The sequence below is a fragment of the Alnus glutinosa genome, chromosome 4 (genome assembly GCF_958979055.1).
Source record: "Alnus glutinosa chromosome 4, dhAlnGlut1.1, whole genome shotgun sequence".
In the NCBI taxonomy this organism is placed as follows: Eukaryota; Viridiplantae; Streptophyta; class Magnoliopsida; order Fagales; family Betulaceae; genus Alnus; species Alnus glutinosa.
Window position 1 is genome coordinate 33,832,210 of NC_084889.1, and position 70,892 is coordinate 33,903,101.

A 70,892-nucleotide genomic window follows, 5' to 3' on the forward strand; every position below is an offset into this window, starting at 1 on the left:
TGGCACTAAAACTTTAAGTATCATCTGTGATATGTGAGTCATATGAAAGGAATGATAGGTGTCAGCATTTTAAGATGGGTGATATAGAGGTCCGTAAAAAAAATAGACAAAATATACCAATTGATTTTTTTTCGTTAATGACATGTATCACTTATGACACTTTTTGAAACTGAGACAATGATTTGATTAAAAGCCTAACCACATGTCCACATCTACCCATGTGGTGAACCTAAAAAACCAAGAAAGGAAAAGTATGTATCCCAATCTAGTCATCATGCTATTGTGCTATATGCCCCGGGTTGGTCCACCTATATGGACCCAACAGGCCAGACTAGGATCCTTCTAACGAAATGCCAGCTATCTTACTTATTAGCCCTCGTCCAAGCCTGGTTCATCGACCTTGGGCTCATAAATGTAAGAAGTCTATTTTAAACTACAAGAATAGGCATGAATAAATGCAAACCATTATTTATGATCAAATCTTACCTACTGTAAAGATTGAGAAAGAAATAAACCAAAATAAAAATAAAATAATAATCAAAATGTATATGGAGGTGTGTGAAAACCTGAGAAGCTTCTTTGGAACCAGTGTGATCTGATCTTACCTCAACACCAAGATTGTGTAATAAAATTTGCTTTGACTCAGAAGTCAGAAAGAGTAAATGGGCTGATCAATCTGTTGAGTGGTCTGCTTATTACAGCTCATTTATGTGGAGACACCGACTTCTTCAAAAAAGAAAAGAAAAAAAAAAACAGTCCAAAAGTTAAAAAACATGAAAACTTAGACGCTTTTGTCATAACATAACTAACCAGTTGCGGGCTGGATCTCACCATCTCACTGAGAGAGAAAGAGAGAGAGAGAGAGAGAGATGACAAGGCGATCTGGGGCATGCTTGAGGTGTTGTTTGGTGGTGTTTGCGGTGATATCAGCTTTGGGAGTGTGCGGGCCGGCTCTGTATTGGAAGTTCAAGAAGGGTATAAGGCTGGGTAGTTCCAAAGCCTCTTGCCCTCCTTGCATCTGTGATTGCCCTCCTCCTCTGTCCCTTCTCAAGATTGCTCCTGGTATAACTCCCTCTCTTTTTTCTCTAGGTTATTTATTTATTTGTTTTTAATTTTGATATCGGTGTTTTTGTTTCTGGGGTGCTGTAAATTTCTGTTTTTGATTGATTATATGTTGATTGGAGTGAAATTAAGCGGTGCCCATATCATGAATTTGTGTTTTTGATTTGTTCTAGTTACTGATTTTGGATTTGGAGCTCTTTCTCTTTGTATGTTATTGAATTAGATTGAGAAATTTAAACCCAATTCAGGTTTGGATTTGTTTTTCTATTTATTTCCATTATATGCTGAGTTATTTGAGAGTAACTACGAGTAGGGGTCCCCAATTCGTCGATTTGGGGTCTATTGATAATTTTGCGTTCTGAGCTTTCGACCCACTTGGCTTCTCGAATAGTTTCCTTAGAGTGAATTCCAGTTCATGTTTAGAGGTGTATTTTTATTTTTCAATTCTGTTTTATTACAATGAAATACGAGGTATTTAATATATTTTCCATTTTGAGATTTTGATTTGTTGTAGATCCAAATTTGTTATTCTTATTTTGTATTTTTTTTCTTCCTATATGGGCATACGAACTTATTGAACGAAAGGAAAACCATTTCAGTTTCTGGGTTTTATGCATAAAAATTGGATGGAACTCAGTGACTTGGTGGTGATGGTTTTATTTCTTCTTTGATCTCTTTTATATGCCGTCTAGCTCTAGGAGAGTCATCAAGATCTGGCCTTGTCTTGTCTTACATGCTCTATTTACATGATATTCATTATTGCCTTAATTAAGAAGTCTGAAGCCTTTTGCTATGGTTGACTTAAAATAACCATGTTTTGAGTTTTAACTCCATGCATGTGCTCCGCAATATCTGTATATGGAATAGTTATTGATCAATCTAACATGGCTTGTCACACCCAATGCCCATCCATGTCCCTCACGCCCCTCCATTACACCCCACCCACCCAACAAAAAGGGAAAAGCAAGAACGGTGAAAATGGAACTCTACATGAAACTGTATTTTGTAAAACTATCCATTAGAAGTTTTACATTTTGCATTAATCCTTTATTATTGTCTCCACCAGTGGTATGATACCTTCATAGATATTTGTACTTGATGTTGGTGGTAAGTTGGTGTCAATAATGAGGTGCATAATTTCTACTGATTTGCATAAAAAAATCCATTTTAACACCTAATATTGTCCAGTTTGACTTGGTGCAGTCGTGATTGATCCTGGAAAATCCAAGAATGATCCGAGAGTGTGGGAAGCATTTTAAGTTGGAATTATTGAAAAAAGAAAAAGATAACTGTCACATCATTTCATTCCATTCAAAATTTGGCATTGGTATGCCTTTGTTTGTGAATAGGTCATTGTCTAGTTCTGGTCTGATCTAAATGGGGTCCTACCTAGGTGCTTTCTTAGCGAGTGATTATAAAATAGGACATTCATCTGCTTGAAATACTTCACACAGATGCTGAGCTCATATGTGATCTCATGAATTTGATTTTTTTTTTGTGCATTTTGCCTGTGACTTGTATGTAGTCCCTTTTGTGCTTGATAAGATGTGTCTTTATTGTTGTCAATATGATTAAAGAGTTTACTGGCTATCTTTTTGGATGTTAAGGTTAAATCATATGGCAATCTGCCTATTGCTGTCCAGCCATCTATGTGGACGAAGGCACAAGGATGGGCTGAAAAAAAAAAAAAAAAAAAAATCCAAATGTTTGCTCCTATTACAAGAAATGGAGATAGCCATTTGTTTGGGAAAAGTTATTGAGATGGTTTTCCACATGCCTTCTTTTGCACCTGTTTCCATGCATTATTTTGCATGTAGTTGTCCACAAACTTCTCATTCCGGGGCTTGCACAAACTAATTGGGCTAATGAAATTGCATGCAGATCTGGAATGTCTGTTGTTGATGTTGTCTTTTCTGCTTTATTTCTCATTACAATGACTCTCTTTTGGATTCCCAAGTTCTAGTTTTGCTGTAACCCGAGATATGATTGTTATATGTATACTAATTTCTTTGATAAGTATTATATGTATACTAATACTGGTCATCTCTGGGTATTGTATTCTTTTGCAGGGCTGGCCAATCTCTCGGTAACAGGTTAGAGTTCATCCTGCTTATTCAACTTGGCCCAGAAATTCCTATGTTACTCAATATTCATTATGTTCATCTTTATTCTGTTAATTTAGTGAAGGAATTCACTTATTACTAAATACATCAAGTTCATCCATATTCTTTTAATAATGGAGATTTATACTGAGGGTTTAAATCCTTCTTTTATCTTTATTCCTAGGTTAAAGGGACGTATGACTCTTCCACTTTGTCTGGTTTTATTGACTTCTTGTTCATATGTTTTGGACCATGCATACATGTTGTTTCTACTGTCTATCCGGAGATTAAATTGCGTTTCTAGGTTAAATATGTGGATATACCACACGAATTGTGCTGTTCTTTCTTGGTTTGGGTAACTCTAAGTTGGGTTTTACTGATAAATAATTTTAACTATAATGTTATTGTAAACTTACATTTTTAGTAAATTTAATATTTTTTTAAATATTGCCATAAAGTTAATTTTGCCATACTTTGGAGCTCCAACCTTTCTATACCCGTCTAGCTCTCTGCCAATGGCCCTTTTGTCTGGCCTTCACTTGATGGGTCCTTTCTGCCAATTGATTCTTCTTGCTATTTCACTTCAAATAGTCGAAAATCCAAACAACTAATAACAACATACCCTAAACCATGCCATCTTGCAAATAAAAAAATTTAGTGAATTTCTTTCAATGGATATGGTAATTGATACTTGTTGGGCCCCTTATGACCTTTGCATGATGATAGTCTTAGCCACTAAATACTTCCTGCTTCTCCCTTTTTACACTGCTTCCAGACTGGTTATCTTTTCTAGTTATTTGTGATCTCATGAATGTGATTTTAATTATGCTATTGAACAGATTGTGGAAGTAATGATCCGGACCTCAAGCAGGAGATGGAGAAGCAGTTTGTGGACCTTCTGACAGAGGAGTTGAAGCTGCAGGTGGCGGTTGCGGAGGAGCACACTCGCCATATGAACATTACCTTTGGTGAAGCTAAAAGGGTGGCTTCTCAGTACCAGAGGGAGGCAGAAAAATGCAATGCTGCCACGGAAACCTGTGAGGAGGCCAGAGAGCGGGCTGAGGCATTAAGGATCAAGGAGAGAAAGGTGACTTTGTTGTGGGAGCGGCGTGCCCGTCAAATGGGTTGGGAAGGGGAGTAATTGTCTGCAGAATTCGATTTATTGTTTTTTAGACCAAGCTGTGAATTGTTCCACCCTTGGTATTTATACAAGCAGGCAAGCAAAAGTGCTTCGAGTTGTCACCTAGTTGAGGCAGAAATGCTCTCTCTCTCTCTCTCTCTCTCTCTCACAGATATCTTGTATGCATCAATCTTTAAACTATAAACGACAGTGTAATGGATCTCTCAGCTCTACAATTTACTAATATATGCAGATGTATTGATGTGGCAACGCATTACATATTACAAGCATTTCCTAGCGCTGAACAAATTTTGATTCTTGCACTTGCAAAAGGTACATATATAGCTGCATGCACTATACAGGTCAAGTCCAAGATATGATTTAGCTAGATGGTCTAACGCTCTCCTGAAAGGGATGGTATAGATTTGTGTCAGTCCTGTCAGAAGCTCTCTCTCTCTCTCTCTCTCTCTCACACACACATACACATGTATTGTAACACCCTTATAAGGAATTATTGGAAAGTTTCAAATTAACTAGTCCTTTAGGAGTGATAGCGTACATATGACTAGTATTTTTTCCCTAGATCATTACATATAGTCAATTACCATCAATTAGGTAATTATTTTCCGGGGATCTTAAAATCAAAAGCCTTTAATCCCATTCCTTTATATTGAATGTGGATGACACATTACAATTAAGTATCATTTTGTCTTCACCCAAATGAAGTTTTCACAAGGCTCCATGAATGTATGGGAAGCCTCTTGATTGCTATTGTCATTATAATTAGATGCAAGTAAATCCACCAAACGAATTCTTATTAATGTGGATCATCTATTAAGTAAGACTCATAGGGCAACGTTATGCCCCATATTTGTATGTAATACAGACAACTCATGTGTTAGTGTAGATGAGTTCTCACTTGTTAGAACAATGTTCAAGCAGTTTGAGCAGGGTTTTGAGGCCCACCTGCCCTCTCATTTAAACCGTCTGTAACTCGTTGCGCTTGACCCCTGTCCCTTATATCTAGCTACATAATAAATCATCACTTATCTTAAAGCCTAAGCTGATAAAAAAATAGTTAATTTAATAATTTAATTAATATTTTAAAACTTTCATCAAATGTGGACTCAAACTTTCTCTCAATAAGTGAAGCTCAACATATAATTAAAGGTGGCAATTTGTATTCATGTGCTAGATTTGGGTCGTGTTAAAACATGAGTATTAGACTATATAGGTCAATCATAATTTGACTCATTTAACTAAACAGGTCAAACTCTTAACCATAACTCACTAATTTTGTATTGAGTTCATATCAGGTTCATGAATCGTGTCAAAATTTATCAGCCTTTAATGTCGTATGTCGGATTTTAGTTGTATTGAAGTACAATTTTAACACTACATAAGTCATTTATAATCTAACTCATTTAATTAAATGAATTAAATTTTAATTTTACGTTAAGTTAGAATCAAATTCGCAAACTTTGTAACAAATTGTTGGCTTGTAACTACCAAACTAGGTTCAAATAAGGATTCTCTACAATTATTTGTCCGAATTTGAGAGAATTCGGACAGGTGATTGTGAAAGACAACTTATGAGATCCACCTAACTAAATAAAAATTGGATTGCCCAACTATTTATCTGGTCAGGTAGATTTTATAAGTAGTCTTTCACAATCATCTGTCCGAATTCTCTTAAATTCAAGTAAATAATTGTAAAAGATTCTTATAATCCTCTTCATTTCAAATGAAATATTTACTATCTAATTCATTTTATGGTCAAGATTTAAAGTTGATGCATTTAATGATTTATATTATTTCATATTATTTAATTTTTTAAAAGATGTGTCAATATTAATTTTATATACACCATTAAATATATCAACTTTAAATCTTAACCTTTCTTAAGAAATGAATATTATTTGCTTTATTTAATGAAACAGAGAGAATCCTATTCCCTTATCAACGTGGCTCATGGTACATATTCGCATCACTGAGATTAAGAGACGCTAACGTATAACTAAACGAGATGCGTGGGGTCGTTTCTGTCGGCTCAACCGTCAGTCCATTGACTTTCTTTCCTAGGAAAGGCGGTCAAAAACACCGAAGACACCAAAAGAGAAGAGCTTCCAAGTTCCCACTGCGTACCAAAAAAGACAGCAAAAGAAAAACGCGGTTTCAAGTTTCAACCTTCAACGTTCATGCAGTCGCCAGTCGGACGTCACAATACTCTCGACACAGCTGTGGGCTTCAATTATATACTCCAAATACGCACCCACGCGCATATACAATATAAATATGCATACTCTAATCTAATTGAGATTAGAATAAAGATTAAAAATTGGTTCAGATCTATCTTGGACCGAACCGTCAGATCTTTCATACACAACACCCAGATCCAGAATTTGTCAAGAAAGCACCTTTTTGTTTCCTGGGTCTTATATTTGCGGCTTGGGGTTGCTTCTGTGAAGCTTCTTGGAGTATATATGAATTTATTGTAACAATCTCTTGGGTTTTTAAATTTGGTAATTGTATTAAAAACATATTGTGGGATTGGATGGAAAGTTCGAGGAGTAATAGAGTGGAGAAGAGAGGGTATGAGCAAGGTGTGGAGGATGATGCAGAGCTCGTTCCCGGATCGAAGAAGCCGAAGTTGCCAGCTTTGGCGAGGTCTGTTTTATGTGTAACTTTTTCATTATATATCTTACTTTTTGTTGATGAGAGTTCTTACTTTGATTCTTAAGTACTTGTATGATTGTTCTTTGGAAGGTTAGAATGTTAGGTTTTTTTTTTTTTTGTTTCATTTTTTGGTAGTGTCTTTGTGCACGTAGACCTTTCTTTGTATGGTTTTGTGGATTTGGTCATCTGTAAATAAGTTGTGGCATTTCTGAGATAATTGGGGGATTAAAATCCATTTCTTAGGATCCGAAATGGATTGAAATCTATTGCTTGAATACGAGCTTAATCATTTGATAGTATTTGTTAGAGTATTGATAAGCTTAAGCTTTTGGAACAAGTGATGATTTACTTGGTATTATTGTAGAGGTCTTGAGTTCGTACCTTCTCTCTGTCACTTTACCCCAATTTCAGTGAAATATTTTACGTGGTAGGCCTCACCTATTGAAAAGTGAGTTTGAGCCCACATAGAATGGGGAGTGTTAAAGTATTGATTAAATGATTGAATTTATCTCTTCCTATCAATTTAAGCTTTTAGGATAAGTGGTAATTTAACAGTACTCGAGAAATATTGGATACTGCATTGAGAATTGATATAAGAAATGAAGGTTACATGCAGGAGGTATTGTGGGAAGAAGATATTGGACAGTACCAAGATGTAAACATTGATCAATTTATGTTTGGGTTGTAGAAGTTAATGATTTGTTCCAGACTTAGTTTCACAAAATGGTCACAGATCATTTCACTTTATACCAAGTTTTGTTTTATTGCAAGATTATAACCTTCTAAAGTTTACTAACAGATTTAATTTTAAATTTTGGCCTCAAACTTTTTTGCGAATTTTATCAAGGTCATAGTTGAATCTTGTGGTTATTCTCTTTCTTTTTTGTTGAAATGTTATCTGTGCAAGCATTCAGTTTCAATTTTGTGAGTCCACTTCAATGAATATTGAGTTCAACTTATGTGCAGTGTAATTGTGGAAGCTGTGAAGGTGGATAGTTTGCAAAGACTTTGCTCATCTTTGGAGCCTCTTCTCCGCAGAATTGTGAGTCATAAAGTTATCTTTTGTGAGTCAATTTTTTGAGTCCACTTCAGTTGCCCTCTTCTTGAATTTTTAAGATCTGCAAAACTGCAAATCATAGAAACAGGACTGCAAATGTGGATATTTAACTACCTTATTTTACAGTTCATCAACTAAAATAAATAAAGAAACTAACCACATTAAATTGTTAATATTCTGCCATGGAGCAGGCATTCACATGTATAGGCCATAGTGAATCATGTTTATAGTTTTCCAATCATTTGTACTTTTTCTTTTTTGCCCCTCACAAGTTCTCCTCTTGTTAATTATTCCATTTTCGTGATAACAGGTCAGTGAAGAAGTGGAGCGTGCTTTAACAAACTTAGGCCAATCTAATGTGGCAGGAAGGTGAGTTCCATCATTAACATTTAGATGCTAACACTTAGCATCTTTGTTTTTTCATTGTCAGCCAGAGATCTTTATGATGCTTACAAAATTTAAGGATAAATGATGGAATTTTTGCACCACCACTACTTGTTGGTATAAGGCATACTGAGTTGATTACAGAATCAAGTGAAGTCTTTTTGGAGAGTGCGAATCTGTCTTCATGGAAACATGCATTATCAGAAATATTAAAAGCAGAGTAAATATGAATCCCAGATTGTTGTTGGAGATAGAATTTATATCTATAAGGTTAATTACATTAGCAAAGCGAGACTTACACACAAATACCTGGGTTTTCATGGGCTTTTATGTGGTCTTCTCATGAATCCTGAGGCAAGTTTATGAAACACAATTTCTTATGTGAACTTATCAAAGCGATTCTAGCTGTGACCCTTGTGGGTGATAAGATGGAGTTGTAAACCTATGTGTTTGATATTTTGATGCTTCCTTGACAGTAAAATGTGGCTTAAGTTAAAACAGACAAAATTAGGACTCTAAGTTGGACTTTAAGTTTATGCATGGCATATATGAACTGCAGACATTAAGAAGAATTGATAATGCTGTAGACAACTTTCTCAGCTGTCTATGTCTTACTGATGATGCCAACTGATTATAAACTGATCGTTTATGTTTTCACCTGTGGTAGGTCTCTACCTCCAAAAATACTGGGCCCTGATGGAAAAAATCTGCAACTTCATTTCAAAACAAGAATGCCGCCACACCTATTCACAGGCGGAAAGGTTGAGGGAGAGCAAGGAGCAGCCATCCATGTTGTCTTGCTAGACCTGAATACAGGCAGTGTTGTGCGAACTGGATCAGAATCAGCAGCCAAATTGAACTTAGTGGTGCTTGATGGAGACTTCAATGAAGAAGCTGATGAGGATTGGACCAAAGAGCACTTTGAAAGCCAAGAAGTAAAGGAACGTGAGGGGAAAAGACCACTTTTGACTGGGGAACTACAGGTGATCCTCAAGGAAGGAGTTGGAACATTAGGAGATCTTACTTTTACCGACAATTCCAGCTGGATAAGGAGCAGGAAGTTCAGGCTTGGTGTTAAGGTTTCCCCTGGATATTGTGAGGGGATTCGTGTGCGTGAGGCTAAAACAGAGGCTTTTTCTGTAAAAGATCATAGGGGCGAATGTGAGTTTTTTAAGTAGTTTCTACTTTTACTTAGGATAGGACATTTTGCATTTTGCTTGCTAGTCAGGATAGAGGGTCTAGAATCATTCCCTCTCTTTTATGAATAGGTGTAGTAGTCGTTTTAATTACATATGCCGAGTGTAACCCTATATAAGTTGGTCTAGTGTGCTTTTTTATACACAAGTCACAAAACCAGTTCTCATGAAGCACTTCATTTAAATGTGAAACAGTTAAATTGTTAACTGCTCTCACTTTGGTGAAGGGAAGCACTCGCCTTTTATGGTATGATCTGGAAGATGATGGTTAGTAAAGCTTATTAATTGCAGTAGTGAGAGAACAACCTCAACTAACGTTTTTTTTATTTTATTTTTAATAAATAAATCAATCTCATTAGAGGCGCAGAAGGGTGCAATTCGAGTAGACATAAAGTATACAAGAGAGACCCTCAATTAGAGAGAAACTAATGTTGTCTATTTCAAATGAGAATCACTATAATAGGATCACCTGCCTAGTGCAGTTAGTAGGAACTGAAGATTGATTGGTTTAAATACCAACCATTATAATTTCTGTTGAATTTTTTGTATACAACAACCAATCTATTTTTGGTGCCCCAGAGCTCACTTAGTTTAGTGTGAGTTGCGTGGTGCTAGTCCTATGTCTATGCATATATTTAGGTTCTAGGCAAAGGTAGAAATGTTTCTCTTCTTTCTTTTAAAAAATCCACACAAAGCTTGTGTTAATGAAATTATTCTGTGTGTAATTTCAGTGTACAAAAAACATTACCCTCCTGCTTTGCATGACGAAGTTTGGAGATTGGATCGAATAGCAAAGGATGGAGCACTGCATAAAAAGTTGATTAAGGCTGAAATTGTAACAGTTGAAGATTTCCTTCGCCTTCTTGTCAAGGATCCACAGAGATTAAGAAGTGTAAGGATTTACTTAGTTTTCACTTTTGTTCATAAACAGTTTTCTCTTTCCTTTTTATTTCATGTTCTTTCTTTGAGTTTGATCGTTGCCCATTTTCTGTTTCTTATTTTGTTGTTCACAATGTAGGTCCTCGGGAGTGGAATGTCCAACAGGATGTGGGAGAACACAGTGGAGCATGCAAAGACTTGTGTCTTGGGCGGGAAGCTTTTTATTTTCTACACTGATGAAACACACAGCACTGGCATTGTTTTCAACCATATTTATGAGCTCACAGGCCTTATTGCTGAGGGGCAATTCCTCTCTCTGGAGTCGCTTTCCCACAGCCAAAAGGTTGGATTTTCTTAATTTCTCTGGAATGTTGATCACCATAATACATCTATTAATTTGGCCAGATTGATTTATAATATGTGCTCTTCTTACATTAATTGCACACAACACATACAAAGCTCTAAAAAGAGAAGTACCAAACTAGATAATCATAATACTAAAGTATAATCTTACTTGGATGTTTTAACTAAGAACATCAAATAACTAACAACAATTAAGGTACATAACGCACCATAGTCACCGGAGGGACAAGGATCCTCTCCATTTCAAGTGAAATGGAGAGTAACTATTTTATGGTCAGGATTTAATGTTGTTCCATCTAATGGTATAAACGATGCTACATCATTTAAATTTTTTGAATTGCGTGCCAATATATTTATCATGTGGCATCATTTAAACTGTTAGATACAATAATATTAAATCCTTACCATGGAATGAGAAAAGCATCTGAAGGTCAATTCATATTGTTATTATGTGGCATTCAGAAATGAAATAATACATGATTATAGATTTTCTGCATGCTACAAAGTGCTTTTCTGCTTGTGTAGTCATAAATCTTATTTTTGACTCCTTTGGCATAAGGGATTGCATAAATTGAGTGACAGCAGCTAGGCTATTCTGCTTCTATTATTGGTTTGTTTGAAAATTCTTTTCACAAAATTATCTGCAACCTCTCTTCATGAATTGAATGATTTTGTCCATTGATACAAAACATTTTTGTTCTAGTTTGATAAGCATTCATTTGATACTCTCTTTTAGTAAATTCAGCTCATTCCTTTGGAACTTCATACAGCTTTTAGTGGATACCCTGGTGAAGAGAGCATATGATAATTGGCATCAAGCTGTAGAATATGATAGCAAAGGCCTAAACTCCCTCGCCAGTACTAATCAGGCAATAAGTGCCTCAGCTACACCTATAGCTGATCACAACTATACTGCAGGTCGGAATATATCAACTGTACATGTTCAGAACAGGCAGCAGTATATCTCTGAACTGGACACACAATGCCAATATGTCCCTCAGTTGATTGAATTTCCATGTGTGAGGTCTAATCAAACAGCAGTTATGACATTAAACAACTCACAAGCATCATTATCAGACAGCATAGATTGCATGCCAGTTGGAACTCCTGCAGTTGGGAATTCATATTTTCCAGGAGATTGGTCTCACCCGAGGAATGGGGAGGGGTCGGAAGACATTTTTGCCGAGGAAATCCGCCTTAGGAGTTCGGAGATGTTGGAGAGTGATGACATGCAGAGACTGCTAAAGACATATAGTACGGGAGTTGGTGTTGGAATGGGGGTTGGTTTTGGTCATTCTGATGAGCCTTGTTTCTCTTACAGTGTTGAATATGAGTCTCAGATGGATAAGACATTTGGCAACGAGCGCGGCCGGAGCTCAGGGAAAGCATTCATTGGATGGCTTAAACTTAAAGCCGCTTTAAGGTGGGGGATATTTGTAAGGAAAAAAGCAGCAGAAAGGAGAGCTCAGCTTACTGAGCTAGATTGACTTGAAAAATTGGATCTATTTTCTTCCTGGGTTCTGTAGAGATAATATAATTTGGTGCCTTGAAATTCAACCATTTGATTCCCAGAAGACACAGATGAAGAAATGAAGGCTGATCATGATTTCAAGGAAACCTGACTTTCTTGACACTCAAAAGAGATGAGAGAGAATAGTCATGCATCATGTTTGCTGGATGTTTTTACCTCGATTTACTTGTTCCAAGCATCTTTTCTCTTTTTTAGTTTTTTTTTTTTTGGTTTCCTTTCTCTGATGAATTCCCACTGCATGGGTCTTTTCTTCATGTGTTTGTAATATTATTATTCTTTTCTCCATACTCAATTCACTATATTATAGTCTTTTTCCAACAAGATTCATGTGTTGATCTATATTTTATGTTTTTGAAGGAAGGCAAAATGGTCTTGTATGTGTTTAATATTTTATCAATGGTTGTCTTTGTCAAAATCATGAAAAGTGTTTTTACCTATGCCTAACCACGTTTTCAAATATTCTATTTTTGTTAATTGTGTTTTGAAATTGCTTGTTTTCAAACTGTAAGTTTTGAAACCACTAAATAAATCAAATGGACACCGATTGTTATTCTTCAATTTGTTAATTTTAAAGATGCTAAACAATCGTACTCTTTCTAACAAGAAAAAAAAAATACAAAATTTTTGCATTCTTGACTTAGAGTACGTTTGGCCCTGCAATCTTGTAGTTCAAAAGCGCATTTTTAAACAAAATCATGAAAAGTGTTTTCAACTACGCTTATCTATGTTTTCAAATATCATATTTTTATTAACTGTGTTTTAAAATTGCTTGTTTTCAAGCTGCAAGTTTTGAAACCACTAAATCAAATGGACACGATTTGTTAATTTTAAAAATGCTAAATAATCGCACTCTTTCTGACAAAAAAAAAAAAAAAAAAAGCATACAAAATTTTTGTAAGTTTTAATCTTAATTTATAAGGATGTTATCCCAAAATATTGACTAATGTGCTCTCTAATCTGAAATGAACCAAACCTGAAACCACCTTTCATAAACGGTAATTGCAGAACACTAGGAATTAACCAACCTGTGTATTAACCGACCATTGTTCCTAGATTTTGAATACAATAATATGAAAATTCTACACGTCTTTTCTTATTATTAGAAAAGAAAAAAAGAAAAGAGAAGGATTACACATTCTTTTATTCATCTTTAAATCAGAAAGACACTAAGAATTTCTCATGCCATTGTTCTATCAACAAGGAGGAGGAAAAGTCGAAGAATAAATTAAGAAGATCTTACGTTAACAGTTATAACTAGAAATTATATTCAGTAGCAGAGAGAAATAAGGGGGGGAAAAAGATAAAAAGATGAAGAAAATACATAATGATACAAGCTCCTCTAAGAGGAGTAAATTTATGATGGTGATGCCCTTCAATTCTCAAAGTTAGAGGTCTCATAAACACGACCCAAGAGAGTAAGCATCGAATCCGAATTCCCCATCACTCAACATCATCTGATTATGTTCCTGCATGAGGTGCACAGGATCCTGTCAAAAGAGGATACAACAGAGATTTATGTTGAAATAAACTCAAGCTGTCTAAAAATAAATGAATACAAATCAGTTATGTCTTGGTATAGACAAAAGGTGTCTACATGTTTAATCAAGCAAATGATGCAAAGAACTTAAGTTGGTAGGACACATTATATATGACCTGAACTATGCATAGGAGTTACAAATCTTCCCCTCTATTTCCACTTGCACCAAAAAAAGATGGCAAAACTACACTGCATTTCATAATTTCATTGTTTATCTGGAATTAAAATGGCTACCAGCCTTTGAATTTTATTCATTGTTTAGAAAAAGTGGTTTGAATGGCTCTGCATTTCATTTTCAATCTTCAATTTCTGAGCTTCTAGTAGTACATAACACCTTATTAAGCTCGAATAATCTGGTCAAGCTTTCATATCCCAACGTTTGTCTGCCTTTGTAGTCCATAACTATTATATATATATAAAGAAAAATGTTGAAATTCATGTGTTCTGTTATTCTAAGCTAAACAATTGATGTGTTATTTGTTTGTACTTTTATGCAACAGGAGTAGATTTTGGTATTGAGGTCCCTTAATTTCAAAGATTCAGAACCTTCATTCAAAACAAACGGTCTGAATTTAGCCACATAAGGCTTCAAAGAAAGTAAATGGGTGGCCGGACGACCTCCTTGAAGAGTGGCTGACCACCGTTTTATCCTTTGAGGGGTTGGACGAATTAAAAAATTATATATATATTTATATGACGAGGAATCACTCTAAGGCAGGGCCACTTCAGGGCCACTTTGTGTACCTACTCCTGTAAATAAAATTTTCATTTACTTGATGTGTGTGCAATCAATAATTTAAGATTTGTTAGATCATAAGTTCATTTTTTTAAAAAAAATATTTATTATATTTATATTATAAAAGAATATAAGTCAACTGAAATAAGCCATAGTTAGCTGATAAGGATCCTATCTAGACAACATTCTCTGCTACATCTTTAATGAGCATATCTTTGTTTACATCTTTGTTTACTACTACTATCCATCATTAATGACCATATCCGTCTCTGCTATATATATATATATATATATATATATATATATATATATACCAATATAATATAACAAATATGTAAAAAGGATTCGCTCCAAATGAATGGCCCTTAAGATATATGATTTCCGACTAATTATGTTTGAAATTTATAATGCATAAACTCATCATTAGTTATCAGACAAGTATGTATTTCATAAATCAGGCTGGCCAACAGAAATGAATATACATTTCATAAATCAATTTTAAGGTACAACATTAGTCATTGAAATAGAATGCACACAAGATAATGCATTCTCACTCTATGAATTTAACACTTGGTTGGATAGTAACCTGACCATTATAAAGATCTATCCACATAACAGCATCACAAAAATAAAATCTTTGGTAAAACTCAAGGTTACATAGCTGTAGGCATAAAAATAATCAAATGAGGGCATCCAACAAACAATCAGCAATGAGTCGATAACAACACAATGAAGAGAATTGATTAGCAAGTTGTCGGGCATGCTTGGATGAAATGAATGATTTCCAATGACCCCTGTTTTTCTTTTGCACCCTATTACCGGCAACGAAAACTATATATGGCGTAATGCAGTTTATTTTGCAGTATTCAATGCAAAATTGTCCTAAAAATGCTTAGCAGGCTATCAGTCAACATCCATGATGTATCATCAACATTGTTCTTTGTAGTTATTTTGAAGTCATTGTTTCATGGAAGTAATGATAGTTAGAACTTAGAAAGGGTATCAGCTTGAGATTTGTGACCAAACAAAGCTGATTATGTAAGCAGTATGTGAGCAAGCAAAACAAAAGAAAAAAAAGTTGTAAGAACATAATATCAAGCTGGAAAAGAAAAAGAAAAAAGTTACGAAATGAGATTTCTGCACATATCAAGTTGTGTTAACCAGAATTTAGCTTCTATGGTTCACTGAGTCTGAGAACGTGACACCCATTTAAAATTATGACTTCATCAAAGACTCCAAAGAAATGTGCACATATTTTTTTTTTTTAAAAAAAATCAGCAGCAGAAAAGGCAGGATATTATCATACCCGTTTCGCCATTGAGTTCATTATATCATCTAAAGAGTCATAACTGTTGTGCATGAAACCATCCTGTAACTTTGTTTGCTCCAAGAGGTAGTCCGCATTGTCATTCATCTTTGTGTCCAGATCAGATTTCTCAACCTCACTGTGCTGACCAATGGACAGAGCACCACCATGTAATTGGGGAATCAGAGACACATCAAAACTTTTGCTGCAGGTTGCATTATTTTGCTCCAAACTCCGGCCAAAGGGACTCACTATACCATTGGCAGAAACCATAAAATTTACTGCACTGACGGTATGATTCAAGTTTTGGTTGTAATTCTGTTTCTGTTCTTCCCATCTTTGCTTTGATGTGTAATTCATATTCTGAACAACATTACCAATGAAGCCTTCTTGACATTGTGTATTTCCTCTTGAATCCTCTAGAGGAGCTGAAACTGCACTTGTTGATGGAAAACTAATTGGGCTGTTCCCAATATGAGGGCTGGTAGAGGATATATTCGAGTTATTAGAAAGCAACTGATCTTGATTAAAAGGTTCACTCAGTGGCAAAGAAGTTGATGAAAATCTGGATAACTGAACCGCACCCTGCCAGCTTTCATTACTTCTATTATTATCCAAAAAATCAGAAGAACCGCCACTCCTGATGTTGAAAGAATCTGGAGTCCGTGAAACCACTCCAAGAGGAGATTGGTTTCCAAATGCTCCTCTATTATGTTGTGGATTTCCTTGCAACACCAGAGGATTGCTTGAGACACTTGATAACAAACTATTCGAGCTAGCAACAGTCACCCTGTTGTCAGGGAAGCTAGTAGCAACAGTAAAACCTGTTGAATTCCTAATGGGATTGAAATCTCCAATGGGTGTAATGAACTTGCTCTGTTGCAACTGGTTGAGCTCTAATGATGTCGGAATACCTTGAAATAAACTTGCACTTTGGTTTGAAGGCAACAGAGTTGGCTGGAGCTTCCCAAGACCATTGACAGAGCTGCTCAAGTTTTGACCACTTGGTTGTATAAGTCCAGAAGAGGTAATTCCACGAAGTGTTAAACCGGCAGTGGAATTTAGTCTACCAAGCATCCCACCTGGTGTATATGATGATGATAGAGCTGAGCTTGAAAGCCTTCCTGATCCAGCCAAGGTGCGAATATCTCCAAATCCATCTAGTGAAGCCATGCGCAAGTAAGACGAATCATTAACCCCCAATACAGCAGCCATACTAGCCTGCTGAGTTGCCATAACATTGACTCTTTTCAGGTAGAGCCTATATTTCTGCAACACGAGATGACGCAGTAAGCTTAAAGGTACTACTGCAATGTAAATTCTTAAATATTCTCGGATGTCCTAAATAAAGTATGACTTATTTCATGAAGGCATATGTACCCCAATTTTGTCATGCAAGCTGAGCTCCTCCCCAGCTAGCTGGGGCATAGGCATGCAATCTATTACTAAAATTTCGAAATTACAACACAAACTACTGCTAATCTGGAATTGGACACCCCTATCTTTGATAAAGAAAAAAATTCTCTCAATTATTAAATTTAAATATCAAAATTACCCCCTAATCAACCCATGCATTGTACTACTCAAAAAATTCTAAACCGACTCTTCCACTCCTGATTTATGATCTTAGGTTTTCTCCATAAAAAAATTGGGTTTACGGTTTTAAATTCTATTGGAAAATTCAAGAATTAATCAAATTTTAAATTCTATTAGAAATCTCATGATTTAATCAAATAAATATCTATATATTTAACAAGAAATGCTGTCTTTTTTTGATTCATTCTTCAATTGTTTCCAAGTACTTTAAGCCAAATCTTTCACAGTAGTAATGGCTGTCAAGTTAAACACAACATTATTCCATCTAACTCAAATCCAACGTTATTCACAGGTCCAAAGCTTTCTAATTGGAGAATATCTCACTGTAAAGGCATAACCATATTAGTTTTTTTTTCCCTTGAAAGTGAAGAAGAGAGAGGAAAGATCTGTGCCTGCAGATGGCTTGCCACATTTTCCCTTGTAAGCCCTTCAACATTCATCAGGTCAAGAATTTTCTTAGGAAAAGCCTCTGCATTAGAAATTAAATAGGAATTAGGCATGATAAGCCCCATGCTACAAATACAAATTATCACTTCTTTGTAGCAGATACTCACTTTCAAGTCCCAATTGATTTACAGCTGCAACAAACTTTCTGTGCAGCTCGACAGACCAAACTACACGAGGCTTCTTCTGGTTTGATGGGTCTTCATTCTCATTCTCATTTTCTTCATCTTCTTCTTCCTCGTCTTCATTTTGGTCCTTCCGCTTCCTACTGAGTTTGCTCTGCTCTGCATTACCTGTTGATGTGACATCTTGGCCACTGTCTCCAGTACCATGACCACCCTTATCTTCATTGGGGGACTTATTTTGCTCCTTGCAGTCAAATTTCTTTCGTCGGAGTACATGCTGCCATATGTTTTTGAGCTCTTCAATTCGAACAGGTTTCAACAAATAGTCACATGCACCATGGGTAACTCCCTTCATCACAAGCTTCGTATCACTATGGGCTGACAACACTGGAACCACATTAAAAGACAAAATTAAATCAATCAACCATTTCACTCATTATTTCTAAAACAACCTTTTTCTATTTCTTGGATTGAGCACTTAATAAAAATGTGGTCACAAGAAAAAGTCCTTCCGCTCCAACCGGAGCCCTTTGACCTTACATCTATAGCAAAACTATACACATTTGTGGACACAAAATCATAGGATATATATATATCAAAGAACAAAGAAAAGCTCAAGCTTACTGATGACAGGTAGGTCCATTTCAAGCCCCACATGCTCAAGGAGCTTAAAACCATCCATGTCTGGCATATTCACATCACTGATAACAAGGTCAAACTTGTTTCTGTTCTCTCTCAACATTTTCAGTGCCAAGACCGCCTGATTGGTCGTAGTAACTGCATAAACCGGAAATCCCATTTATAAATACATCAAAACCAGATACTAAAATCAAACATGACAGATTCATGTGTAATTCACAATCAAAATCACAGTATCCAAAATACTCAAAGAGGATTACTGAATACCCATTAAAAACACCGTCTCTAAAATGTTTCTTATAAAACAAAAATGAATGGTAATTGGCATCACTCATCAGATTAACAAAAGCATTCGATATTTGATACAGAAAGCAACCAAATAATACACTTTTCAATAAACTACGTATAATACTTCACAAAAAAACACAAAATTTTGTAAAATTAGAAATGAATAACAATTCAAGTTCAATCCTCATGTTCCACATAACCAAACGCAAAAACATAAAAGCAGGAAGGCAACAGACCGTGATATTGGCATTTCTGAAGCAAGGTGTTCAAAACTTTGAGGCAAATTGGGTCGTCATCTACAGCCAGAACACGCATACCCACCGGAAACCTGTCCTGGCCCGCATCTCCGTCCACCAAACTACCTCTTTGGTCCTCCACAGTCATTGTCAATCAACAACTCCGGAGAGACCCAGATGAGAAACAAGGCAACAAAACAGAGATCAAATAGCAAAGTTTCAATTTTGAACGTTGAGACTCAATTTTTCGACCCTTTTCCACCAAACCCAACCCAGAAGACAAATAACATGAGCAAGGAGTCTGAAAGAGAGATATCAAGACTCAAGAGGAGGAGGTACTGAAGAAGTGCTAGAGAGAAAGAGAGAGATGAAATGGATAGTAAGTAAAAGCTGTACAAAATGAACAATGATGGTGATGGCCAGAACAGAGTTAAGAGATTCAACCCAACAGAACAGATATCTTTTTTAGTATTTTAGTGAAAGACTTTTTCTTTATATCTCTCTCTCTTCTCTGTTGAATTGTTCTCTCTCTACTGTGTATTTTGTCTTTAGCTTTTTCTTTCCAACAGAACAGAAAAGCCTTTTACTTTTATATTATTTTGCTTCATGGATTATTTATTTTTTATTAATTTTTGGGTAAACTCTCTTTCTCTCTCTCTCTCTCTCTTTCTTTCTCTGGTCTCTATATGAGAAGTGGAAGACCTTTTTGGGTTTGATAATATAGGTCTGACGTCCACAACAGCTTGATAGACCCTACCATTTCTTTTAAATAATAAAATAATTCATCAATGTGGATTGTTCAGTTATAGTGAATCATTGTTCATTAAGCTATTTATCCTCCTTTGGCTTTGTGAGTCAAATGTACTTCCTAAATCCATTGCTCAATAATAGCAACCAAACGGATGGGTCCCTCCATTGCCAAATTTTACTGAACCAATGATTCAAATTTTATTGAACTTAATATAAGGTCTAATGCTCTTTTATGGTTGATCAATTGACTGTTTTGAATTGCAGTCGATTCGAGCAGCTAATTCCTCTACAAATTTGTAACAGTCGATTGACTGTTTTGAATTGCAGTCAATCTAAGGCCGACCAGCTATTTGAAAGAAGTTTATCTATCGAAACAGAAGTCAAACTTTTCAAATATCTGGTCGAATAGGTAGATTCCATCAAAATCTACTCGGACAGTCGGACATGCTGCAATTCGTTAATCAAATTGCAGCGAATCGCGGATCTCTTATATTAAAAAGAAAAAAGAAAAAAAAGAAAGAAATGGAAAATAAATAATGAAAATGTCATGGTAAAGCATGAAAACATATTCTGTTTAAGTTACACTCGGGTAATCTATGGAGAATCTGGCAATTATTGGGGTCTTAAATGCTAATCATATTAAAATTTCCATTATTGGAAATATAATTATAGCAAGAATTGTTTTGATTGATTGTGAGGGACCCGTGACATGAGACCCTTCTTAAATAATAGTTCCCATTTCAAGCTGAAGACAATTTTGGCCTTTTGTAAGGTTCATTGTTGCCTTTTTGTTTTCCTAAGGGGCCATAAGCATTCCTAATTTTTAGCATTTCTTTAATTTTTTATTTTTTTTTTTGTTGTTTTCTACATAGCAAGTACCTTCTGCATTGGCTAATATACTCTAAACTTGTCCCATTAGTTGAGTTTCCACTCCATCCCAATTCCCATGCAAATGTAACTATAAAAAAAATTGCTTTAATTATCTGTCTATTTGACTTAATGGTACTGAACTTTAAAACGTCTCAAACTAAGATATCTAATTTTTAAAACGTCTCAATAACAAGTGCTCCATTAGGATTTGCTATTAAATCTTGCTAAAATTCTCAAAATACCCATATGTTTATTTTTAAATATTTCAAAGATTTAGGCATAGGTATTTTTTTTTCCTAAAAAAAATGGATGGATATTTTGAAAATATTGACAGGATTTAACAACAAATCCTAATAGATCATCTGTTATTAAGACATTTTAAAAATTGAGTAAACTAATTTGAAACGTTTTGAGGTTTGAAGGACTATCATTATGTAACCCTTTTTTCTCACTTTTATCTTATAATGCTTTTAATTCTAATAATGGGTCTTGCAAAAGGTTACAATAATGCTACTTTTCCTTACAAGGTAAATGATTTTGCTAGTTTTGCTTTGTTAGGTATAATGGATTAATGCTACATATCATCCTTGTATTTTTTTTTGTCTCTCCAAAATTAATGTAACTCTTAAAATTACCATTGGATCAAAATTCAGCAGTGGTCTATCATAAATTCAATAGTAATTTTAAAAATCACATTAATTTTAAGGGGACAAAAGGGGAACACAAAGGTGATATATAATATTAGCATTTTCTTTTTCTTTTTCTTTTTTCAAATTGGGTAGGAACTTTTTTTTTTTTTTTTTTATCTAATCTAGTCTATTAAACCAACATATGTTCCTACAATTTTAATATGATTAATAAAGCATGTGACACCGCTTCTTAGAGCACGTGACTCTCACACGTTTCAACATCTGTCATTAAAATATGTGATTTTTGTATATACTTTAAAAGTCGATATCAGTTCTTTCAAAGAAAAAAAAAAAAAAAAAAGAATCGACATCAGTTTAATCCATTGGGTGAAAAATTTCTTCCAACAAAAGGAAACCTTTGTCAATTGAAGAGACATTTAGGGTTTGAATATTAAATATGTAGGCCTTCGAACATGCTCAAATTTGATTGCTAAAATTCATTTTCTTTTCTTTAATACAGCTTTGCAATGGTTAAACAAACCACCATGGAAAGATTGCTTGAAGAAAAAGACAATGAAACAGAAACAACAAATAAATAAAGGTTGACATGTTTAAGGAGAAAAATTACAATTGCGTACAACGTTTGGCAAAAGGAGAAAAAGTCAATGAAATTAATGTAATATGATGACTGTAGACGACAATTCAATCCTCAACCAAAAAATAGACAGATGGAGATTGGAGAGAGCCAAAGACATGGCCAAGAGATTCTTGTTTTATATAATAAAGTTTTTTTTTTTTTTTTTTTTTTTTTATATATATATATATATCAGATAAATTTATTTCAATTCAGTTTGTCAAAATTGATTTGTTTTCTTAAAATATATAATTTTGCATTTAGATTAATGGAAATTCTTTTAACACAGTCTATTAAACCGATAGTCTATTCAATAATTTTGATAATTACGTGTTTTAAGAATACATATCAATTTAATAAATTAAGTTTAAGGAAAATTCATCTGACTTAGATTTGAGGGAAATTTTGTTCCTTGGTTTATGTTTATCACTAATATTCCAAATATCATCAAAATTATAATTATTTATTTTAATATAATTATTAGAGAGAGAGAGATGTATAATGTAAATAAGATCCATGAACTTATAATTTTCAAGTAATTATTGAGATTACGATCTTCTATAATTATTTACAGGTGATTGTAAGAAATCACTTATGAGACCCATCTGACCGATAAATTGTTAACAGCCCAATTTTAATTTGGTTAAGTGGGTCCGGATAGTAGTCTCTCATAATCACTTGTCCGAATTTTCTCAAAAAAAGATAAGTATGGCTTATGAGGGAATAAGATCATCTCCATTTCATTTAATGAAATTGATACTATCTATTTCAAATGAAAAGTTGAGATTCAAAGTTGATGCATCTAATGGGAAATTAATGTTGGCATATCTTTTAAAAATTTAAATAATGCGAAATTATGTACACCATTAAATGCATCAACTTTAAATCATAACTATAAATTAAATAGTATCAATTTCATTTAAAATGGAGATGATCATATTCTGCTTATGAGTACATTTCATTAATAACGTCTAATCAATATGAGAATTATTCTGATAATAAAATTTTTTAATTTTCAACCAATTTATATAAGAGTAACTTAAGAAAATATAAAAAAAAAAAATAGAAACATTTATTTTAAGTTACTCTTTTATATATATATATATATATATATATATATATATATATATATATATATATACTTGGGATGGAAGAAAAAAAAAAATTGGTATAGGAAGACTGGTTTTCACGCTGTCAGAGATAGGGTGGACGATGATTCTCTGAATTTGGGAGCCCTTGGGCATTGCTAAAAGTACCTGAAGAGTACACTTCTCATGTGAAGTCCTTTCTGAAAGTGCACAAATATCACCACGTTTCGAACTCTGATTGGCTGGCCACAAGTTCCGAGTATGGGAACTAATTTTAGATTCCGGACCCAGAAAGAGTTGCAGCCTTTTTCTGATAATGACACGTCGGTTGGTGCCAGCCTTAGCAGCGATAAGGACCTCTCAAAGTCCAAGCTCGGGGGGGCCAGAAAGAGTACCAGTTTTTTTATTGTCACGCCGAGTTTTTCAAATATGAAATCCTCGGAAGAAATATTTGTGTATTAAAAATTGAGAACCCTTTTATAAGAATACCGTAAAAGTGATATTTTATAGCCTCCACTCAAACTTTGCTATATCAGCTAAAACCAAAGTATAAAATAGAGATGAATGAAGCCAATCCTTCACCTAATTAGCATATTTTCATCTTTTTCCTTCTTGGTCTAGCCGGATATGAACACCTTGGCCGTTCTCAACCACCGACGACTGCAACGCCGACCATCGGGACCCGTCGCCAACACCCACTAGAGGAGCACTGCCACACTGTCCCGCTCATCCACCGGGACAACGCCGACCACCACACACAGCACTTCAATTACTCCTACTACAAATAGCTTCAAAACCATTGCTAATTATGAACAAATTTCACAAAAATTCAGCGCGATGATTATCAACAACAACCTGAAGCATTGTTCAGTAGCCACCGCTGGAGCACAAAACACCAAGAGCAAGATCTGAAAACACACTCACAGAAAGCTCAAATGGTGTCGTACCTGTCCAGGAGTGATCGGCCCAACGATCACCATTTTCGCAAGGAAAACCAAACGAAGCCACCCAAAACTGGTTTGGCCGAATCTGGACAAGATCCGATTGGAAACTCACGCACATCGACGTGGGCTTGGTGGGTCGGGGTGCGTGGGTTCCCGACGGTGTCAGGAGATCGCTGGTGGTTGGGGTTTGGGTCGGGAGCTTGCTTCACATTGCCGGTGGTTGGGGTCGGGGTCTGTCGCTGGACAGATCTCTCATTCTCTGTCACTGGACAGATCTCTCATCGCGGTGACTTCGTGGATTACTATCGTCTCCAATAAAATCCTCATTGGGCGGTGAATCTGTGGATTCCGACGGCGGCGTTCGGCTGGGAGAGGTGGGGTTGTATGTGGTTGGTTCGCCAGGCATAAGGTTAGAAGGAAAATAGAAATAAGAAAAGTGATAATCCGGTGTATTAGGCTATAGTATATTTAGTGTGTTTTAAATGATGTGTCAAACCCTTATTGAATGCTGTAAAACACCAGTTTTACAGATGGTCTGGATAAAATGTATTCTTTTAAAAATTAGGATTTACCTTCAATACAGATTTACTGTAAACACCACTTTTACGGCCTTCAATAAACCACTCCACCTCTCCAGCCAAACGCAGCCGCCGGAATCCATAGAGCCACTATCGGAATATGTTGAAGGCCCTCGCCAAAGTTGCCACCGAAATTCATGGAGCTACCGGCGGTGTCTTCGTAGATGAGAGAGAGAGAGAGCCCATTTGATTTTTCCGATTTGGAAATTTTGATTTAGGTTTTTGTTGATTGGGTTTTCCTTGGATTGTTGATTGTTGTTGAGGTGAGGTTCATGGTCGATTGTAGGGTGGCTGATTTGGGTGAGTTTGGTGCTTCACCTGTTACTTAGAGATGGCCGAATGGGGTGAGAAATATTTAAATTGGTTTTCTTGTTTGGTTGGGTTGTCTGCAATATGAGAGAGAGAGAGAGAGAGAGAGAGAGAGAGAGACCGGACTTGTAACAAACAACCAAGGGCTAATGGCCAGATCTGGAGTGAGCCATTGGTAGATCATTTGTGCATTCTGAGAAAGTAGAGCCTCAGCTAGCCCCATCCCAGTTTAATTATTTAGTAGCTAAGGCAGCCACTATCAGCCTGTCGTCCTTTGGAGGGGCCTTCATTTTTTATTCATTCTTTGAGAAATGGAAGAATTAGAACAGAAAATCCCAATCATCCAAAAAAGAGTCTTCTTCTCAAGTAATTTATCGCAATCGTTCGAACTATGAGTTTCACATTTGATTATGTTATATGGATTCAAGGCGCAATCTAAATTCTTACTTGGGAACAGTTTTATGCATGGTCTAAAGAAAAGTGTAATTTCAGTTATTTGAACTTCTTAGAGTATCATCAGTAGTAGTGAATATTGTGAAAAAGAAGAAAGAAGAAAGAGTCGGCCGCATGGTGGAGGCTGAACTCAGCCAGAGTGGTGAGGGTGGAGTCGGCTGCAGCAGTCGTCGGTGGCTGAGAACAGGTTGTGTGTTCAGATCTGGATAGACCATAAGGAAAAAGACAAAAGTGCCCCAATTTGATGATGGATTGACTGCTTTCATCCCAATTTTATTTGATGCGTTTAGCTAATGTGCAGAGTTTTATTGGAGGCTGTAAAAATTTTACAGATGGTATGGATAGAAGTGGCTCTCTAAAAATTAATATTTATCTTTGAAATATATGATTTTTAGGTATATTCTTAATAGATATTTTGATTCTCACATTAATTATTAAAAAATACGTGCTCTAAAAAAATAAATGTCAATTTAAGAAACTGAATTAAAAGAATTTATTCCTATACAATTTAATGGAAAACTTTATCCTTATCAAATTGTGTTGAGTAATGCTAAAAACTACACTTTTATCCATCACTATTTAACTCTTTTTTTTTTTTTTTTGAAGATGGATATTATTAATAAAACTGAGAAATTACAGTTGCTCAGCAAAAGCAAGATCACGGAGAAAAGATGGACACTCATCCCTCCAAACAAAATCCTGAACTATAGACAAAGCGTGCTTGGCTAGAAAATGCGCCACTTGATTAGATAGCTGAACTATTTAACTCTATTGGTGTGGTAGAGCCAATCAGCCTTTCTTAGAAAAAAAAAAAAAAAAAACTATGGGCTGACTGGCACTAATTACCATGAAACGAGTAATAAGTGGCACTGCCATGTATAAACTCAAAGTCATAGAAGGCGACCAAAATGACAAATTATTAGGAGAAATTATTGTTGCACAACTCTTGACACAACTCTAATTTTTATTTTTATTTTTTTTTTTAAAAAAAAACTAACAATTGGATTTGTTTTCTTACATATCCAATGGTTGATTTTAAAAAAAAGTTGTTAGAGTTGTAAAGAAGTTGTAAATGTATTATATCTCTATTACTAACGATAAAAAAAAGAGTAATGAATTCAGTTGTTTAACAAATGTTTTAATATTCTTCTTCTCTCGGTAATTATAATTTAATATGTGAACTATTTCTTCTAAATCAAAATATTTGAATTTAAGATGATTTAAAGAAATGTTATTTCTCCAACTCCTGTCCAACTATCCAACTTTCAAGTCTAACAATTTTTTTTTTTTAAAAAAATCAATCATCGAATACATATGTCTCACATGTAGAAAAATAGATCCAATAGTTAGTTTGAAAAAAAAAAGAAAGAAAGGTGAATAAGAGTTGGATAGAATTTGGAGAAGTTATCGTGTCTCTTTTTGATATCATAGTAAGTTAATTAATATTCTAATAAAGAGTAATGTCATACACTCATCTTTTATCTCATTTAGTTGATGTGATACTGCTAATTAATTTTTGATGTTTTTAATATTTTTTTTTTAACAATGCTGTTCAAGAACTGATTTTTTTTTTTTTTGAACAAAAACTGATTGATAATGACAAACCAACAAAATAAAATAAATACAAAATAAAAGCATGGTTTGGAACATGCTAATTAATCTAATAAAATATGTTAAAACAAGGCCCTGAGAAAAAGTCTTCTATTGGTAGTCAGCGACAAAGCTGATGGAACTAGACATATAATTTCACGTGTTAAACTAAGTTGCTTAATTAATAATACAATTGACACTTTTAAGGTTGACAACTAATTTAGCTGGCAGCCAGCTCAGCGTATTTCCGATTGGCTGAACATGTGGTCCACCAAAAAGGTCCTATGATTCATATCACACGCGACATTCACCGAAAGCTTAGGAAGGAAATCTATAAATAGAAAACATGTCAAAACAATTGAATAACCTTGTGTCATCCTCAATGGGTGGGTCCTTAAGATAGATGGTGGTTCCACCGTCGACTAAGTCTACGTGTGTACGTATGTTAACTGTCTATAAAAAAAAAAAAAAAAAAGAAGTAATTTTTAAAATTATTATTGAGCGTGTGATTGATCAAACAATGATTTTCATCAAATGTTGATGTTAAAAGTCATCTCATTTTTATATGAATATTTGATAAACACTTAATATATATGTAATATTACTCGGCCTTTTATGGTGCTCGCAAAACCATGTTTTCTCTAAATAAGCATAAGTATTTCACCAAAAATAAAAAAAAAATAAAAGCATAAGCAACTCAAAAAAGAACAGTGATAGGCAGAGGCAAACCAACCGGCCCCTGTCCTTTCCATTTAAATGGATTTTTTTTTTTAATTAAAAACAGCTTCTGATGTCACATTAGAAGCTCTTTTTATTAAAAAAATTAATTTTTCATTAAATCAGTCTGCTGGGGGACGGTAAAACGTCCCCCAAGTATCATTTCCCCTCAAAAAATATATTTCTTAAATGTGGATCCTACAAAAAAATATTTTTCTCCTTTATATAACATCATTTTTTTTAAAAAAATAAAAATAAAAAATTACTTGAATATACTAACAAACATGCCAACAATATCTCCTAAATTGAACTCTTCAAATATTCTTAAATTTAACTCCAAAAATTTACTATAGTTGATTTAGCTAGCCACTTTTCAAAACTATTAAACACAAAACTATCTAAATATTTGTCTACTTTAACTAAATATTCTAATTTTATTGATGAAATCAACTTTTGAACTCTTTGTCTTACAAATTTACTCTAGTTGAGAGAAAAAAAGAAAAAGTATGAAATATGAAAAATACTATAAAATCTTTAACTTTAACTTTTGGACTCTTTACATTTAGATAACATTACTTACAAGAGTTAAATTTAATATTGAGTATAGATTTTGTTAAATGATGTATTTTGTTAATTTTTTTTTGAGAAAAGCTATAAGTACAATAGAGTTCATTATGAATGGTCTCATGGGCTTATGATATGTAGGAAAAAGAATAAAAAAAAATAATTTATCATAATGATCTGCGTATCATTTTCTTTCCTACGTGTTTAAAGAAATTTCAACTTAACCTTTTTGTTCTTTCAACGAGCTAATTTTATTTGATTAAAAAAAAAAAAAAAAGCATAAAAAGTCATCCTCACCTTATCCATGAAGCTCTTAGAAGACAAGACTTGATGACAGGAAAAAGTAGGATTTTTTTATGTTTTATTTATTTATTTAGGAGAGGCCCTTCAAGTCTAATTTTAATAGGGATCTAGCTTAATTTTTAGACTGAAAAATATAATATATTTAACTATATATATAAATATTTCAAAGAAATGTTTTAACTATATATAAATATATATATATACCTTGCTTTCGATGCGATTTACCTAAAGTAAAAATAGAAAGAATCTGCTTTCAGCCATATATATATCAGAGCCAAGTTGAGTTATTCATGCTAATATATATATTCAAAATGGGGGAAAGAGAGGTGAGAGGAACCCCTCTATATCATATCAGGATTCCTTACAATTTATTTAAAATAATTATGTGAATTTAAGTTGTTTCTTGTATTCAATGACATGAAAAATGCTACATATTAAAAATGTGACATGTTACTAACGAGAATTAAATATATTTTTATCAGGTTCTTACACTTAATGTCGTAGAAAAGCTTTGAACAAAAACTTTTTTTTATTATTATTATTTTTAAAGTAAAGAATAAGCATATCTTCTCTTCAAAAGTGAAGAAAGAAATCTTTTTGGAATAATTTTTTTTTTTTTGTTGCCTCGGTAACATGTCATATTTTTAATAAGTAGCATTTTTTGTTCTCAATGGGTAGCTTAATCGGCTGTGGACCACACCTAAAAAAGTGTAGGTCACTAGTTCGAATCCCCCCCTCTTGTGTTGACATGTCAAAAAAAAAAAAAAAGTAGCATTTTTTACGCTATTTGATGTAAAAACATGATTGAATTCACGTAATTTGAGAATCTAAAATTTCTTTAAAATTATAGAGGATCTTAATCCTTCTAAATCCCTGCTCGACGACAGTCTTTAATTAAGCCATAAAATATTAATAGTGTTACTCACAATAATAATAACAATAACAACAATAATGATCAAAAAAATAAAAATAATTACTGATATTACCATTATTGTAGATAAAATATTTGATATATTATTCAACCGTCTAGAGATGTTAGAAATTGTGATTATTAGTGTTGATACAGTTTCTAGCATGGTGACATGTTGCCTAATGATTCGCCTTGTTCTTCATGATCTGCAAGATAATAAACATTGTGTCGGAGGTGCCGACAATCCCTCTCCGATACCTAAGTCAGAGAATATTAATTGTAATTTTTAGAGCAACAGTGTACTTAAGATAATTGAGTCTAGGTTATACTTGTTATAAACGTGTATTTATAGGCTGAGAGGTGACAACAAACCTGATGGCTTGACCTAATATTATTTAGGGCTTTAATTGTGGGCTGATCATGGGCCTGGTGGCCCATAACCTTTTTGAGTGGATAATTTCCCTAACAATTAGTGTTTTACTGATATTATTCTTAATGTTGATAAAATATTTCATATATTATTCAACCGTCTAGAGATGTTAGAAATTGTGATTATTAGTGCTCTAATCCTCAACTAGTAAGAAGGGTAAGAAGAGATAGATTCTGTTCACAGACGGATTTAGGGGGGGTAGTATAGGCCATGACCCCCCTCCGTTTGTTAAAAAATTTGTTTTCTTAAAACAAAAACATTAACAAAATATCCAAACACAAAACATTTATGAAAACACAAAAATAATTTTTATTTTTATATCAAATCATAACACTTTTTCAAATAAAAAACACCATTTGTTAAATACATTAACAAACAAAGCCTATAGTCTTTTGAACTACGGGCTACAGCACATACTGATTTGAATTTAAAACTAGAGCCCGGCCCGGCCCGGCCCGGCCCATCAATACGAATTGATACAACTTTACCCATAGAATACGAGGGCCTTCAGTGGGCCAATCGAAATGTCTTAAAAGGGTTTCACTTGCTCAGAAAAAAAGTATGATAAATCCAAACTGTACAGAAATAAGGGTAGAATTTCTTTACATTAACCAGCAACTTTTGTTGTTTTTATGAAATTTTATCACACAAAAAAAATCGTTTTCTTGGTCCAATTTATAGACTAAGGGCATGTTTGGGTGAGATGCCTTTTTCAAATACTTTTCAAATATTGTTTTTTAGAATTCAAATTTTACTAAGATTTTATCTGACTTTTTCTAATTTTGTCTTCGGTTTTTTAAACCATCTAAACATAATTTCAAAAAACAAATTGTCTCGATATTCACAATTTTTGAATATTTTTCAAAAATAAATCGCATTTTTCAGAAAATACAGCAAACTAGATTGATATCCTAGTCCAAAACAGCATTTTTCACAAGCATAAAACATGCTATATCTAATTATCAATGGAAAACTTGAGTTGTCTTGAGGAAATGTAATTTTCTCAAGACAATGATAAATAAATACCATGCTAATTGCAGCTAAAGAAAGCACAGAAAATCAACTAACAAATATAGTGCATGTTTGGTTACTCCAAAAGTGTGTAGTCTAGCAAGTGAATATAAGACTATTGGGGCCAATAAGTAAATGAAACAAACTCATTTAATTTCTTATCTCAAACTGATGATAGTCTTTACATAAATCTCAACTTTGCTAATTATACATGAAACCCAGATCAAGAAGCACATTTCTCTTGCATTAGCCGCGATCATTTTCTTTTTTTCCGACATTAACCATAAACAACTGCAGTAGATCCCTACCTCAAAAATGGTTATCTGAACAGGATCTGGTACAAACAGAATATATGTGATTCCTATCATTTTGTGATCTTAAGAAACATATCGGGCAAAACAGCTTAGCCGCCAAATACGGGGTCCATGAAGCAAGCAAGCATAGCTATTCTTGGAGAAAGGCCAACCATGCAAAGGAACCTATATGCTGTGATTCTCTAATAATCAAATGAGGCGAAAGAACCCACTATCCTCTCATCTTCCAAATCTCAAGCACTTGTTGTGTTTGACTTGTGTAATACTTGAGTTCGAAGTGACTTCTTTCGTCGGTCTCGTGAGTGAGAGTTTCTCCATTGCGTTTATGAACTTGCGCAAGTGCTTAATGTACTCGGGATAAGTTTCGAGGTTGCAATGGCCTCCACCCTTGACCCATAAAGGATCATATTTTTCCTTGGAAAGTTCCCACAAACGCTTTCCATGGGACCAATCAACAATGTCATCATTTGTTCCCTGAAAATGATCCGTCAATAGAGATGCCATACCAATAGCAGTGAGAATGAATCAAACCAGAATCATATATCAAATCAAATAGTCATAGGCAAGACAGAAATACTGTGTAGGATGTAAGGCTATGGGTAGAGAATACTAGATCCAAGACATAATACAGTTCATGGACAAAGCAGAAGGAAATTGATATTCCTTTAAAACAAATGACGAATCCTTCAATTGATCCTTAATGAAAAATTTCAGTTTACTGTTCCTGATTGGAGTTGCTTTATATAACATAATCTGGCTGTGCTTTTACTCCTTTCACCCGTATAACTACAATAACAACAAAAACATGACAGCACCTGTACCTTTAGAACATCTAAGGAAAGTTGCAGCTAGTGCTCTAGTCGCTCCTACACTTTAGTTTATCAGAATATCACGACCCCAAACCAAGTAAAAAGAAGACTTTTTATCATTGACCATTACACGCCTACACACGTGAAGTTCTGATATCTGGAAAAAAAAGAAAAAAGGAGACAACACAAAAGCCCGAGTTCTTGGTGTTTTAGCAACAACATCTACATCCTCATTATCTGACAGATTATAGACCACCTTCTTACCACATTGCAAGTGATATGTTACATTGACCAATCTCTACTTGTAGTATTCCTCCTTTCATTTATTGACTGGCATCAGATATATCGCCTTCAGGTTCTTAACTACCAAAAGCGTTACTCTTATTTATTTATTTTTTGTTTGAAAGGAATCTATAATGTTTCAAGTGAATTTTTCATATCTAAAGGAGAACTTGAAATTTTTTAATTGGATTTGTTTGGTTTGAAAGAAAGAAGAAGATCTACAAGATCTTTTTTGATGAATACTGTATTCCAAACCATAAAGACTCTATCATCATTCACACAAATACAGAGACTCCTGAAACTCGAGAATTGTTTTCTATTCTTCCATTTTATTGTATTAGAAAAGGATAGACTCTAATAAGATTCAACAGACAGAAGGTGATCAAACAGCCTACTATCATAATGCAAGCAATGAATCTCTGAAAAAGGGAGGAAAAAAGGAAAAAATAAAAAATAAGGATTTAAAATTCAACCATAGTTGACGATCTAAAACACAAAATATAATGGTGGTTAAATGTTTCTTAGTGCCTGCATCTAAGATGCAGTTGTCTGCGAATTGTTTGATGTGCTAACGGTAGGTGGGTCAACCATTCAATCAAATGTAATAAGATTCAACAGACAGAAGGTGATCAAACAGCCTACTATCATAATGCAAACAATGAATCTCTGAAAAAGGGAGGAAAAAAGGGAAAAAAAAAAACTTAAAATTCAAACAGAGTTGACGATCTAAAACACAAAATATAATGGTGGTTAACTGTTTCTTAGTGCCTGCATCTAAGATGCAGTTGTCTGTGAATTGTTTGATGTGCCAACAGTAGGTGGGTCAACCATTCAATCAAATGATATCAAGCATGTTTATGAAAAAACTTCTGCAAAACAAAAACATGTAATGAGTAAAATGAATTCAGAAATGCCATGCTGTCGTATCTCAAAAAATAATAGGCAGCAAGCACAAGACTTCTAATCGACGATGTTACGATATATTTCAGTAGATATAACTTCACTAAGAAAAGACATAAAAGCCAGAAAGCAAAGTTCTTTGGCTCCCAACACAAATGGAATGAACAAACTAATTAAATCACAAGATTAAAAACAAAAAAAAAAACTTACATGTATAACTAAAACTGGACAGCTGACATGCCGTATTTTGTCTATATTCTGAAAAAGAATTGAAGCAGGCTTCCTCAATACAAAATCAAAGCTTGCAACAGAAAAAGAGCTCCAAAGAATACTTCAGTCAAACTTACTTTAAAAATGTCGAACCAAAATGTCATCTTGACAGGATACAAGACCCGTATGCCTGAAAGAATGGCGCTATGAAGAACAACACCTCTCAACTTCTGTAACCGAGAAGCCAAGTGCACTGTTGGCCCACTTCCCACAGATTGGCCATACAAAATCAAACCCTCTTGCCTAATTCCATATTCGCTCTTCAAACAATTGTACACAGCCTCTATGTCGTAATATGTGTTGAACTCAGAAGGCTACCATAATTACAGAGATAACCACAATTAGCTCTATTAAAAATGCATATGAAAATTAAAAATACATGGGAAAATCACATGTTTTTAGGACATTTGTCCGTTTAATAAACTGGGGTTTGGGAAAATTCCTTCGACTTAGTTTAGAGGAAAACTTTACCTATAGACATTATTCTTCTGCTTCCATGTCTTTCCCCTTATTTTTTTTTTCCTTTTTTAAAGTTTGAGTTTTTCTTTTTTCTTTTAGAATCTTCTTAAAACTATTCTGATTAAAACTTCCAAGGCTATTTGGGAACTAATTTTGAAGCCCATACTAGATTTCCAAAGCAAAGAGAAACTTCAAATGCAAATCATATTCAGGGAGTACTTACCTTACCAGTAGATGCTCCATATCCTGAATAATCATAGCTGCAATATATCAATTACTACGAAGTAAATAAAATAGGAAAGGTAGTACTAATTAAGATTAACAATTTAATAAATACAACATCTCAGGCTCATAAATCTGATGACACTTATCGCATCCCAAGAAACGTCTTAACTATATGCACTCCCCAAGACAAAAATGGAACAAGCAACAAGCAACCAGGAAAAATAAAAATAAAAAATAAAAAATCAAATGGCTCTATTGCCCTCATTTCTTAAAAGGGTTCTTGTTAGAATTTCAATCAGAATACTAAATATTCTCCTCCCTTTTATTATATTTTATTATTTTTCGTGGAGTAAAGACTCATAAAGCCAAATAAAACAAACGCAAAATAATTGCGAAGCCTGCGGCATAAAAGTTGAGCAGAGTATTATATCACAAACAGATCCATGAATCCCCTTCTCATTAATAAACTCACAAATAAAATGGTACCATACATGCAAAGACAAAAATCAACGGGAGGGGGAAAAACAAGAAGAACAAAAAAAAAAAGGATAGGAAAAATCCTTATGAGAAACAAAATCATATACAAAAAAAAGGAAAGTTTGGAGACTTGGCCAAGAGAAAGAAAAAAAAAAAAAAAAAACGCAGAGCATGACAAAGCAGAGAAGAAAAAGTTGGAAAATCAGAGCCAGAAGAATTGATTTCCATGCAATCACACAAGCAAAACAATTAAAAATATATATATATATGCAAAACGACAAGGGATTCAAAATCCCATGATACAAAAATTAAGAATGTTTTTACAAATTGGGAATTGAATCCATTAATTACCAAGAAAGTTTTTTTTTTTTTTTTAAAAAAAAAAAATCACTAATTACAAAAAAGTTAATCCAATAACCCAAGCCACAACGCATGGAAGATAACCAAGACCAAAAAAAAAACCCAGTTGGCCTATGATCACAAACCACCCGCCAAATCCCGAAATACCTCATAATATTGACACGCAGGTGAGCCCTGAGCTCGATGAAGAGCTCGTGCATCTGACCCAGGTCAGCAGCGTTGCCATGCGAGTACAGCAGCGTGAACCTCGCAAAAGGGTGCTTCCAGAACATGGAAACGATCTTGTTCCCGCCTTTAGTGTCCAGCAAATGCACGTCCACGTTCTTATCCGCCGTCACCCCGGGGAAAACCAGCCTCCCATCCTCGTCTCTGTAAATATCATACGTTGGCGGGTCTGGTGGAAAGAAAGCGAACTTGGCAGCCACGCCCGCAGTCACATTGCCCATTTAGCACCGACCCAGTTCAGAAATGGAGCCTATGGAGGCCAGGAACACAACCCTGCGATGGTTTAATCATATGGGGTTGAGATTTTCTCTTGGGTTTTCTGGAAAAAGTAATCAAAAAATAGTTTTTTTTTTCGGTTATTGTGAGTTTGTTTTCTTTTACTGGGGATGATGGAAAAGCAAACCAAGTGGCGTCAGATGAAACTAAAGAGAAGGGGTGGCAGAGAATAGATCCGATCTAAGCGGGTGAGCTGGAAGTGATGCTGGAGAGGAACAAGGACCCAAAAAAATGAAAACAAATTTTTTTAAAAAAAGAATTTGGATATGTTTTTGAGGAACATAGAAAGTTGGAGACAGTGGTTGTGGGAGTTCTGGTTGATGCTGATGATCTGTACAACTCTGTTTTTTGATTTTGAGGAAGATTGGGAGAAGACAGTTTTGGCCTCTCCATTAGATTGTGCTTTCTTTGTTGGAAAATAGTTTTTGGGGTTTTGCCCAAAAGCTTAAAGTTTGTTCATTATATTAAGGTTGATGTACTTGGTGGGATTTGTCAAAATTGTATCTTCTTTGTGTCTTTTTGTGCCAATTAAGATGGTTGTATCACTTTATTTTAGTCCTAGTTCCATTTCAAAGGTACCCAAACCTATTTCTTTCACATTTTTTTAATTGAAATTCTGAATGCTATAAGAATTCCAAATTATTATTGAATATCTCACCTACTTTGTGGGATTAATTTCAAATTTGTAGAATTATATATATATATATATTATTTTATCATTTGGAAAGAAAATAATAATATAATCCCTTCATACAAATGCCATCCATAAGAAAAACACTTGAATATAATTATAGTTAGAATTAGATTGGTTGTGATTAAAACACGAATACCTTATATTATGTTATGGAACACATATCCCAATCATTGGTTTCTATTCAAGCCAAACCCAAAAAAATGTAACTTAGTGGAGCTGACTAAGGCACAAGAAGTTTTGTACAATTTTTAAAAATACCAACTAGCATAAAAAAAAAATTAAAAAATTAAAAAATATTATATTATATAAAATAAATGTGATAATTAAATAAATAGAAAAAGTAGCATTATTTTTTTAAAAAATATTAACATGACAGCATTGACAGGCTTAGCTTGTGTGATTTTAAAGGACAATTTCGACTTTACATGGAAGCTGGTAGTTGGATGAAGGGATGTCCCCATTATCCAAAACAGGTGTTGCTTTTAATTTAATAATTAAGATTAAATTAGAGGGTGATCATAAATGTAACAGGAAAAGGTGATCAACGGTTGAGATTTGGTCAAAGGCTGCTGGGATCTTCAGAAAGAGAAAGAGAGAGAGAGGTGGCAGATTGGGGGGTCATAACTGTCAGAGTCAGAGTCAGAGGCTCAGACATTCCTCAGTTTGCTTTGCTCAGCCAATATGTTTTACCAAAAGGGATGACGGTTGGGGTTGCCTTGCTTGCTTTGGAGACTGAGTCGATTCCACAACTGTCCTCTTCCACTTTGACCATAATTACCCATCTATCCTACTTTTTAGGATTATTATTTACTCTAGTTAGCTCACCAATGTTACACTAATTTAGGCAACTTAATTGAGGGAGTTGCAAAACTTTTTTATCCCGAGCAAATGGATCTCGCATCTTAAACGGTTTGAATATCGTAAGCCCTAGAGCATTCTTTTAAGGCCGATTTGATTCTTATTTATCTTGAGTAGATGAACTCTGTAATGATTCAGGAAAAAGCATTAACTATATTTGCGTTATCATTTCAAAATAATTAGTTAATTTGAAACTTTCTTAGAAATTCATTATAAAGTCCAGTTTCACTTAATAACTAAGCAATGTGAGACTTAGTACTAAATGACTATTTTTATAAACTACCCACTCTATGTAGGGTACTCATCTTCTCAATATGGGACCGGGGTGTTACAAATTCTTCCTCTTAAACTCCTGACGCCCTCGTCAGGGCCACGCCATGCAGCACTCCAATACCACATGGCCTGGCGTTACTAGGTGGCTCTAATACCATTTGTAACGACCCAGGAAAAAGCGTTAGCCATATCTGCGCTATTATTCTAAAATGATTAGTCAATTTGAAACTTTCCTAGAATCTATTATGAAGCCCAATTTTATCTAATAACTAGACAATGTGAGACTTAGCATTCATGATTATTTTTATAAACTACTCACTCTATGTGGGTTACTTATCTTCCCAATATGGGACTGGGGTGCTACAACTATCTTGTTAAAGTAACCCACATCGCTAAGATTTTTTTTCACCTTGACACTTTATAAGTCATGGTGTCACATTCTCTTTTAAGACGTCTTTTGAGAGTGTGAATGGGCCCATAAACTTTTCATAAGAAGCTACATGCATGCTTATTGCGATGATGGATATTTCCCTCCTGTTATTGTCCACGTATTTGGTCATTAATTGCCATACGTGAGGTTGCGTGTTAAAGTGTTCTACATCGTTAAGATTTTTCTTTACCTTAACACTTTATAAGCCATAATATCCATTCATTTCTTAAAGTGTCTTTTGAGAATATGAATGAGCCCATGAACTTTTCACACGTTTAAAGCAAATAAGTTTTACAACCGCTCTTTTTATATTCTCGGACACAGAATTCCCATCATACTTTGGTATTGTAATTTCTATTTGAATACATTTTATAGTAGTGTAATTAAGAATAAGGTCGTAGAGAACATTTGATCCGATCAGGATTTTTTCTATTTCACATAAGATGATTTATTTTAGAGTAATGTTACGTACTATATTTTTATTCCATTGGACCATTAGCTCTTGATTTTTTTTTTTTTTTTTTAACAATGACTAATTTAAAAACTGATGATTAGTAGTACATTAGTTCAGTAGAATAGGATTGAGACGAGGGTGGAATGAAAAAAAAAACTATTTATTCTGGTTTTTGAGAGAGGGAGCAATAGATTATAGATTGATTGAGGTGGGATTGAAGAAGGTCAATGAGTTAAACATAATTCATGATATTTTCGTTGAGTATTGAAAAGTCAGAAAGAAAAGAACCTTCCTGCCAAGATAGTGATATTCGATCTCCAATTGTCACGTGAAGTTCTCTTTTTCCATTGAAATGTCTTATTCCATTACCCTTACTTTGAGGGGACAGCCTAACATATGAACATTAGCCACATCTTTATTGCTAATTTTTTTTTAAAAAAATAATTCAAATTATATTTGGAGCTTTCTGAAATTATTTAATACTAAATATATATACAATGCTTTCCAATCCATCCATTTAGGTGTGGAAATTATTCTGACTTGAACTTTTAGTAGGAAACATATTAAAAAAAAAAAAAAAAAAAAAAACTGAATGGAATGAAGATATAATATTCTGTATTTGTCAGAGAATGGATATACATCAAGCAATGATATTGACTCATCTAAAAATAGACATTAAAGATAAAGTCTAATTTGGTTCGGATATGTAACGGATAAAGTTTTCCTTTAAATTGAGTTGCAATTTTTTTCTTTGACTTTTTATATGAAGTTGATATATGTTTAATATACTTGGTTAAAAGAAATTACTCAAGAAAAACTTTTCCAGTTTGTATCTCTAAGATTGGTAGAATTATTCAATACCATTAGAGCATGATGGGTAACCCAAAGGTTTATTTGTTTAAACAAATTGGAATTTAAATATGAAAAAGAAGGGAATTTACAACTAAATTCTCCACTAAATTAATTGTCTCCCCAGATGAAGTAAACAAGGCCAGAAATTTGTATGCTTCCTGTTGGTTGGTCTGCCCATGGCTTGTGGCATCTCCAGACAGCCTCAGACATGTTCTCCAGGGTAGGTTGGAATTTTGTGCTTCCCTTTCTTTCATGTGTTTCCAATGGGATTAAACTTTAGTCTAAAGAAAAGAATTGGGTCAAAAAAGCCCACAGACTGCTTGGATGTTGGTGCACTAAACAAGAAAAGTAGAAAAGTAGAGAAAGCTAGGTCTAAAATAATGTTTGGACAAGTGTTTATTTTAATCCTTCATAATTAAGTTTATCTCTTTACAAACGAATATATAGATTGCTACTTCAATTACAATCAAATTTAATTGAGTAATGTTAGGTGTTGAGTCAATCGACCCGATACGCAGCCTACCAATCAATCGGTCCGAAAGCAATTACATGGTACCACATTGAATCCTTTTCTTTGGTTAACACTAGGATACTACAACTTTTACTGTAAAAGTTATTTATATATTAATGTGACAATTCGTAAGTAATGAAATAATTAAGCACAAACTATGACTTATTAATTTTTTTAAAATTATTTTATAAATTGTGGATTATCACGTCAGTTTATAAATGATCTTGTAGTAAAAGGTATAGTATTTCGAACATTTTTTAATTTAATTATTTAATAACTGTTCTGATAATTGACACATAAACTTATAAAGTGACGTGACACTCCTTGGGGCACTGCAAAGTTAACCATAATAAAATTTAATTATTTAATAGATGACGTAACAAATATTTTGTTGGCCGATTAATAGGTTGGGAGGGGGAAAAGAAAGTGGAATTGTTGTTAGAAAAAGATAGAATTGTGAGCATCAAATCATCAAGAGAAGGGTCAACCTTCGACACCATATCAATCGGCAGAGCTACAAACCATGGATGTCATGGAAATAATGTAGGAAACAATAAATATTTAAATGGTAGAAAAAAACAATAAAAAAATATAACTTTTATTAGTGATTTTAAATAAAAATTTAGTGTATGAATTGTGAATGCTCTTAAAGCTTTGTTCTTCTCCCTTTAGTTTGTTTATTTTCAAAGTAAAAACATTAAAACACTTTATTTGATATGAAAACACTTTTTTCAAAAAACAAAAAAAAAAAAAAACAAAATCCAAAACACATTAGCAAATGAAACCAAAGTACTTTTCTCTTGAAAGAAATCGATTCATTCTATTAAATAGATATTTATTTAAAATATGTGATTTTCTTAATAAAAATTGTGATTCTTACGTGCATTTTTAAAAATATATATAAAATTTCAGTTTAATAAAAGATATAGAAGAAAACATTGTCTTGTACAAAATATGAACTTAGGATGGATTTGGTATGTGCACTATCCCCCCTATATTGGCAAAAGAATGCAATAATAGATGGGGCATTGAGTGTATGACACGTTGTTGAAACTTCAAAGAATAATTAAAATAGCTTAGAAAAAAAAAAGGAATAATTAAAATCTAAATTTCAAATTCTCACCATTTAATATTGTAATTCTAGAAGTTTGGACCACTCCTAACAGCCGCCCAGTTATCATATTTTCAAGCAGCCAGAGTATTCATGGAAAGTCTCTTATTTTGCCTCAAAGAAATATGCTCCAATTAAAGTAGGGGTGGCAAATTGAGTTACGGATCAGGTTGACTGTATGAGTCTACATGAACGCAACCTATTTAATTAATCGTACAAAACTCTTCAATCCTAACACAACACGTTTAATTAAGCACGTTTAATTAAGCAGGTGACATGATACAACTCGCATAAATCATTTAATACACACTGTTCATAGTATTTGATCTGACTGGACTGAAACTGGAAAACAATCATAGAGAAAGCTCTAGTTGCCACTTTTAAATAAAACAAGCTCTTCTTTTAACGTGGTCTTATCTCCAACAACTGAAACCCAAGTTTCTGCAATTTTATCCACTCTTCCATCCAAAATTTCTACTGTAGTGAAGGCTCGCATTGTGCCACTAGACTCTGGTGGTGCTGAAAGAGGAGTTTCAATATTCATGAAGCTTCTGTCGCCAGTGTCTTGTTCATCAATCAATCTTTTAACCCTAGGAACAATGGCCCCATTCAAGTATACAGTGTTGTCAGCCCCAACCACAATCATTTTCCGAAGGCCATTTCTATATGCCAGCTCTTTATGCATGTGACCAAAGACAACCATTGGGATACAGATCTTGCCGGTCTCTTTGAGGAGGGATATAGCTTGTGCCAGATCTGTACCATTAGATACAATTGCAAGGTAAAGACATTATTTTATCTTACAAGAGATGAATAAAATGCAATAATCAACCTCATTAGGTTTGAAGGGTCATAAAGTACAGCAAGCCAAAAGGCAAAGCAGGATAGTCAAGTAAATGTAGTGTGCAGTGCAGAACACCAAAACCTTTTTGATAAGTCAAAAGCCTTTACAGTGAAAGGGCCACCATCCAGGCTTCAATGACACCAAAAACAAGTTGAAAACTAGTAAAATTACCAGGATCACCATGGTCACCTCCCCCCAAAACCCAATCTTTCCCACATATGTCATCCAAATTAGAACCAAGACCTGCCCAGAAATTTTCTTTTAGGTAATATTGACAAAATTGTCCCAGATAGCTGAACTAAATTTGATTTTGGCAGACTGGTACACCTGTAGGTCCATTATGTGCAAGAAATATAACCAAATGACCCTCTGGTGTGCCCAAAGCAGCTTTATAGATTCTCTTAGCACTTCCATCCATGTCCTCAACTCCAAATCTAAGAGAAAATTCCAAATTAGTAGGTTGTAATGTAAGTTAGAATGACAACGAAGAACAAGAGTGAGACTCCAGATTTTAATATCTCATCTGCATGGTAAAAAGAAGCTGTTTCACTCCAGATTTTAATATCTCATCTGCAGACTCCAGATTTAACCTATTTCTTTGAAGTTAACCAACACAGCCTTGTAAGATGCAATCAGAAACGTTAATAACTTTGACATTTGAAAGTGGAAATAAAACTCCAATTTCAGAAAACGTTGCTGCAATACAAGACATACCTTGCAGACAGAAGCCTTTTCCGAAACAACTTCTCTCCTCCACAAGAAAAAGGCCGTCCACCCACAACACTTAGTTTTATCAGAGGAAAGTCTAAACGCCGATAAGCTACATGTTCCTCACCGAGACTGATTGGTTGAAAAAAGTATTTTCAGTTTGAATACAATTCTTAAATGATTCAAACATAAATCGTAACCTTCTAAGAAAATAATCGATCGGTTTATTCTTTCATCAGAATTTCTAGCAATGCTCTGAAGTTTACTATGCCCTATTTGCATTTTCCCATAACTGGCATGTTTTTGTAAGCAATGGCCTTTCCAAACAGTTTACAAATCTTATCAGGAACTTCTCAAGCAGCTAAGAAGATCCCCCAGTCAATGTACGATATCCCTTTCTCCAATCATATTTCACCTTTTTACACAAATTAGTGTTTTCAGAAGGTCCTCCAAAATTGTTTTAATAGTACAGCAATAGTAGTTGGAAAAATGGTCTGCTGAGTACAGCAATGGGGATTTCTGGTAAGAACTAATGGCCCAAGACTTGGGGCCATATTTAAGGGATGACATCCATTTGGCTTGGTTATTGGCACATTTGGCAATTCAAGAGTAATCAACTATCTACAGTAAAGTCAATGTGTTGGTCAATACAGGCAAATAATCTTCAATACTTGGTGAGCAGAACTTGCCCTCCAAAATGTGAATCCAAGGCTTTTGGTATTAGCCTGTCCCTTCACGGGATAGATTTTATCATACATTGTTAGGAAATGAAAAACACGAAAATAAAAAGAAAAAGAAAAGAGGAAAAGATGAAGATGAAATTGCCGACCATGTCATGATAATAAGGCTTCTAAAATTCTCACAAGTATGAAAACACAGGTTATAATTGGGATATCAAGCTAATTGAATAATAAAAAAGAGAGACAGTATATAAGATACGTGAAGGACTTTTCAGAATTTTTGACAATCTTAGAAATAGAATAATCTCACCACTCAAGCTGAAGTTGCACTCTGTCCTTCCTCCTGGTATTCAAATCAAGGACTTAATTAGCCGATTATTAGGGAATCTACATTAGAACTTACTTTCACTTATCAAACATGTAGCTAACAACTTTAAATGTGTATGGCATATGTGCAGAGAGAGAGAGAGAGAGAGCAGTTCGAATGGCTACCACTTGGATCAAAGTTCCAAACTAAATCATTTTAAAAATTGTGGCAACAACGTAATCAAGCTATTAAAGTGAACAAAATTTAAGAGTAAGGAAGCCCTCTAATATGCATATCATTGATATTGAAACATACCAACACACTAGTTCTACCCAAGAAGGGAATTACTTTTTTGATTACCAGGGAATAGAATATAAACTTACTTGCCAGAAAACTGTTGAGTAAACCAGGAATCATGGTTTCCCAATATAACTGCTTTAGCAAATTCAAGACTTGAAATGCTTTGGACAAGTTCAACATTCTCATTACCAAAATCACCTGAACAAAATCCCGGGAAAAGAAGCCAAAACCAAAGCAAAACAAAAGAAAGGTTTAGGTATTAAATCAATAAGTAAGAATAGATCTTACCACCTATCTTGCCCAGATACAAATACAAGGTACAAACTTGGCATTACATGGACGCACTCAGTGCGGGTTAAGTGCGCAAAATTTATTTGATCAAATGTATGGATAAGTCTAGAGTTTGTCAGACATATAGAAGTGTCACGAATGCTGGTGTCTAACATTGACACAGCTATTCCATATACATTTCCAGGCCACTTAGGTTACTGGTTGAGCAGGCTAAAGCAGGCTAAAGGCACTTAAAGATATAAAAGAATGCAAGGTAGGTGAACAGCGAGGGAGGATGGAACCTGCCTGTAAACAGCACCAAATCTGGCTGCATTTCACCATAAACCCGTATTAAATGAGATAAACACAATTTTTTATCACATAAAGCTAAAACAACATATATAAAGGAAGAAAAAAGAAGAAGCAAAAAACAATTGGCAGCAATTAGAACAAATTTCATCTTTTGGGTGCAGTTAGAAGTTAACATAACTCACTTTACTTAATTACCAATCAAAATTTCTGCCTATGTATTTAATTACGCATGAAATTGTTATATCATAACCATAATACCAAAGCTATGAGCTTCAATCTATTACAAATCCCAAAACTTAACATTATGCTATTCTTAAATTTTTTCCTATTTAAATTCTGAATACAATTTTTAGGTCCAACAAAAATCAAAGATCAAAGAGAGAAAATTACCTGCAGAAACTGAAGTGCCTTTGTATCTTCTTGAAAATTCCAATCATCGTGCTTCAAAAACCATAACATAATTGTCAACAATGAAACAAGTATCATCATTTTCAGATAAGAACAAATGCAAGAGAGAGAGAGAGAGAGACTCACGACGTCGCCGACGACTGCAATTCGAACGGAGGCAGCCATGGAAGAGCTAGTGGAGTTGTTGGGCTTGAACGAAGCGGAGGGAGACGAACCGGAGAGACAGCAGAGAGTGGGCGCGTGCACTGAGAAGCTTAACATAGGGGGCTTCTTTCTCTCTGACTGATTCTGCTAGTCATCCGATACGGCTGAAACTAGAGTACTTCATTAAAATCGTAGGACTAGGACCGACACGTAAATCAGATTTTTTTTTTGTTCATTTTTATATTTATTACCTTTAGATTTTAGATTTTAGATTTTTTATGTCAATTGTGTTCATTATATAGTATATTAAAATTATAAAATATATACTATTCAATAAAAAATAATAATTTAAATTTAAAAAACGTTGTCGTGAAATTGTTTAAGATCTTGAATGCATTAATAATGCTTTCAACTCTCCATACCTATCTTTTAAGTTGGTTTCTGCTTGGTCCAATTTTAATTGGAATTAAATTGGTTGGAATTAAGACATATGTCACTTGCATTTTGTTATAGGACAAATATCCTAATTTCAATATATTCAATTCTAAGTGAAACTCATCCCAGCCACCTCTCTATCTATCTATATATGGAAAATGTTAGATTTACAACACCAATACAACAACTGTACAACAATCCCTCACTTGAGGGTGGGTCCTACATATTGGGGCCCACCCTCATGTGAGGGGTTGTTGTACAGTTGTTGTATTGGTGTTGTACAAGAATCAAATCCCATCTATATATATATATATATGTGTGTGTGTGTGTGTGATAAGGGCATTTATGAAATAATATATTATGTCTCATTGACTAAATAAAAGATATTTAGGGATTTGGATTCTTGCTCATAAAACAAGAATCCCTAATTTAAGGGAATTATATCCCATTATGTTAGGTTTTCTATTAAGAAAGAAATAATGGAATTATTTATCCCATTAGGTTTAATAATATTTATTTATTGTTTCCCGTATTTTATATTCAGCTTTGTAACCCTATAAATAGGGAATTTGAGAAATAAAATAATAAGCAGAAAGTTAATATTAAACATAATGTTTGGAAAGATCTAAGGTCCCTTTAATGACTTTAAAGGTTTAAGTTCCCTCTACGAATCTAATTTATCCCGTTACAAACTTAGGTTCATAACATATATTGTGTTGATTGTCAACTTAGATCCAAGTTGGATCCAACTTAAAAATTCAAGCTTTGAAGTTGGAAACAATAATCTTCATGACCAAAAAAAAAATAAAAAAATAAAATTGAATAACATGGGCAATACATGGTAGTCTTAAAATAATTGAAAATGTTGGACTTACAATTCTTTTACGATTTTTAATTTTGACATGTGTCAGCATGTGACTATGGATTGATTTTTTATTCAGTGACTGTCATAACTATAATCACATGTTAGCACAATCCTTATTTTTCATTTTTTATATCACATCAATTATCTTTTAATAACTCTTTTCACTTTTCCATACAAAAGATTCAAAATTATGAAGGAAGATAGAGGAAGCAGCCTATCAATTGGGCGCAGTAAAGTCTCAAGCTAGGTTCTATACTAGTATATCAATGTATAGTGCCTCCTCCCTATTGACCAGTACTCAACCGGTTCATCACCGACTTAGCATCTATAAAATAATATTCCACACATATATAGATTAATTAGCTTCTGCCCACAAAGGTGCTCATCAATATATAGCAGTTGACTAATGCATGAAGTTGCTGTCATGGCATCTACTATTACTAGTGCCAATATAATTAACAATCAGATCGAAATTCAGAATAATATCCAAGTTATCGCATGCACCAACTTGGAGAAGGGACCATAGCCCGGCCTGATCTATCTCTAAGAAATTCAAAATAAGTCTGCACAATCACACATGATGTGGTGCTTGTTCTTCTGATACTAATTGTAAATTAAGGCCTTAACTATTGAGAATATAGTAAGTCAATTGCATCAAAGTTAAGCCTAGTTTATAATTAATTTCACTTTGATAGATGCTTATACAGTTACCTTTATTGATCACCTAATATTCTGAGGATGGATGAAGATCTAGTTAGAGCATATCTTAACTCAAAATCCTGATAAGGAAAGCAAAATTGATCGTTACCGACAGATGAATGGGTTATAATTTGTGTTCATGTATTGAGCTCGAATTGTGTCAAAACAAAAGTATAAGATTATATAGGTTAACTCTAATTCGACCCATTTAAGTAATAAACTTGTCAGACTTCTTAATCCTAACTTACTAATTTTGTGATGGGTTTACGAGTCATATAAAAAATTGTTAGCCTTTATGTCGCGTGTCGAGTTCAAGTGATCATATCGAAAATGAGAATAAGCTAGAGTAATTATATAAGTCAACAATGACCCGAATCATTTAATTAAATTGGTTAAACTTATCAATTCTAATTAACCTACTAATTTTGTATTGAATTCATACAGAGTTTTCAGTAAAAGTCGCCCGCCCGGAGGCTTTGAGCTAGCTCATATATATCCGGGTTTCATTTGGTTTCAAGTCCAAATGAGATTAGACCCATTAAAATTAAGGCACGTGTCTGATAACCAAACACAAAGACATCTGTCTCAATCTCAACGTCCCATTCTAGCTAGCTGAACTGACCCAAGCAGAATCCGATCATATCCAATTAATATTTGGTCCATCTTCTTTTCTTTGGATAATTTTAAGCAGGCAATTTAGACCAAAGCTGTGGTAATAGACTACTGCTTCCGTAATTTATGCTAAAGCTAGCTATACGATAATATATATATATATATAACTCTTTTGATTTTTTTGACCTCGATCTAATTAAATGATAATAAATTAAACTCCTTCAAAAGTCTTCAATGAGGCAGTCAATGGCTTCAAAAGTTCAAACGCACGATCAATGATACACCAGGGGACGGGAACCGTCCCTAGCCACCCATTTTTTATTAAGAAGGTAAATTTTAATTAAAAAGTTGTTTTTAGTGTCACATTAGAAATATTTTTTTTTTATTAAAATTTACTTTTTTAATAAAAAGTGAGTGCCCGTCCTCTACAAATTATTTTCCCAATCGCACTATCTTATACGTAATTTTTGTTCTTAATACATTGTTCTATTCAAGAAAAAAAATCAGATAATTAACTCCAAATCAGAAAAAAGAAAAAGAAAAAAAGAAGAAGCTATATATACGTATGCTCTCCAAGCTCAAAGGAATATCTCACTGCCTACGTCCCTTGCAATGGCTTCGAAAAGACTTGCATATGTACTTTCAGCCATCCTTTTCCTTCTCCAACTCCACTTCTCTGCCGGGCAGACGACTGTCGTGAAAGCCGCATACTGGTTTTCCGGCAGTGGATTGACAGTTTCCGGCATAGATTCCACCCTTTTCACCCATCTCTTTTGTGCTTTTGCCGATCTCAACCCCACCACCTACAAAGTCACCATTTCTTCCTCAAACTTGCCTCAATTCTCAACCTTCACCCAAATCGTTCAACAAAAGAACCCTTCAGTCAAAACCCTTTTATCTATCGGCGGAGGAAACTCTAGTCCTTCATCCTTTGCTTCAATGGCCAGCCAAAACAGTAGCCGTAAATCATTCATAGATTCCTCCATACAGCTGGCTAGGAATTACAGCTTCCATGGCCTCGACCTCGACTGGGAGTACCCCTCCTCGGCCACGGAAATGACCAACCTCGGCTTACTCCTCACCGAATGGCGAGCAGCCATCGCCAAGGACTCCACTACCACCGGCAAGACAGCGTTGCTTCTATCCGCAGCATTCTTTTACAATTCAAACTATTACACGGTGAATTATCCCTTTCAGGCCATATCAAAAAGCATGGACTGGATCAACCTAATGGCCTATGACTTCTATGGCCCCGGCTGGTCACCCAATGTGACTGGACCGCCTGCCGCACTGTACAATCCGACAAGCCAAGTCAGCGGCGATACCGGCATCAGAAATTGGATTCAGGCAGGCGTGGCAGCCAAGAAATTAGTCCTCGGCTTTCCGTTTTACGGCTATGCATGGCGTCTAGTAAATGCAAATAACCACCGAATATTTTCTCCGGCTAATGGGGCGGCTATATCCTCAGACGGGTCCATAACTTATAGCGGAATCAAGGATTTCATAACCCAGAATAGCGCCACGGCAGTGTTCAATTCAACGATTGTTACAGACTATTGCTATTCCGGGACGACGTGGATTGGTTATGATGATACGACCAGTATCTCTACTAAGGTTACATACGCTAAGGGAAAGGGATTGCTCGGTTACTTTGCATGGCATGTGGGCGCTGACAAAAATTTCACTCTTTCTCGGAATGGTAAGTACGGTGGAATTTTTATTTATTTATTTTTTTCTAAGTTAAGTACTAAGAATTGATCAATCATTTATATCTATTCCAACTCATGCATTTAAAATTTCCCAAGCCCCAATAGAAATCTTGCTGATTTTCCATTTTTGTGATAGATGTGTCTATTCCTATGTTACAAATAGGAGCATCAAATTTGACATAACATTACACGAAATTAGAGAGTTAGAGTATATAATAAAATAAGATTCGGGTAAAAACAGGCCGGCTTGGTTAGAAATGATTAATAAACGGGTTAAATTTGTGTCAACTTGCTTAACTCGTATAACTCGAATAATTAAATTACATTTTTAATTATAGTTATAGATATTGATTATCAAATTGATTTTGTCATAAATCTAGTTCTAAGTGTGTATATTATATTTATGTTTATAAAATATGAAATCGTGTTAATCAAAGTCATATCAAATATTTGTGTTAACCCAACCCATTTATATTAAGTTGGTTGAAACGGGTTATGTTCATGTCAACCCAATACAATATGTTTATTAAACGAGTTATGCTAGTTATGTCATATTATCGATTTAGTTAAACAGGTCGTGTCGAGATTGAGGGGCTTGACATGATTAATAAAATGATTCGTGTTTGTGTCAACCATATATATGATGGTATGTCTATAATTCGACAAGATACAAATTCGACGCATAAACCCAAATTGCCACCCCAAGACTTATAAAGGCTTGTTAGCTAGGTTGTGAGTTGAAACCAATGCGGAAAGAAGCCCTACCATGTCAATTGTAATAATTGTTTTGTTATTTGATGCCAAGTTTTGGGTTTTATTAGTCTATGGTCAAACGTTTAGTATAATGATTAAACCCATGAAATTGAATAACTATTCTTATGGAATAGATAGCTAGTCCATAGTTTGGTAAGACTTTATCCTTAGACTAACCATTCCTATCAGAATGATTATTCCTTAAATTGAGAAATAGTCATTCGAGTAAAAGCATGCGTGTTGTCATCAAACTGAGAGGAATACTATTTCTTTATGAATGAATTATATTTTTCCAAAAAAACCCACACTTTTTTTTTGAATCCGCCGCCGACTGCTGGAGTTCCACCATCTTAACAAAATAGAGCCTCAATTTTTATTTTTAAAAAAATGTTGATATTTTAGTAATTTTGGTTTAATTCCAGTAAGAGTATATGTATTGTCACCAAATTGAGAAATAAGAATAGTTATTTTCATTTCATATTCTTCTATTCCTAGAAATAACTATTTATTTTCCTGATAAAATAATAATTTCGCGTATTATCAGTTTATTGAGAATAGCTAGAAGCATAAATTGAGAGAATAATTTTCTATATTTCATAATTACTATCTGAAAGTTGTGTTATCCTGTGTAATTGTGTAAACACTGTGTGCTTATACTTCTCTATGGTCATTTATTTATATAGACTTCAAATTACTTAGAAAAATAGTACTAATTAAAAGGCATTTTAGAATCCTTGTAGAAGTAGGATTACCGCACTGTTTGAATTTTGTTTGTCTGCATTAATTTGCTTATAGCATGCATGGCAGTGATAAAGTTCTTGTTATCTGCATGTGCTCATAGCATGGCATTAATTGTTTGAATTTTTTGTTGTACGTCTCCATGTTCTTTCTTTTTGGGTAAATACATGCATGCATGTGGTCGATCTCATATATGGCATCTTTGATTGTTGCTATTCCTACTTGGATTTGTGGTCTTCATTCCAACTTCTAACCTATATTTTCTTTATGTTGTTGCAGCCTCAATTACATGGGGATGAGCGTAGAGATATAGGGATCAAGAATAAGGCCAAACATCATAATGATATATATGTGTACGTAATAAGCTCTAATTGATCCTATTAATGAATAATATTTCTGACTCTTCCAGTACTAGCTGAGAGTGAGATTTTAGTCAATGAAGTTTAATATTTTTGCTCGTAAACCAGAAGCAAAACTTGACTGATGAGAGGAAGCAAAGTGAGGTGAATATGGAGATCGAATTACAATTCCATTTTTTACCTAATGGAATCTGTCAAAATTTTTAACGAAATTTGATTTTAGAGAGGGATTTGTAAATTAAAACAATTATAGGAATCTCTGAATTAATTTTAATATTAGAGAGAGTAATTTGTAATTTAGACTAACCACACAGACTAATAGTATAATTTTGTCAAAATTAAGTAACAAAATTTGACAAATAAATTTAATATTATAAAACCATCTTAGAAGGGTTTGGGTTGGGGTTTTCAACTGAGGCCCAGCTAGGCTTAAAAAAAAAAAAAAAAAAAAAACAAATCCTAACTCAAACTTTGCCTGAAGTTGGTTGGCCTCGATTATAGATTGGGCTAACTCGTGCAAATTAATTGCACCTTTGAGACTACCCGAGCCCCTACTATAGAAAATATTCTACATGCATATTAATCAATTAAGAACATGAATTTCTCGACAAAAGCATAAAAAAAAAAAAAAAAAATTAAACTCGCTAGCATGCATGCAGGCTCTTTCCTAATACGAAAGCTCCAACCTAAGGAGGTTGCTCGTCCTTGGTTAGTAAGTCGAATAAGCTAGCTAGGCAATTGTCGATGGGCACGGGATCACCTATTTGATACGATGATTTTATTTCCTTAGCCTTCGTAGTCATTGGCCTTCTTTCCTTGTCAAGCGGGTATCAAAAGGTAGGTTATTAGAGACGGAAAAAAGTCATTGCTAATATATAGTAGTTATTAGCGACGAGCAATATTCTCAACGGAGCACAATGTACAATAGAATGATAGGCTTCATCTATACCCCCCGCAATTCCGTTGACAAAGATAAAAGATGGCTTTTGTTTGTTTAATTGTATGGTTTTTGTGTGTGTGTGTGTGTGTGTGTGTGTGAGATTTAATAGCATAACTAGTTGTTTCTTTTTCCTTTTTAATGATACCATTAAAATCAGGAATACATTTCTGAGTCACTGTGAAAATTGTACAAAGAGGACTGTATGTAGAGGCCATAAACCTAACAATAGAATTATTAACCTAGCTACTACTAGAACCTTAGAATTTCTAGTCAATTATTCTATCAAGTATTCTCTTGCAACGTACTTAGAACTCTAGTGGCTTGAAGATTTAAGAACTTGTGAGATTTAATCCAACTCTAAAAAAGGTTATGAATTGAAAGCATAGGCCTCAAGGTCTATAGGAAAAATCTTGTACTCTAGTGCTGTTTATATAGACCTTGGAAAAAGACACATTGTTTCAATGCAATTAAAACATTGAAAATGCAATTTTTTTTTTTAAGATGGCGCTTAGACGAGTAAGTTAGCTCATTCGACGCTACTAGGGTTTTCACAGATTTCTCATAGTTGTGTTTGGATGTGGTCTGATCGAGCTTCCAACCGAGCTTCTTTAGCTAATTGTGATCTTCACTTATTTAGACGCTCTTTAGCCGAGCCTTGCGATTGAGCTTCTCGAGATTACACTTGAGCTTCAATTCAGTTTTCTTCAATGAAATATTATCGTTCTGACAAAAACAAACCGAGTTTGTCGAGAGTTCTTAAACATTTCATCCAGATCCGCTGCAAATACTTGTACGTACCAACGAAGTAGCTCAATAGTACTAGTCCTTCATGTGATGTTTTTGATGTAGCTCGCCCAAACAATCTAAAAACAAGCACTCCAACCGATTTCGGTAACCAGATACTTAAAACACTTAAACATTGTGTCGTTGGAACTATCCGTCAACCAAGATTTCCAACGAGTGCTTAATGTTTCTTCACCTTTAACCAAAAATTTAAATTCTTGTCTAAGTACCGAAATTAGCTTATCAAATTTAGAGTTTCACCGAATACTTATTTTCAACACCAAACACCGTGGTACTGGCCTGGGAAAGTGAAACAGCTGGCCTGATTGTCGGCCGAGGCTTAACTCATACTTTCGTCCATCTTCTTTGCCTTGGACAATTCTAAGCTGACATTTTTGACACGTAACGGCCACGGCACCAACAAACTAGTCTTTTCCATATTTTGTTTCATTTTTGGACCTCTCTAATATATATCCAATTGGCGCTGAACTCCGTCTCAAGTCTCCATCGAAACTGTGTATATATGGGTGTAAAGTTCCATCAGATAATTAGCTCCAAATTAAGAGGAAAAAGAAAATCAAAATCAAAAGAAAAAAAGATAAAGATGTTTTACGTATGCTCTCTCTTCTCAAAGTTATATATCTAATTAATTTTCTCATATATAGCCAGCTATCAAGCAATTAAGAGTACACTGCCTTGATCTACTTTCAAATTTTCAATGGCTTCGAATTCAAAAACCCTTGCATATGAGCATGTATACGAGCCAAGTTCAGGTAAGTAGTGGTTGCCCAAGCTCGACTTGTTTAGAATGTTCATGAGCTCGAGCCAAGCTTGAGCTCGTGACGGGTATTCATCCCTAATTATATTCATGTACATGCATCTCGAAAACATACCAAGTTTTTTATATCTAAATTCAAGATCGATCATTGCCTTGTTGAGGCAAGATCAGCTTTTAATAAATGAGATTGCTATTTAATTTCCAACTTCTTTGGTAATATTGCGAACAGCATTGTTAATTAATCACTTTCCAACAGATCGATATTGCAACATATATTGTATGCATTATAAAGATGTTGGAACGTCTTTCTCTTCAACTACAAGTACTGCTGTTCATTAACAAATTAATTAATACAAGATGTCGATTATTTAATTGATTAAGTAACTTCCTTACTATATATTTGACTAATTTTGTCGCTCAAGTCACGTACTTCAATTTATTTAGATTAATTAGAGACTATCATGCAACTTGAATGGAGGAACAATATTAATTACTTGTTATTAGCTTCGAGATTTCTTTGACTACTGTAGCTAACTTTTTCGGACTATAATATCTGTAGCATTGAGTTTCGATCTTTAGCAAATTGAGAATTTGAAGCCGAGGAAGCACCGTACCTAAGTCGGGGCTTCCGCTTCAACAATTCACATGTACGCATAGCCTAAAACACCAAAATCCAGTATGGAAATCGAGAATATCGAGGAAGCGCAAGTCACGGCCGTCTCCACTGAGGGAAGCAATTCTGTGGCAGTAGAAATTAATGAAGCAGCTGGGATTCGAGAATTCACCGCGCAGGAACTAGCCAAAATAGAACAACATATAACGTGGTATTCACAAGACGCCTTAAAGTTGAAAGAAGAAGCCTCCCGCGAAAACACTCGCTGCATCTATAGAGTCCTCCCGAAGCAAAAGGAGATCAACGGCAACTTGTACAAGCCAAGCACCGTCTCCATCGGGCCTTACCACTACGGAGACAGTGACCTCAGGGCCAACGAAGAGTACAAGTGGCGCTGCCTCGGTTCCTTGCTCGCCAAGACCCAATCCGTAGGCGAAACCTATAAGCAATACTTGAAAGAAATAGCCCAACTTGAAGGGCAAATCAGAGATTGTTATTCTGAAGAGATCGATCTCGATGAATTCCTCGAAATGATTGTTCGTGATGGTTGTTTTATAATAGAGTTGTTTCGCACGTTTGGCAGTCATAGACCCCCGGAGGAACCTCTCACCACCATGGAATGGATATTACCGTATGTTTACAGAGACTTTCTCCTGCTTGAGAATCAGCTCCCTTTCTTCGTTCTGGAAACGTTATTTGAGATTACCAGGATGCCTGCAGACGGCGACCTTCCGTCCTTGTTCGTGCTTGCTTTGCGATTCTTTCAAAAGGCAATGAGAGTACCTGACGAATTCATCGACAGGTCCGCGTCCGCCAATCTCAGGCCCTTGCATTTGCTGGACTTGGTCCGGTCTAGCTTAATCCCAGCCGATCTAGTGCCACCAAATAGTGTGCGCTACCCAGGGACCCAAGTTTTTCCCTGCGTCTCGAAGCTCCGTAGTGCGGGGATTGAGATCAGGCCGGGCCAGGCAGAGAGTTTCTTGGTGGTGAAGGTGGAGAACCGTGTGATTGAGATGCCCAGCATAGCCATGAACGACTTCATGAAATATCTCTTGTTCAACTGCGTGGCATTCGAGCAGTGCCACAAGAGGATTACGAAGCACTTGAGCGTTTACGCCACTTTCCTGCACTGCCTTGTGAACACAGACAATGACTTTGATTACCTATACGAGCGCAAAGTGTTTTACCTTGGGGCTGACGCAGAGCTTACGGGCTTCATCAACAAGTTGGGGAAGGACTTGTTGTTTGATATTGATTCTTGTTATTTGTCCAAGTTGTTCAATGATGTTAACCAGTTTTATCGGATATGAGGAGGTACTATTGGAAGTGGGCGACCTTCAAGCGTGAATATTATGACAAGCCTTGGTTGTTCATTTCGGCAATTCTTGCCTTTGTCCTCCTACTGCTTACTATAACGCAGACCGCCATCGCCATCCTCACATATTTAAAAAAAAAACACTCCCCTCTGCCTTCCTCCTCCATACCCTAATAACTAGTCTTTTGTAAAGATTATTAGAGGATCGTGGATTTTAGGCGTACTTGTGAAGCTCTTGTTGTTTTCTTTGTCACTACTGTTAATCGATTTACTGGCTGTCGTCGTGGGAGTTAATTTTATTAGTACGTACATGAATATTGCCATCAACTTGAATGGAGGAAAATTGTTAATTTGGTATAAGTTTGAGATTTCTATAATTAGTTGTAGTGCACGTGACTAATTAACTTGCCTACAGTACTTGGAATTTCGACCATACACGTACATATTATGCAATAGAGCTCTTAAATGGAGAGTACATCATCATCTAAGCTAGTTGAAGGGATCGATCCGTCCATCTAGATGGTAATATATTCGTTAAAGTATATTTTAAATAATTAAATTCATATATTTTAATCAGTTTAAGCTTTTGAGAATAAATGATGATGTAACATTAATTTAATCAATACTTTAGCAATATTGTTCAACTAACAGCTATTTGATTAATAAATGAGTAATGTTATATACCACATCACTATCCTATTATATATGCTAGACGCGGCATTGGCAATCAACCATTTTATATATATTTTTTTTCTTCTATTCTTTTAACGATGACAGATTTAAGGGTGAATTGTCAATACCACGTCAGCATATATAATTGGATAATATTGTGGTTTATAACATTACTCTAAATAAATACATGTGATGTGCCCAACCCCGATGGGATTTTAAGGCTCATGTATCGAGAAGCCACCCACCAACTACAATTCCCATGAGTAACGTGCCTATAAGTAAGTTGGCCTAAGGAATTATGGGGTTATGGGTGTACTATACCCAGCTCCTAACTTTTCTTTCTTACAATTTTCTTTCTTATGATTTTCTTTCACCAAAAAATTCTCATGCAGGGCAGCCAGGATCTAAACATCACAAAGCCTAAGGCTCAATTTTGGTCCCATCTAGCTAATTCGGGCAGAATGCCATCTACTAAAAAGCTTGGGTTTTTATTGAAAAAATTTACACTTTTACCATTCCGGCCTACACCCTTTTAACACACCCCCACACACATATGTTATAAAAATTACCAAAAACACAAGAGCTCTTCATTAATTAATAAGCACAAGACGTCTATTATTTGATTATGTGGATTCCTTATTATCTGACTAATTGGATAGTTCATGTACGTACTTCATTGATTTTGAGGCCGTTGTGTGAGGGTTTTTTTTTTTTTTTTTTTTTAAAGGAAAGATAAATCTTTAATTGATAAAGAAAATGGTACATATCAAACCACCACAAAGGTGTACATAGGCCACCATAAAGGTATGCACAGGCCACCATTGTAAAGGTGTATACTCCACCTAAGCCGAAAAAGACTCAGACCATACAGACAGTTGATACAAATAAAATATAAACAGAATGATATCTGTTGTGTGAGTTAAAATCGATATTAATGCAATTATCATTAATTTCTTTTTTATTTATTTTTAATTCAAGATATATAGGGAATTAAGGGATAAAGGGAGATTCCATGAAAAAAGTACAAATAAAAGGTAGACAATCATAACAATAGCTCCAAAGCAACTAGAAATCAATACAAAATGTTAAAAACTATTGAGATTGAGACAAATAAATGACCTGGTCTATTGAAAAAATTGGGACTGCCATTGAAGGCAGTAATTAAGCATATGCATAGTTCATTAAACAAAACAGCAGCGCACGACTACCGAAAGTGAAGAGACACTTCACATCAACAAAACAAGCACTGGCAAATTTAAATAATATATAAATGGTATAGAAAAAAGTGATAAGGGAAGCTATTGTGAAGTATATTTAAATAGGGGAAGCAAAAAGTGATTTAATTCCCTAAATTGACGAAAAGTATCAGGGAAGCTGCTGCTAGTGCTCTAAGATATAAAAGCAAAATCTAATTTACAAGTTGTCAATGTGATAAATTGTCATTTTTATTAATTGAAAGGTCAACCATAGCGTATACACACATTGGTTAAATTAATTTTGTACGCTCTTTTAGAATACGCACAAGTGCTCTACTACTGAATTTTGATTTGATAATAATTTTAAAAGTCACATCAATTTTAGGAGATACGAAGAGGATGTGAATTTTCTTTATAGCATTACTACTCCTATAAACAAGATTTTTATGTATTGTAAAAAATAACCTGAATAGGAATAAAATATAACCATTTAAACTTTAACGTGTGAACATAGATTATATATCGAACCACATAAAATATCATTTTTATTTTCTTTTATTTCAGTTTTCATTTTATATTTTGATAGCATTATATTTTATTTCGCGCACATATATTAGCTAAAGTTATTTTGTTACTTGAGCTGTACACTCTTTTAGACTAGGCACGAGTTGCGGTGGTCCGGTGGACGACAGTTCAATCATTTTCTCAAACATGAAAAGAACTAGCTATAACCATTGAATATCACGATACAAGGTATGATAAAGAGTGTTTGACAAAATGATTTCAATGATTAACTAGTCCCTTTCTTGTTTGTTTGACAAAATGATTTAACCAGTAGTACGTGATTGGATACGCCATGGTTGACCTTTCGATTTATATTAATAAAAATGACAATTTATCTTATTGACAACTTGTAATTAAATTTCTTTTTACCTTTAATTATATATCTTTCAATTAAGGTGCTAAGTCTCCATCAGGCATCAACTACCTTATATGCATGTACATGCACCTCGAAAATATAAAAAAGACAAAACGTACGAAGTTTTTTTTATAGGTCTCCATCAGCTTCTTGGATCTCTATGTTCCATACTTGAATCCTACAAATTTAATAATGATTTTGAAGAAGAGATGAATGATAAATGGAAGAATATCATGTCTCTTATATAATTTATTTGCTAATCAAGATCGAGCTCTTGTACGTCCGGAAAATACATGCATTATCATCCAGTTGAAGGGAGGATAATCATTTACAATGCCAGATTGCTAATGATGTTCGAAAGTACTCTTCCTCCCTTCACCTCGATGATAATCATTTAAACTACAATATATTTATTTAATGATTATATATACATTAATTATATAATCATTTATATAATGTATTTACTAATGAATGCAAGATGTCTATTATTTGTCAGTTACAGTGCTACATTGCTAATTAAAGGTGTTTGAGGGACTTTCTCCCTTCAAGTGGCCATGATAATTAATGTATTGTCCACAGATGAACTCTTCATCAATAAATAACAATTACTTATTCCAATTAGAAAGAAAAAAAAAAAAAAAGTTACTTATAATTCAAACAATAAGCTAATTACCAAAAGAAGAGATAGAAGGGCCTAGGTTTTCATGTCTACATTCAAGATATAAAAGCAAAAACTAATTATTTGCAAGTTGTCAATATGATAAATTGTGATTTTTATTAATTAAAAGGTCAACCATGGCTTATCCACACATTGGTTAAATTAATTAATTTTGTTACTTTGAGCTAGCTAGCTGTAAGCTCTTTTAGACTACGTATACGCACCGGTTGTGGTAGACAACAGTTCAATCATTTTGTCTAACAGACAAGAAAGGGACTAGCTAGTACGTTAACCGTTGAATATCCGCATCAGATTTTAAGCTTACGGGGCTTCATCAACAAGTTGGGCAAGGACTTCTTGTTTGATTGGTGTTGTTTGCCAAAGAACGTAATAGAACATTGTTGTGTTTTTTACTATTTATCCACTTTTCCTCATTTTTTTTTCTTCATATTTTTAAATGACAATCAACATCAAAATATTTTTACTTTTTTCACTTTTTATATCACATCAATAATTTTTTATTATTATTCAAATAAAAAAATTCACTACAATATAATTTTTTTTTTTTTTCACTTTTCTATACAAATTCTTTTCACTTTATATCACATTATCACTTTTTACTAATTTCAAAATTAACAACTCACTACTCTATTCTATACAAGCATTTGTCAAAAAAATACCGTTGATTTTTGTTATTTGTCCAAGTTGTTCAATGATGTGAATGAGTTTTATCGGAGGAGGTACTATTGGAAGTGGGCGACCTTCAAGCGTCCTATATAACGCCTTTACCATTCTTTGTTGCACCAATAAATCCTTGACACACCGTTGCTATAATTCGAAATTGCCTATTCCATCGAACTTCATAATGTCGAATTTTGCAAAAGATGTGCCAATCTCAGCTATCGCAATAAACTTGGTTTTGATATTAATTGTTACTATGCACAACAATGATGAATAATATGGAATCAAAACAAGAAAAAAGTAAGAGAGAAGTAAGACACAAATTTTACGTGGTTCGGCAATTTGCTTATGTCCATAGGAGTGAGTGCGGCTATATTCCTTCAATCAATAAGTTTGGGTTACAATACAACATATATATAGTGAAACATTACTATCCCCAAAATACCCTAGCAAACCTAGTAGTAATCTGTGTTTCTCCAGACGCGTGTCTGGACGGCTTCACCCTAGTGTCCGGGCACTAGCATAAGGACTTCATCGTCTGCAACCATCGCATTGCTGTCCCGACACCACATTGAACTAGTGCTCTTTGTAAGTCAAGTCTGCTCGGCCGTTCGGACATCTATGCAAACACGAGTTCTATATGATTTATGTCTACATAAGTGTTTGGACACTGTGAGCTGTTGGTTTCCGAACCACTCAAGGAATGTTATTAATAAGAATATGGTATCATGTCAGTTTAGAATAACTTTAAAAAAATATTAAAAGGAGTTCTAACATTTCTCTTTTACTTAAATCCCGTCACCTTTCATTGTATAAACGTAGCTCTTTATATATACATTGAACTAGTGCTCTTTGTAAGTCAAGTCCGCTCGGCCGTTCGGACATCTCTGCAAACTCGAGTTCTATATGATTTGTGTCTACTGAAGTGTTTGGACACTGTGAGCTGTTGGTTTCCAAACCGCTCAAGGAATGTTATTAATAAGAATATGGTGTCATGTCAGTTTAGAAAAACTTTAAAAAAACATTAAAAGGAGTTCTAACATTTCTCTTTTACTTAAATCCCGTCACCTTTCATTGTATAAACGTAGCTCTTTATATATATATATATAAACCCTAGTTTATTCTCATAGGAAAAATTTCCTCTCTCTCCCCAATTACTATTTGACTTGAACGTTGGCTCTTGTCCACATAATTAATTATGATTAACGTAATACCATTAACTTCTTCTTCTTCTTCTTCTTTCTTTTTTATTTTTATTTTTATTATTATTATTATTATTATAAATTAATTAATTAATTTTTTTAAATAAAAAAATTCAAGATATATAGGGAAGGGATAAAGAGGAGATTATATTACATGAAAAAAGTAAAAATAAAAGGCGGACAATCCTAACAATATTTAGCTCCAAAGCAACTAGAAATCAATACAAATATAAAATTATTGAGAATGAGACAAACAAATGATTCGGTCTATTGAAAAAATTGGGGCTGCCCTTGAAGGCGGTAAATATATGCAAAGTTCATTAAACAAAACAGCAGCGCGCAATTGCAGAAAGTGAAAAGACACTTCACATCAACAAAACAAGCACTGATGGAAATTGAATCAGAACGGTTGCAGAGAAACAACACTGTAGTGACAACATCTATGAAACTCCGATACCATCAACTTGAATGGAGGAATATTATTACTTGATACTTGTGCATATATATTGTGGTTATGGGCTAATTAAGTAAGAGCACTATCAGTAGTTATCCTAAATCTCATTCATTTTCTTAGATGCAGAGAAAATTCTTAAAAAACTCAGTGAATTGGATTCCCTTGTTAATTGTTCCCTAAACTAAGGAAATAACAAGGGAATTACCAAAAAATGTACCTAGGTCTAGGGAACCAAAAGTGGTTTTTTTAACATTATTTGAATATAATTTTTTTTTTATTTTTTTTTATTTTTTATTTTTTTATGTTTCCTCTTTCATTCATCTGGTATTTATTTAAAACAATATTTAAATAATTTCTCTTTCCTCTCTCTTTCTTCTAATATTTAACTTAAAGAATATTTAAATGGTATAGAAAAAAATGATAAGGGAAGCTATTGTGAAGTGCATTTAAATAGGGGAAGCAAAAAGTGATTTAATTTCCTAAATTGATAAAAAGTTTAAGGGAAGCTGCTGCTGCTAGTGCTCCAAAAGCACTAGTAGCAGATTCCCAACCATATTCCCTAATTTAGGAAAAATTTAGGGAATCAAACCACTTTTTTATCCCTCTACAAAAACATTCTACAACAACTTCCATTTATCTTTTCCTATAGATTAAAACATTATTTTTTTTACCTTCTATTTATTTATTTATTTTTGCTTTTTTCTTCATCTTCTTCTTGATTAACGAGACCAATATACCCAAACCCATTGACCCAGGAGAGAAACCGAGTAATTTCGTGAAACCCATGCCCGATCTCTGGTGGGTGTTGCTGAGCTGTTGTCGACAGAGCCAGTGGAGCTAATTTCTAGCGAAATTCAGCAGTTCAGTGATAGCGAAACAGAGGAGACCCGATCCTCTGATGGGTTGTTGCCGACGGTGACCAGAAGACGTGATTTCGTGGGTCGTCGGTGGGCTGAGCTGTTGCTGACAGAGCTAGAGGAGCTGATTTCTAGCGAAATTCGGCAGTTCAATGACAGCGAAACAGAGGAGACCCGATCCTCTGATGGGTTGCTGCCGACGGTGACCAGAAGACGTGATTTCGTGGGTTGTCGGTGGGCTGAGCTGTTACCGACAGAGCTAGAGAAGCTGATTTCTAGCGAAATTCGGCGGTTCAGTGACAGCGAAACAGAAGAGACCCGATACTCTGATGGGTTGTTGCCGACGGTGACCAAAAGACGTGATTTCGTGGGTCGTCGGTGGGCTGTTCGAGGACGCAATTTTCGGCGAATCAAGGCTAGCTTCCGACGATTTCTACCGTTGTCGATCTGCTGCTACTGGTGGAGATTAGAGACAATGTTGGAGATCAGAGAAGAAGGGAAACGTGAGCAACAGAGAGAGAGCGTGTATTTTAAGATTAAATAATCTATTGGGTAGTTACAGTGCTACCCAATGTAGCTACATAAGGATGAATATGTAAAATAGGGCATCTGTTGTTACTTTTCTTTGGTAACTTTTTCAATTTTTTATTTTATTTTATTTTATTTTATTTTAGGGAAGGAATTCACTTATAGAATATCTGCTACTAATGTTCTAAGCTATAAAAGCAAAATCTAATTTACAAGTTGTCAACGTGATAAATTGCGATTTTTATTAATTGAAAGGACAATCATGGCGTATCCACACAACGGTTAATTTAATTTTGTTACTTGAGCTGTACGCTCTTTGAGACTACGCACATGCAAGTAATATAATTGTGGTGGACTTACAACAGTTCAATCATTTAATTTGTCAAACAGACAAGAAAGGGACTAGTTAACCATTAATTGAATATCATATATAACTCGTACCAAATTTTAAGAAACATAAAACCCTTTATCAAAACCTACTTGGTTTTTATATCTAAATTCACGATAAATCATTGCCTTGTTGAGGCAACATTTGCTTAACAAATGAGATTTGGGAATTAATTATCAGTCAACTATTTAATTTCGAACTTCTTTAGTTAGTAATGCGCACGTCATTGTAAGTTATTTTTATTTTATTTTATTTATTTATTATTATTTTGATGTCCATGTTTAAAAATTGACAGTGTTGCTCAATAAATTTTTTGAAATTGGCATGTGAAACCGACGCATCGACAGTGGAAAATACATTATCATCTAGTTGAAGGGAGGATGATCATTTACAATGCCAGATTGCTAATGATGTTCGAAATTTCCTCCCTTCAACTCGATGATAATCATTTAAAATATAATGTATTTATTTAATGATAATATATACATTATATAATCATTTATATAATGTATTTGTTAATGAATGCAAGATGTCTATTATTTGTCAGTTACAGTGCTACATTGCTAATTAAAGATGTTTGAGCGACTTTCTCCCTTCAAGTGGCCATGATAATTAACGTTGTCCACACATGAGCTCTTGTGTGGAAATTAAAATACATTAGCATCGAGTTGAAGGGAGGATAATCATTTACAATGCCAGATAATATTGCTAATGATATTCGAAAGTACTCTTCCTCCCTTCAACTTGATGATAATCATTTAAAATATAATATATTTATTTAATGATTATACATTATATAATCGATCATTTACATAATTTATTTATTAATGAATATTGCTGTAGCTTTTACTACAGCACTGAAGCCAGATCCTTACTAAAGATGTTTGAGGGTCTTTCTCCCTGGCCTTCAAGTGGATCGATGATAATTAATTTATTGTCCACGCTCATGAACTCTTCATCAATAAATAACAATTACTTATTAAATTTAGAAAGAAAGAAAAAATTACTTATAATTCACTGTAGAAATGACATTAATTAGAAAAGCGGCGTCATTTCAAAAGTGAAACGATGCGACTTCCATGCGGAGTTGTTTTAATAGTAAATGACGTCACTTGGTGACGTTGTTTACTGTTGAAACGATGTTATTTGACAAAGTGACATTATTTCAACAATAAACGACTCCAATTTGTATCGTTTATCCAAATCGACTAAAAAAAGACGACACAAAGTGCCTTTTTTTAGTAGTGAAGGTTGGAAATCCTTCAACTTATTTGGATTAATTAATTAGGAACTTTGGGAACTAGAGTAATAGCTGTAGCATTCAGCTCCTTCAACAAGTTGACCTGACCTTTCGATTAATAAAAATGACAATTTATCATATTGACAACTTGTAATTAAATTAGTTTTTACCTTTAATTCTAATATCTTTCAATTAAGGTGCTAGGTCTGCATCAGGCATTAACTACCTTATATGCATGTACATGCATCTCGAAAACATAAAAAAGACAAAAACGTACTAATTAAGTCTTTCCGCATGTAGGAAAAACTTGAATGGATCGGAGAAACATTAATACTTGTTATGGCTTAGAGATTTCTTTGACTAATTAATGTGGCTAACTTTCCCACTTTTCGACTCTCACCGGTCTCTTGCGGTGGTTCCTCCCTTTCTGCCATCCATCGTCAATGTGTCAGTTTCACATGCTGGCCATCTACCGTGTCCATACCGTGGCCTGCATCTGCATAGCCATAAACTAGTGTTGTTTAGTGTTTTTCTGTTGTATTTCCTATCTTTATTTTGTTGCTTTCAGCTTAACCCAAGCTGTTTGGGTTGTAGACTCTTTGATTGTGTTGGAGACTCCCCTACTGTTCTTTTCATCCTTGATCAGTCCAGTTTCCTTGAAAATTAATCTAGATCCAAGTTTGTTGGGGGTTTTCATACTCTAGATGGTTTTACTCATCATAGTGAGCCATGGCTTTCATTGGCTGTAGTCCCAAGTGACTTTCACATTCCTGGTGTCCTTCCAGTGCATTGAAGTTCTTGTAGTCTGTCTAGCTAGATTAGCTTTTTCAATTGATAAGCTTGTACTTGTTTTTATTTTTTCTGTTCTATTGTAGTTTGTAATTTGTTTATGATGAATCTAAAAAAAAAGGATAAAAAAATTCATTACTAGAGATGTTGGCAGCAACTTCCCTTAAACTTCTTCTCAATTTAGGAAATTAAATTACTTTTTGGTTTCCTATTTAAATGCACTTCACAATAGCTTCCATTATCCTTTCCCTGCCTACTTCACTTAAATATTATTTAAATTAAATGCTAACAGAAAAAGAGATGAAAGAGAAATCATTTAAATATTAATTGTTTCAAATAAATGTTAGAGGAATGAGAGAAGGAAATTAAAGTTTTTTATATTAAAATAATGCTAAGGAAACTATTTTTGCTTAATTCTTTGTATGTAGGATATAACTTTTGGTTCCCTTAATATTTCTTTAATTTAAGAAACAACAAGAAAATCTAATTCAAGTAATTTTTCAATGTTTTTCCTATATGTAAAGAATATAATGAAATTTTAAAAAACAACTGTTAGTAATCTAAAGCGTCCCGACTCACTAAGTCGTGCTCTTTTTTGGGCCACCGACTTGCAAGTGTGCTCCATGCATGTTGATCACTGTCTCTGTCTGTCTGTCTGTCTCCATGAGTTTCAAGTTGGTAAAATACAATCAGACAATTAATTATCTCATACAAGAAGGTATGATAAACAGCGTTTGACAAAATGATATTCAATGATTAACTAGTCCTTTCTTGTCTGTTTGACAAAATGATTTAACCAATGCCTTGCGCAATATTTAACAATGCCTTGCGCAATATTTAACAAAATGATATTCAATGATTAACTGATGAATTGGTACGCCATGGTTGACCTTTCGGTTAATAAAAACGACAATTTATGATCATATTGACAACTTGTAATTAAATTAGTTTTTACCTTTAATTCTAAAATCTTTCAATTAGGGTGCTAGGTCTCCGGCCATCAGGCATCAACTACATTATATGCATGTACATGCACCTCGAAAGCATACTAAGTTTTTTATATCTAAATTCAAGATCGATCATTGCCTTGTTGAGGCAAGATCAGCTTTTAATAAATGAGATTATTGCTATTTAATATCCAATTTCTTTAATTACTAATATTGCGCAAGGCATTGTTAATTAATATTCACTTAATTTCCAACAGAGAATATATGCAACATTGTATGCATTATAAATTAAAGATGTTGGAACGTCTTTCTCTTCAACTACAAAGTACTGCTGTACGTTCATTAACAAATTAATACAAGATCGATGTCGATTATTTAATTGATTAAGTACCTTCCTTACTATTAGACTAATTTTGTCGCTCACGTACTTCAATTTATTTAGAGACTATCAACTTGACTGGAGGAACAATATTAATTACTTGTTATAGCTTCGAGATTTCTTTGACTACTGTATATATATAGCATTGAGTTTCGATCTTTAGCAAATTGGGAATTTGAAGCCAATGAAGCACCGTACGCGCGTACGTAAGTCCTTCAGCTTCAACAATTCGATCACACCCATAGCCTAAAACGTACACCAAAATCCAGTATGGAAATCGAGAATATCGACGATGTCACGGCCGTCTCCACCGAGGGAAGCAATTCTGTGGCAGTAGAAATTAATGAAGCAGATCTTGAAGCGATTCGAGAAGCCCAAATTGAAATGGATATAGGGATGTATTCACAAGACGCCTTAAAGATGCGAGAAGAAGTCACCCGTGAAAGGACTCGCTGCATCTATAGAGTCCTCCCGAAGCAAAAGGAGATCAACGGCAACTTGTACAAGCCAAGAGCCTTCTCCATCGGGCCTTACCACTACGGTGACAGTGACCTTGATCAGGCCAACGAAGACTACAAGTGGCGCTGCTTCGGCACCTTGCTCGACAAGACCCAATCCAATGGCGTACCCTATAGGAGATACTTGACAGAAATAGCCCAACTTGACAACAGAATCAGAGCTTGTTATTCTGAAAACATCGATCTCGCTGAATTCCACCAAATGATTATTCGTGATGGTTGTTTTATAATAGAGTTGTTTCGCGCGTTTGGCCGTCAGAAACTCCGTGAGGGCCGGCCCGTGCCCGAGGGCCAGCCCGAGCCCGAGGAATTTCTGATCACCACCACGGAAAGGATAGTACCGTATCTTCACATAGACTTTCTCCTGCTTGAGAATCAGCTCCCTTTCTTCGTTCTGGAAACGTTATTTAACATTTCCACGATGCCTGCAGACCCCCTTCTGTCCTTGAAAGAGCTTGCTTTGCAATTCTTTCAAAAGCCAATGGGAATAACTGACAAATTCTTCCAGACGTCCATCCAGAGGTCCGCCAATCTCGAGCCCATGCATTTGCTGGACTTGGTTCGGTCTAGCTTAATCCCACCCCATCCAGTGCCACAAAATAGTGTGCACTACGCAAAGGCCCAAAAGTTTCCCAGCGTCTTGAAGCTCCGTAGTGCGGGGATTGAGATCAGGATGGGCGAGGCAGCTAGTTTCTTGGAGGTGAAGGTGGAGAACCGTGTGATTGAGATGCCCGGCATAGCCATGGACGACTTCATGAGATATTTCTTGTTCAACTGCGTGGCATACGAGCAGTGCCACAAGAGGACAACGAAGCACATGAGCGTTTACGCCACTTTCCTGCACTGCCTTGTGAACACAGAAAGTGACTTTGATTACCTATACGAGCGCAAGGTGTTTGAACTTGGGGCTGACGCAGAGCTTACGGGCTTCATCAACAAGTTGGGCAAGGACTTGGTTTTTGATATTCATTCTTGTTATTTGTCCAAGGCGTTCAATGATGTGAACGAGTTTTATCGGAAGAGGTACTATTGGAAGTGGGCGACCTTCAAGCGTGAATATTATAACAAGCCTTGGTTGTTCATTTCGGCATTTCTTGCCTTTGTGCTCCTAGTGCTTACTATAACGCAGACCGCCTTCGCCATCCTCACATATTTTAAAAAACATTATCCCCCTCCGCCTTCCTCCTCCATACCATAATAACACTAGTCTTTTGTAACGATTATTAGAGGATTGTGGATTTTAGGTGTACGTGTGAAGCTCTTGTAGTTTTCTTTGTCACTGTTAATCGATTTACTGGCTGTCGTCGTGGGAGTTAATTTTATTTATAGTTTTCCTTTGTTTTGATTTAGTAGTTTTGTTTGTCTGGCTGAAGACGTAAAACTTAGCGCTCATGGGAGGCAACCTATCTTGTAACATTTTTCTTTCTCTGTTTCTGGTTTCAGATTAGAATTCCTCTCTAGGCTCGAGCCCACTTTCAGCTGAGCTCGAGTGACATCTTCCAGGACAGTGTATTTGGTTTTTCAGGGACAAGTGTTCTTACATTCAAGTTTAGGGGTATGCTATGAGTCATGCCTCCTCATTCAATGTTTGTGGGTATCATTTCTGGCAAACCCTTACGAGACTTTACTCGTCCTCTAGGGAGTCCTAGGGGTTTAAAAGGCTTGTTGCATACGCTAAATGCAATCGTCTCTCCCACGAAAGCGAATTTATGTTTCTTGCTTTGATTTTATTTTTCATTTTGTTTTGCTCGAGGACTAGCAAAATGTAAGTTTGGAAGTATTTGATGAGTGTCAAATATTATATATTTGGACCCCTTAATTCACATTTGTTAAACCTTTAGCCTTGTTATTTTTTAATGTTTTTGGTTAGTTTTTGTATTTTGGTATTTTGGCAGATCATGGAGAGAGACTAGTAGTTTTAAAGTGAAAAAATGCAAATTTTGAAAGTCAAAATCGGATTGGATTAAATTTCAGATTTTGCACAAGTCATAGTATTTTGACCATAACTTTCCGTTCAAGTATCATATTGAAGTGAAATTAGCGGCGTTGGAAAGATAATTCAAAATGCTATAAATCATTGTGAAATATAATTTTCCTAATTTGAATTTCTGCTATGTCATAAATTCTCCGCAATATAAAAACGGGAATTTCTTTGTTCCTGGCGGCTGCAGACACTCCAAACAGTAGCATTCTTTTCTCTTATTAGGGTTTTTGAAGGTAGAGGTGTCATTTTGAAGATATGACCCTAAACCCTAGCATTCTTTTCTCCTATTAGGGTTTAGAGGGGTAGAGGTGCCATTTTGTAAAAGTTGGGTTTAACATAATTTTCTGCTATAAATACCCAATGCTATGCACCACTTAGAGACATCCCAACATTGTATATAGCAGCAGCTGGGTTCTTTGGCTTCTATTCTTTGTAAGTTTTTATTTTTATGTTCTTAATAAAATTTAGTATTTTCTTCTTAGTGATGAGTAGTTAATTTTTTCAACTAAGGTTGAGGATGAAACCTTACCTTTAAAGAGCAACAATATTTTCATGAGAGTTTATACGATCCGATTTTATTTGGTTTAATATTTTCAATGTTTTACTGCTTTTCAATTATTGAGATGATTTATTGGATATATATTGTGATTTCCGGATACATGTGATGATTTGAAATAGTCTCATTTAAATTAATTGCTTAGATTTTTCATTTATCAAAACATTGGATATTCATTGTGTTTCATTCTACTGATACATTTGATGATTTTGTTTATACTGGATATCTTTTGTGATTGTGCAAAAAACGAATTCATTGAATGATTTAATTAATTTTTCAAGCATAGTAGAACATATATAGGATTTATACGGTGAGAACTTCGGATATGTATTAACAAACATGGGAATATGTTGTTGTGATTTAGTAGGTGTGGATTCTAAAACCTTAATACATTTTCTTTTGTTTTATTTTATTTTTTTTATTTACAAAACCTCTAAATTCGGAACTAGGTTAAAATATAATTAGTTTAAATAGAAATTAATTTTTGCAATAAAATTCCCTGTGGATTCGACCTTACAGTTACACATACACTATATTGCAAACGATTTGTGCGCTTGCGAATACTAAAATTTGCACATCACTTTTCACTAAGTAATCGGACTTCTTATCTCATTAAGTATTGAGTGTTCGCGTCAAAAGGTGGAAGTTTTCATTGATTGATAGCATGACTAGTTTGGCTTCGTAGCATTTTTTAACTTGAGTTAGTCAGCCATTTGGGGTGTTTTTACACCTAGTACCATAAAACCATTTGGTTTGGGAGTCATTCGCTTAAAGTTTGATATATGGGTCAATTAGAAAGCTTAAGAGAGCTAAGCACTGCACAGCCTGCATATAAAAAATAAAAAAATAAAAAAGAGAATAAAGTTCTTACTATTATGCCATGGTTATTCATTCTCATGAGAACCCTAGTGAACTTTGAGGTATTGAGTCATTGCACATTTGAAATAATTTGAAGCCTCATGATTATATGCTAGTTCACTTTACACTGAATTGAATTGTGATGCCTCAACCTGTTATTTGTAAGTGGTTAGACTTTGGAATTCCATTTCATTTTGAAGATGGAGTTTATCATTTTAAGCTTGGTAATGAATGATAATCATAATTTTGGTGATACTTCACTCTTTTGGATAACATGATTTGCATAATATTTGTGGGTATCATTCTTGGCAAACTCTCACGAGACTTCACTCGTCCACTAGAAAGTCCTATGGGTTTAAAGGCTTATTGTATATGTTAAATGCAATCGTGTTTCCCGCGACAGAGGATGTCATGCCCTCATTTTGGGATATAAGGGGAAACACGAATTTTAAGAGCTAAAAACATTTAAATGGAAGCGTACATTTACAACATATAGATTGTAACTTCCAATTTTATTATTCATACCTATTAATAATTATTTACAATGCCATGAATTCCAACAAAGAGACATACTATACAATATAAAGGTTTGGTTAGTTTACAACGATTTATTGCTCTCAGCGAGGTCTACGCCATTACAAAGAAATGACTTCGTCT

General features: G+C 34.5%; 8 protein-coding genes and 1 long non-coding RNA gene across 10 annotated transcripts in view; 5 read left to right on the forward strand and 4 right to left on the reverse strand.

Annotated features, from left to right (window-relative positions):
- The first annotated feature begins 745 nt into the window (after positions 1–745).
- Positions 746–4,554, forward strand: LOC133867462 (uncharacterized). The gene is made up of 3 exons (XM_062304234.1): positions 746–1,062; positions 3,132–3,155; positions 4,004–4,554. The coding sequence occupies exons 1-3, from the start codon at positions 870–872 to the stop codon at positions 4,303–4,305; spliced, it is 519 nt and encodes a 172-aa protein (XP_062160218.1). The 5' UTR covers positions 746–869; the 3' UTR covers positions 4,306–4,554.
- Positions 4,555–6,588: 2,034 nt separating this feature from the next.
- Positions 6,589–12,709, forward strand: LOC133865869 (calmodulin-binding protein 60 E-like). The gene is made up of 7 exons (XM_062302377.1): positions 6,589–6,951; positions 7,927–8,002; positions 8,328–8,386; positions 9,069–9,562; positions 10,329–10,489; positions 10,616–10,819; positions 11,610–12,709. The coding sequence occupies exons 1-7, from the start codon at positions 6,839–6,841 to the stop codon at positions 12,324–12,326; spliced, it is 1,824 nt and encodes a 607-aa protein (XP_062158361.1). The 5' UTR covers positions 6,589–6,838; the 3' UTR covers positions 12,327–12,709.
- Positions 12,710–13,486: 777 nt separating this feature from the next.
- Positions 13,487–19,740, reverse strand: LOC133866640 (two-component response regulator ARR12-like). Of its 2 annotated transcripts, none has more exons than XM_062303232.1 (6): positions 19,278–19,740; positions 18,739–18,891; positions 18,100–18,501; positions 17,938–18,014; positions 15,950–17,218; positions 13,487–13,836 (listed from the first exon to the last, which is right to left on the reverse strand). In XM_062303232.1, exons 1-6 carry the CDS (start codon positions 19,423–19,425, stop codon positions 13,765–13,767), a joined length of 2,121 nt encoding a protein of 706 aa, XP_062159216.1. In that variant the 5' UTR covers positions 19,426–19,740; the 3' UTR covers positions 13,487–13,764. The 2 variants fall into 2 exon arrangements, with proteins under 2 accessions (XP_062159216.1, XP_062159215.1); XM_062303231.1 differs by having other exon boundaries at positions 13,487–13,857.
- An 11,442-nt stretch (positions 19,741–31,182) lies between these two features.
- Positions 31,183–36,095, reverse strand: LOC133867191 (uncharacterized). The gene is made up of 5 exons (XM_062303902.1): positions 35,301–36,095; positions 34,315–34,351; positions 33,710–33,946; positions 33,573–33,620; positions 31,183–31,845 (listed from the first exon to the last, which is right to left on the reverse strand). Exons 1-5 carry the CDS (start codon positions 35,597–35,599, stop codon positions 31,591–31,593), a joined length of 876 nt encoding a protein of 291 aa, XP_062159886.1. The 5' UTR covers positions 35,600–36,095; the 3' UTR covers positions 31,183–31,590.
- A 5,011-nt stretch (positions 36,096–41,106) lies between these two features.
- Positions 41,107–44,982, reverse strand: LOC133867360 (uncharacterized). Its single transcript, XM_062304098.1, has 9 exons — positions 44,793–44,982; positions 44,649–44,699; positions 44,253–44,274; positions 43,760–43,874; positions 43,380–43,412; positions 42,396–42,521; positions 42,009–42,115; positions 41,853–41,924; positions 41,107–41,593 (listed from the first exon to the last, which is right to left on the reverse strand). Exons 1-9 carry the CDS (start codon positions 44,925–44,927, stop codon positions 41,205–41,207), a joined length of 1,050 nt encoding a protein of 349 aa, XP_062160082.1. The 5' UTR covers positions 44,928–44,982; the 3' UTR covers positions 41,107–41,204.
- A 3,008-nt stretch (positions 44,983–47,990) lies between these two features.
- LOC133866408 (class V chitinase-like) lies at positions 47,991–50,994 on the forward strand. The gene is made up of 2 exons (XM_062302921.1): positions 47,991–49,120; positions 50,901–50,994. The coding sequence occupies exons 1-2, from the start codon at positions 48,034–48,036 to the stop codon at positions 50,918–50,920; spliced, it is 1,107 nt and encodes a 368-aa protein (XP_062158905.1). The 5' UTR covers positions 47,991–48,033; the 3' UTR covers positions 50,921–50,994.
- A 3,072-nt stretch (positions 50,995–54,066) lies between these two features.
- Positions 54,067–55,703, forward strand: LOC133866915 (UPF0481 protein At3g47200-like). Its single transcript, XM_062303573.1, has one exon. The coding sequence runs from the start codon at positions 54,160–54,162 to the stop codon at positions 55,402–55,404; it is 1,245 nt and encodes a 414-aa protein (XP_062159557.1). The 5' UTR covers positions 54,067–54,159; the 3' UTR covers positions 55,405–55,703.
- A 10,760-nt stretch (positions 55,704–66,463) lies between these two features.
- Positions 66,464–68,287, forward strand: LOC133865490 (UPF0481 protein At3g47200-like). Its single transcript, XM_062301913.1, has one exon. The coding sequence runs from the start codon at positions 66,590–66,592 to the stop codon at positions 68,033–68,035; it is 1,446 nt and encodes a 481-aa protein (XP_062157897.1). The 5' UTR covers positions 66,464–66,589; the 3' UTR covers positions 68,036–68,287.
- A 2,443-nt stretch (positions 68,288–70,730) lies between these two features.
- The window catches only part of LOC133866946 (uncharacterized), a 2,712-nt gene continuing 2,550 nt past the window's right edge, over positions 70,731–70,892 (reverse strand). The window contains exon 2 of the long non-coding RNA XR_009899949.1: positions 70,731–70,892. This exon is cut by the window's right edge and continues 11 nt beyond it. This is a non-coding gene — a long non-coding RNA (uncharacterized LOC133866946).

Excerpts from the sequence above, each read along its gene's own strand:
- LOC133867462 (XM_062304234.1), top strand. The coding sequence starts at position 870 with ATGACAAGGCGATCTGGGGCATGCTTGAGGTGTTGTTTGGTGGTGTTT. Across the intron at positions 1,063-3,131 it reads CCTTCTCAAGATTGCTCCTG|GGCTGGCCAATCTCTCGGTA; the intron begins GTATAACTCCCT and ends ATTCTTTTGCAG. Across the intron at positions 3,156-4,003 it reads GGCCAATCTCTCGGTAACAG|ATTGTGGAAGTAATGATCCG; the intron begins GTTAGAGTTCAT and ends GCTATTGAACAG.
- LOC133866640 (XM_062303231.1), bottom strand. The coding sequence starts at position 19,425 with ATGACTGTGGAGGACCAAAGAGGTAGTTTGGTGGACGGAGATGCGGGC. Across the intron at positions 18,502-18,738 it reads AATGGACCTACCTGTCATCA|TGTTGTCAGCCCATAGTGAT; the intron begins GTAAGCTTGAGC and ends ATGTGGTTCCAG. Across the intron at positions 13,858-15,949 it reads TGAACTCAATGGCGAAACGG|GATCCTGTGCACCTCATGCA; the intron begins GTATGATAATAT and ends CTCTTTTGACAG.
- LOC133867191 (XM_062303902.1), bottom strand. The coding sequence starts at position 35,599 with ATGGGCAATGTGACTGCGGGCGTGGCTGCCAAGTTCGCTTTCTTTCCA. Across the intron at positions 34,352-35,300 it reads CTGCGTGTCAATATTATGAG|CTATGATTATTCAGGATATG; the intron begins GTATTTCGGGAT and ends GATATATTGCAG. Across the intron at positions 33,947-34,314 it reads ATGGAGCATCTACTGGTAAG|CCTTCTGAGTTCAACACATA; the intron begins GTAAGTACTCCC and ends TAATTATGGTAG.
- LOC133865869 (XM_062302377.1), top strand. The coding sequence starts at position 6,839 with ATGGAAAGTTCGAGGAGTAATAGAGTGGAGAAGAGAGGGTATGAGCAA. Across the intron at positions 8,003-8,327 it reads AGCCTCTTCTCCGCAGAATT|GTCAGTGAAGAAGTGGAGCG; the intron begins GTGAGTCATAAA and ends TCGTGATAACAG. Across the intron at positions 8,387-9,068 it reads CAATCTAATGTGGCAGGAAG|GTCTCTACCTCCAAAAATAC; the intron begins GTGAGTTCCATC and ends CACCTGTGGTAG.
- LOC133867360 (XM_062304098.1), bottom strand. The coding sequence starts at position 44,927 with ATGTTAAGCTTCTCAGTGCACGCGCCCACTCTCTGCTGTCTCTCCGGT. Across the intron at positions 44,275-44,648 it reads AGGCACTTCAGTTTCTGCAG|CCAGATTTGGTGCTGTTTAC; the intron begins GTAATTTTCTCT and ends GGTGAAATGCAG. Across the intron at positions 42,116-42,395 it reads AAAAGGCTTCTGTCTGCAAG|ATTTGGAGTTGAGGACATGG; the intron begins GTATGTCTTGTA and ends ATTTTCTCTTAG.
- LOC133866915 (XM_062303573.1), top strand. The coding sequence starts at position 54,160 with ATGGAAATCGAGAATATCGAGGAAGCGCAAGTCACGGCCGTCTCCACT.
- LOC133866408 (XM_062302921.1), top strand. The coding sequence starts at position 48,034 with ATGGCTTCGAAAAGACTTGCATATGTACTTTCAGCCATCCTTTTCCTT. Across the intron at positions 49,121-50,900 it reads TTTCACTCTTTCTCGGAATG|CCTCAATTACATGGGGATGA; the intron begins GTAAGTACGGTG and ends ATGTTGTTGCAG.
- LOC133865490 (XM_062301913.1), top strand. The coding sequence starts at position 66,590 with ATGGAAATCGAGAATATCGACGATGTCACGGCCGTCTCCACCGAGGGA.